This window comes from Hibiscus syriacus, unplaced genomic scaffold, assembly GCF_006381635.1.
Source record: "Hibiscus syriacus cultivar Baekdansim isolate YM2019G1 unplaced genomic scaffold, ASM638163v2 tig00109936_pilon, whole genome shotgun sequence".
Lineage (NCBI taxonomy): Eukaryota > Viridiplantae > Streptophyta > Magnoliopsida > Malvales > Malvaceae > Hibiscus > Hibiscus syriacus.
The window spans coordinates 830,737-901,937 of record NW_024062533.1 but is presented as its reverse complement, the minus strand read 5'-3'; the positions used below and the strand labels follow the sequence as shown (position 1 = coordinate 901,937).

The 71,201-nt window shown below is 33.4% G+C and overlaps 7 protein-coding genes, 3 non-coding genes and 2 pseudogenes across 11 annotated transcripts; 5 read left to right on the top strand and 7 right to left on the bottom strand.

Moving 5' to 3' along the window:
- The first annotated feature begins 6,803 nt into the window (after positions 1–6,803).
- Positions 6,804–10,326, top strand: LOC120210845 (receptor protein kinase-like protein ZAR1). Its single transcript, XM_039209514.1, has 2 exons — positions 6,804–8,380; positions 9,566–10,326. The coding sequence occupies exons 1-2, from the start codon at positions 6,865–6,867 to the stop codon at positions 10,198–10,200; spliced, it is 2,151 nt and encodes a 716-aa protein (XP_039065445.1). The 5' UTR covers positions 6,804–6,864; the 3' UTR covers positions 10,201–10,326.
- Positions 10,327–11,766: 1,440 nt separating this feature from the next.
- LOC120210781 (protein kish-like) lies at positions 11,767–14,016 on the top strand. Its single transcript, XM_039209457.1, has 4 exons — positions 11,767–11,895; positions 12,007–12,113; positions 13,039–13,073; positions 13,745–14,016. Exons 1-4 carry the CDS (start codon positions 11,893–11,895, stop codon positions 13,810–13,812), a joined length of 213 nt encoding a protein of 70 aa, XP_039065388.1. The 5' UTR covers positions 11,767–11,892; the 3' UTR covers positions 13,813–14,016.
- A 3,158-nt stretch (positions 14,017–17,174) lies between these two features.
- On the bottom strand, positions 17,175–17,304 carry LOC120210849. Its single transcript, XR_005524532.1, has one exon. It is a non-coding gene; the product is annotated as a small nucleolar RNA snoR74 (small nucleolar RNA).
- Positions 17,305–17,773: 469 nt separating this feature from the next.
- Positions 17,774–17,904, bottom strand: LOC120210847. Its single transcript, XR_005524530.1, has one exon. It is a non-coding gene; the product is annotated as a small nucleolar RNA snoR74 (small nucleolar RNA).
- Positions 17,905–18,024: 120 nt separating this feature from the next.
- LOC120210848 lies at positions 18,025–18,154 on the bottom strand. The gene has a single exon (XR_005524531.1). It is a non-coding gene; the product is annotated as a small nucleolar RNA snoR74 (small nucleolar RNA).
- A 118-nt stretch (positions 18,155–18,272) lies between these two features.
- Positions 18,273–18,387, bottom strand: LOC120210850 (annotated as a pseudogene).
- Positions 18,388–21,260: 2,873 nt separating this feature from the next.
- LOC120210809 (uncharacterized mitochondrial protein AtMg00860-like) lies at positions 21,261–21,964 on the bottom strand. Its single transcript, XM_039209472.1, has 2 exons — positions 21,843–21,964; positions 21,261–21,639 (listed from the first exon to the last, which is right to left on the bottom strand). Exons 1-2 carry the CDS (start codon positions 21,962–21,964, stop codon positions 21,261–21,263), a joined length of 501 nt encoding a protein of 166 aa, XP_039065403.1.
- Positions 21,965–25,907: 3,943 nt separating this feature from the next.
- Positions 25,908–29,202, bottom strand: LOC120210808. Its single transcript, XM_039209471.1, has 6 exons — positions 29,139–29,202; positions 28,593–28,729; positions 27,813–27,863; positions 26,860–27,700; positions 26,097–26,720; positions 25,908–25,924 (listed from the first exon to the last, which is right to left on the bottom strand). Exons 1-6 carry the CDS (start codon positions 29,200–29,202, stop codon positions 25,908–25,910), a joined length of 1,734 nt encoding a protein of 577 aa, XP_039065402.1.
- Positions 29,203–40,165: 10,963 nt separating this feature from the next.
- LOC120210843 (ELMO domain-containing protein A-like) lies at positions 40,166–44,507 on the top strand. The gene is made up of 9 exons (XM_039209512.1): positions 40,166–40,333; positions 42,337–42,446; positions 42,535–42,603; positions 43,161–43,276; positions 43,345–43,399; positions 43,526–43,646; positions 43,770–43,817; positions 44,135–44,229; positions 44,338–44,507. The coding sequence occupies exons 1-9, from the start codon at positions 40,234–40,236 to the stop codon at positions 44,434–44,436; spliced, it is 813 nt and encodes a 270-aa protein (XP_039065443.1). The 5' UTR covers positions 40,166–40,233; the 3' UTR covers positions 44,437–44,507.
- Positions 44,508–45,897: 1,390 nt separating this feature from the next.
- Positions 45,898–49,736, top strand: LOC120210842 (65-kDa microtubule-associated protein 8-like). 2 transcript variants are annotated; one of them, XM_039209510.1, is made up of 11 exons: positions 45,898–46,037; positions 46,133–46,336; positions 46,515–46,772; positions 46,854–47,066; positions 47,370–47,525; positions 47,596–47,755; positions 47,857–48,008; positions 48,102–48,189; positions 48,518–48,591; positions 49,140–49,214; positions 49,312–49,736. In XM_039209510.1, the coding sequence occupies exons 1-11, from the start codon at positions 45,945–45,947 to the stop codon at positions 49,627–49,629; spliced, it is 1,791 nt and encodes a 596-aa protein (XP_039065441.1). In that variant the 5' UTR covers positions 45,898–45,944; the 3' UTR covers positions 49,630–49,736. The 2 variants fall into 2 exon arrangements, with proteins under 2 accessions (XP_039065441.1, XP_039065440.1); XM_039209509.1 differs by having other exon boundaries at positions 49,309–49,736.
- Positions 49,737–49,853: 117 nt separating this feature from the next.
- LOC120210844 (chromatin accessibility complex protein 1-like) lies at positions 49,854–50,502 on the bottom strand. The gene has a single exon (XM_039209513.1). The coding sequence runs from the start codon at positions 50,415–50,417 to the stop codon at positions 49,998–50,000; it is 420 nt and encodes a 139-aa protein (XP_039065444.1). The 5' UTR covers positions 50,418–50,502; the 3' UTR covers positions 49,854–49,997.
- A 4,058-nt stretch (positions 50,503–54,560) lies between these two features.
- Positions 54,561–67,853, top strand: LOC120210807 (annotated as a pseudogene).
- The last annotated feature ends 3,348 nt before the right edge of the window (positions 67,854–71,201 follow it).

The following is a 71,201-nucleotide window of genomic DNA, read 5'->3' as shown; positions in this document are numbered from 1 at the left end:
GCAAAGAGAAATAAAGAGATATAATGGAAGAATAAAACCAACACTCACTCTTTCTCTCTCCTCCTTTTGTTAGCTTCTAAGCATGTTTTCATGATTGAGAGTGAGATAGATCTACATCACCATCATCATTTCCCCCTAATCAATCAATTTAGCTGCGAACTTTTCAAACCATGAATCCAAACGAATGAGTTATATATGCTTTAAGTCCCTATATTCCTTGTACATTAACAAATTGGTCCTCTTACTTTTATTTTAAGAAATTTATTCTTCTACCTTGTAGATTTTAAAAATAAAACTTAATTTATAATATCATTAAAATCCCCTTACTGAATCTGTTGATATGACATTTTGGAATAAAGATGCTAACTTATCAATCATATAACAAAATAAATGATGATGTAATGAATCTGAATTTAACAAAAGAATTTTAAAAGTAAAAATACAGAGAGACTAAATTTCAAATTCTCTAAAAATACTGGGGTTTAGAGCATGTTTTAACCCTTAAATTATAATAAATAAGTCCCGATGTTATTTTGTTAATTATGTAATATAATATGATTTTTTTAAACATACTCAAATTTTAAACTTACCACAAAAATATATATCAAACTTTTAAACATAAATACAATATTTGGTATTATACATATTTTAAAATATAACTTATAATTTAGTTACCATTTAAATTTAAACTCTCTTATTGTACAAATTTTTTTATCAACGGTGGTTCAAGTGGTAAAAAGCTTGATATCGCTTAAGTAAGTCTCGAGTTCAAGTTTTTGTATATGCAAAAAAAAGTCGCTGGGAGACTCACCCACCAAAATCAGGTGTGTGACGTGAATCGATCCGGATTAATAAGGATGAAACTCTGGAATCGGGAGGACAACCAAATATAAATATATATATATATATATATATATATATATATATATATATATTATTACACATTTTATTGAATATATTTAAAATAATATTATATTTTACTAGGTAATTAAAAGTTGTCACATAACATTGATAAGAAAATATTTTATATAAAAATATGATATATTTTAGGTATCAACTTTGTCTAAAAATATATTTTAGGTATCTAGAAAAAAAATTGAATCCTTTAAATATCTTTTTTGATCAATTTTTTTTAAAGTAATTAGATAAATATAATATATTTAAATTATTTATTTTTAATTAAGTCTTTATAAAGGATAAATTACATGTTTAGTACCTAAATTATCAATTTTGATCCGTTTTAGTACCTAAACTATCAGTTTTGGTCTGTTTTAGTGCCTAAACTTTTATATTTTTCCCCCAAAACCATACCTAAAATTTAGTTTTTCATTTTAGTATCTGTCGTTAAAAACTTAACATCGATGGTTGCCGTGTCTACAGTCGCCAACCGTCACATATGTCGATCGATAAAGCCCAAACTTTACAGCTTGCATCTTTTTGACCCCTGAACGTGATTTAAAAAAATTATACTAAAGCTTTTTATCGTCACATCTTTTTGACTGTCACATATTTGAATTGTCACATCTTTTTGACCGTCCGATAGGCCTGAAACTGGTCTATGTTGGCTGACTCATAATTCTCTTGTGATTCACCATTCAGATTGGTCTTCCTTCCACCAGATGTATGTTACATCAGCCCGTCCGTTAATTTTTTATTGACGATGTACTAAAATAAAGTAAAAACTAAATGTTAGGTATAATTTAAAAATATAAAAGTTTAGGTAATAAAATGAACCAAAACTGATAGTTTATATATTAAACTAATAGTTACTCCTTTATAAAATAATTATACTAAAGATTTTATTTAAAAGTTATCTATTATTAACAGATTATCTTAATATCATATTTAAAATATTTAAATTTTAAAATAATAATAATTATATTTAAAATATTTAAATCTATACTTTTTTTTTTATAAAATATCAACTAAGCTAAAATTTAGTGGATAAAAGGATAGATGCGTTGAATATCTATTAACCAAAATACCTGCTTTTAAGTCTCTAACAAATCGGTAGTTGAAGGCTTCTTTATTGATCTGAGAGGTCAAAAGCAGTCTTTAAAGTTGGTGATAAGTTATGGGGATTGTATCTTACTGCCCTGTCGTAGGACCCCTTCTCACAAGTAAAATTTATTAATTCTTAGTGGTATAAAAAGTATCATTCTTCCTAAGGGTCGTTCACGAATTTTGGTTGAAGTGTTTTTGGCCTAAAATTTCGTTTAAAACGTAGAAGTATTTTTAAATAATTTATTTTCAGTTAAAAATTCACGTTTGAAACGTGATTATTAACTCAAACCAAAATGATAGAAAAATTATACATTTACGTTAAAAAAATCGTTTGGAGAAACATTCTTAAACGAAGCTTTGAGTTCATTCAGGTACATTTATGACCGAGAACGATTTAAAATTATTTAAGAAATGATTATATTTCATAAACTTTCAATGTATAAAAATAATGTAAAGTGTTGTTTTAAATTAAAATTTAAAAGTATATAATTGAATACTTAATATTCAGTGGCAGGTTCATGGTTTCTCTTTATCTTGACGTAAGTAATTGCTGATATATCTAATTATCCCCAAAATTAGTATGGTTTCTTCAAGGATTCATACATCTGAAAATTAGAATGGACTGTCGATTGTATTACTTTTCTTTAACATCAAAAAGAACTTGAAACCTTTTGAAAACTTGAAATAAGAGGAAAGAGTTTATTTGTGAGCAAAGTGCATTTCGTTGGGATAATTTGAAAAGTGAAAACGGTCTTCTATTTATAGGATGGACATTAGAGTTAAATTCGTCCACAAAAATATATAAAAAATTTAGATTTTAATTTCAGAAAATAACAATTGTAATTAATTTGTTGTTGGTTGGTTGAATTTACCCCAAACTTGTCCGGACATTTGGGTTAAATTGGTCCACAAAAATATATAATAAATTTAGATTTTAATTTCAAAAAATATCAATTATAATTAATTTGTTTTTGGCCCCAAACTTATCCAAATTCGTCCAATAATATAGTTGTTATAATATGTTGAACTATGTTTTACAGTATTTTGATATAATAAATTAAGGTAAAATATTTTTTGGACATGATTGAATTTGTTTAAAGTTTTCAAATATTTTCAAAAATAATTCAAAGTTCATTAAAATATAATTTGAGCACAAAATTGTTTTTCTGGGTACTTAGTACAAACACTGTTCTTACAGTATCGATAATGTATGAACAATACAAATATTGTTCATGTCGTATCGATACTAAAGGTAAGAGAAGTATCGATACTCTCTAGGTAGCATCGATACTATCTATGTAGCATCAATACTACCAGGTGTTTTTCAAACAGCTCAAATTTCATAATGTAAAATAGGCACCGATACTCAAAGGGATAATGATGCTACTTTACACAGTAGTATCGATACCATAAAGCATAGTATCGATACTAGTCAAGTCCAACAAATAGTAATAACTAGTTTATTTAAAAATTACAAAGCTAGTACCGATACTCATTAAAGGAGTATCGATACTCCTTGTTCTAGATAATTTTATTTTGCAGAAAATTAATCCCCAACGGCTCCAAATCATCCCAACAGCTAAAAAAGTCACAAACTCGTTCCAACATATAAAAACAAGTTGAGAACACTTGAAGAAGGGTTAGAACACCTATCCAATAAATCAAATACAAGAGAAGAACTTTTTACTCTTATTTTATTTTCTTTTGTAAATATTATTGTTTTAGTGAGCTTAATTTTGTAAAGTCATACCTTTTGAGGTTTTCTTGTTTACACATTTTATTCGTTGTGAAAAGGGGAGTAGTTCTATCTTTGCCATTGAAAAGATAGAGATTTGTAAAGGTTATCTCTTTGTCCTTGAAAAAGAAAGAACAAATTAGTGAATTTGTTAGAAAATCCTTGGTGAGGAACTAAGGTAGTGGATGTAGACTTTGGTTGAAAAAGTTGAACACTATAAATCTTTATGCATCAATTTTCTCATCCTTTAATCTCCTTGATCCCTAAATTTTTTCTCAAATCCACTTCAACCCTTCTTGACAAACTATTCGATTGATCATTGAGCTTCATCGAAAATCCCAACATAATAGCTATTAATCAGTAAGTCAACTGGCTATAATTAGACCTTGTTAATTAATTGATAAAATCAATAATTAAGTTGTTGTTTGTTGCATTGAAGATTTGATCCTAACCCCAAAATCGTTTAGGTTAATTATGTAGAAAATTAACATTAAATCCTCAAATGTTAACAGCTGTTACAGTTGTTATATCATAGTAGATTAACTCCATATTTATATCAATCAGCAAATAATTTCAGAAATTAACATATAATTCTAGCAAAAATCTTACCAATTTAAAGGTTTCCTTTACTTATAAATATGATATAAAAAACATCATTTAAGTTTTACAAAAAAATAATTTCAAATAAATTCTTTTGTATTTTTTTTAAAAAGATAGAATGTGCACGGATGTACCGAGGACATGTATTACCATGGCCATGAAACAACAGTAACGACAAAGCGCATGTGCAAGGGAGTTATTTCACCATATTCACAAAAGAAAGGAAATAGTTCCCCTTTAAATACTTTTCCAAAGGCATTGTCCTTCTCAACGTGGAATATGTGTCCTTAGTCCCTTTGTGCACTACCGACATTCTCCTATAACATACGAAAGAATTCTTTTGAAAAGAGAAAGAATTTGAATTTAAAACATGAGAAGATCAATAATGAGATTAGTTGCTTAAGCACCAGTGAATATATCTAGAACTAATACATAGTAATGATGAATAATTATTCTCTTAGATAAGTGAACAAATTTTAATTTTTCTAAGATTAGAGTGAACTCATAACACACACAACTAACTCCTTTATTCATCTAAGTCTGCGATGTGTCTACAAAATATATATACATATAACCTTATTTCCTCATAATTCTAATAAGTATACTAAAAAAAGGGCTCAATATTTATCATAGAAGGTGACTGGTCTTTCTCACTTACGTATGTTGTTTCATCAAGTTTATCTCAACATAAGTCACCCAAAATTGGATTACGAAATAATTAAGAGCTTTTACAACAACTCAACATCACAAAAGGTAAGGTGAATATTTTTCAACGGTGACAATAGTGACATGCACAAACAAGAGAGTTGTTTCATCACATTCATTAAAGACGAGAAAGAAAAATAAGTTGACTCTTATTATCATATGTAATGGGGTAAGGGGATGTATGGTAGTAGGCTGCCTCCAACACCAGGTTGAGAGCAACTTCCGTGGGAGACCTCCGAATTATGAATTGCCCACCGTGGGACTCAATCCCACTTTCATTCTCAATGTGGGATATGTGCCCTTAGTCCTTATGTGCCTTGTCAACAGAACTTCGATTCTTTTATGTTAATTATTTATTTTACTAATGATACACGCTTTAAAATTTTATTTATACATATATCATATTAATTAGTTATTAATATATATAGTCAACCACAAAATCATATCTAATTTGCCACTCATAATATTATTTAACATTAATTATAAAATTATTTTTTAGTGGCCATGTTTCAAAAGGGAGACTTAACCATTTTTAACAATTTAATGAACTCCGAAAAGAAGGGAGAGTTTTCATAGTTCTCCCAAACTTACAAAAAGAAAATTCCAAATAATATGACATAAAACGAAACATCAGCATCCAAAATTCCTAATTTCTTTTCTTCTACACTCAGCTAAGCATCACTGTTTTTGGCGGGAAGTTGGATCCACTTATTGTTTCATATAATTATTTTTAAAATTATTATTTATCACTTATCGTTTCATATAATTATTTTTAAAATTAATATTTATCGCATTTGGAATTTAAACATTCATTGATAAATTATTGATTCGGTGACAATAATATGTGTGGGTTAAATTATATTAATGTGTGTGATTTTGTTTAATATAAATGATAGGAATAGCTATGAAAAATCTAGGGTAAATTATGCGTTTAGTATATAAATTATCAGTTTTTGTCTGTTCTAATACCTAAACTTTAATTTTTTTTTCAAAATAATACTAAAGTTTAATTTTTATTCCATTTTAAACCCTCAATCAAAATTTAACGTTAAGTTTTGGAAAGAAAATAAAATTTAAATCTACTAAATGCATTAAGTTTTTAACGTTGTGACTACTAAAATGAAACAAGAACTAAGCATTTAGGTATGGTTTTGAAAATTTTGAAAGTTTAAGTATTAAAGCGGATCAAAACTAATAATTTAAGTATTGAATGTGTAGTTTACCCAAATATATATTGATTAAGTGATCAAGATTTATTATTTTATTTTATAATTAATCTATCCTATAAAAAGATCAATCTTCATTTATTTTCATCGTTTATACCAAATAAAATAGCATTGGACTAATACTTAGCTAGAGCCTAATATTCTGTAACGGTAAAATAAAGGGTTAATCTTTTTATATATGTTCAAATAAGGAGCTCACGTTTTAAAAAGATTGAATAAAAGTCTAACAATTTTTAATTCACTAAAATAAGGATCTAACATTTTGACAATATTTTCAAATAATAACCTCATTGAACAAATTAAAAAGTAAATAAATCTTTATTTGAGCGAATTGATAAATGTTAGACCCTTATTTGACATTCTTTTAAATATCAAACCCTTATTTAAACAAATCCATATATGTTAGACCCTTATTATACAATTTTAGAAGGTTAGATCCTTGCATGAACAACTAAAATGGTAGGTCATTATTTGAGCAATTAGCATGGACTATTAAACTCTTGCCTAGTGTCTTTAAAGCCCACATTTTTAATTCACATAGAAAGGAAGAGAAGAGAAGAGAAGAGAAGAGAAAGATACACTCTTTTATTGATCATGAAGAAGTTGCCCCTCCTTCCACTCATCTTCGTCTTCCTCCTCCGAAGCCTGAAACCGGCCTTTTCCCTTTCCCCCGACGGCCTCTCCCTTCTCTCATTGAAATCCGCCGTCGACCAATCTTCGGGCCAGTCCTCCTTCGCCGACTGGAACGAGGACGATGCCACGCCCTGTAATTGGTCCGGCATTTCCTGCAAGAACGTATCAGGGTCTTCTGACCCACGTGTCGTAGGAATTGCCGTTTCCGGGAAGAATCTCCGAGGGTATATTCCGTCGGAGCTTGGGAATTTAATCTATCTCAGAAGGTTAAATCTTCACAACAACGACTTCTACGGTTCCATACCGGACCAACTGTTCAACGCCACATCACTTCACAGCATGTTCCTGTATGGTAACAATCTGTCCGGTCCGCTGCCTCCTTCGATCTGCAAGCTTCCGAAGTTGCAAAACCTCGACCTCTCCAACAATTCGCTGTCGGGCTCTTTGCCTGAGAATCTCAAGAACTGCAAGCAGCTGCAGAGGTTGATTTTGGCTCAAAACAAATTCTCCGGCAAAATTCCCGTCGGAATTTGGCCGGAGTTGGACAACTTGATTCAGCTCGACCTTTCGTCGAACGAATTCAACGGACCGATCCCTAGTACCGTCGGAGAACTAAACTCATTGTCGGGAACTCTCAATTTATCCTACAATCACTTATCCGGTAATCTCCCGAAAAGCTTGGGCGACTTACCGGTAACCGTCAGTTTCGATCTCCGGCACAACAATTTAAGCGGGGAAATACCCGAAACGGGATCGTTTGCAAATCAAGGACCAACAGCATTTCTAAGCAATCCTCTTTTATGCGGGTTTCCTCTTCAAAAAACCTGCAAAAATTCCGGCACAAGTTCTCCAGGGACTCAAAATTCGGGTCCCAATTCCGGTGAAACCCAGAAGAAAGGGCTCACTCCCGCCTTAATCATATTAATATCGGCGGCTGATGCCGCTGGTGTGGCGTTGATCGGATTGGTTATTGTTTATATTTACTGGAAAAACAAAGATTCTTCAAACGGCTGTAGTTGCACTGGGAAAGCCAAGTTCGGCGATAACGGCAAAGGGAGACTCTGTTCCGTTTGTTCATTTCAGTGCATCAATGGGTTTCGAAACGATGACTCGGAATTCGAAGACAACGAGAAAGGGGATAAAGCCGGAAAAGCGGAAGGTGAGTTGGTGGCCATTGATAAAGGATTTAGTTTCGAGTTGGACGAGTTGCTTAGAGCGTCGGCTTATGTGTTGGGTAAGAGTGGGCTTGGGATAGTTTACAAAGTGATGCTCGGAAATGGGATTCCGGTGGCTGTTCGGCGATTGGGCGGCGAAGGTGGAGAGAAGAGGTATAAGGAGTTTGTGGCGGAAGTTCAGGCGATCGGGAAAGTGAAGCATCCGAATGTTGTGAAGTTGAGAGCTTACTATTGGGCTCCTGACGAAAAGCTTCTCATTAGTGATTTCATCTCCAATGGCAACTTGGCTAATGCCATGAAAGGTTAGCTTCTTCTTCTTCTTCTTCTTTATGTTTCCTGTATAAGTGTAATCAGATTGAGCTTCTTCTTCCTCCTCTTCCTCCTTTCTCCTATATAAGTTTAATCAATTTGAGTTTGAATAATTTGATTTTACTTCAAATACTCGATTCGAAGTCTAACCAAATTTCGAACAGTAAATTTTGAGATGAGCTCAAGTGAGGTTCATTTTTTTATATTAAACGTCTTTATTTTGCTAACAAAACTTAAATTACAGACAAGCCTAAGATTTTTTTATTAGAGGACGAACATATAATTGTAGATGAATTTATTAAATTTCAATATATGGAAATATAATATCAATAAAAAAATATTTAAATTATATAAAAATTTAAATTTTCATAAATTATCATCTTTCGTCCGCAATTCATCCTTAATAAGTGGCCTTTTTTAAGCTAAATGGCTATCATATGATGATTAAGAAGTGAAGTGGTCCAAAGTGGCCGACCCCTTATTGACTGTAGTTTACGCACCCGCGAGGACTCGTTAGGTCTCGGCAGTGCAGTCCCTTTCGTGGTAAGAGCTGTTTATGCAAATGCAATACCTTGCCTTTGTAAAAATACCCTAGGAGAATGAGAATCGACCCTAAAGTCAATAGTTGAGTATTTATTCATATACAAATTTCTCACTACATCATTGTTATCGAACTTGAGTTTAAACGTTAAAAATAATGACATGTATAATGATCGCATAATAAAATAAATATCAATATTTTATGTGAAAATTTCTTTTAAAAAAATTACAAAGAAAAAATATATATTTCTCAAGAGAAATTCTCATGAATAATTTGACATCTACTCTAAGCAACATAAAATATAATATATTTCGTACTTGTAATCAAACTAATTTTTTTATATTTTTTAATCAATTTCAATCGGATTGAATTTAAATGTAACTGTATATATTTAACGCTTACGTGTGTATATTATTAAAAATTCATGTATTTAAAGAATTATAAGAGAACGATATGTATACAAATTATTAATGTTGTGGGGGTAGGTTATGGAGTTGGTTGGTTCAATAGGATTTAAATGAATACTACCAAATGGTAGGTCCACCATGCATCATATGATAAAAAAAAGGGCATTGACAGCTGGGGGGGGGAATACTATATCTTTTGATTATATGGTTAATGAGATTGTTTTTTACAGGCAGAAATGGTCAACCATCAACGAGTCTCTCATGGTCAATAAGGCTAAAAATTGCAAAGGGAGCAGCCCGTGGTTTGGCCTATCTCCATGAATGCAGTCCTAGAAAATTTGTTCATGGAGACGTCAAGCCGTCGAACATCCTCCTAGACAACGAATTCCAGCCTTACGTCTCCGATTTTGGCCTCAACAGGCTCATTTCCATCGCTGGAAACAACTCCGATTCTTCATCCGGAGGCTTCATTGGTGGACTCCCTTACAAATCGATCCAGACGGAACGGACCAACAGTTATCGAGCGCCGGAAGCTCGAGTCCCCGGCAACCGAGCGGCTCAAAAATGGGACGTCTATTCGTTCGGAGTGGTCTTACTTGAGATGTTAACCGGGAAGCCTCCGGATCTATCACCGACTACCTCGACTTCCATCGAAGTCCCGGACCTCGTAAGGTGGGTGAAGAAAGGTTTCGAAGAAGAAAAGTTGTTGTCGGACATGGTTGATCCCATGCTATTACAAGAAGTGCATGCCAAGAAAGAAGTGCTGGCTGTTTTTCACGTTGCTCTGGCGTGCACCGAAGCAGACCCTGAGATTCGACCTAGGATGAAAACTGTTTCCGAGAATCTTGAAAGAATTGGGACATAATTAAGAACACATGATTATTGTCCGGGAAGAAGGGAAAGAACATGGTCCATCGTGTAGGAAGTTGAAAGATTTTACTGATTTTTGCAAAGGGGGCTGTCCCCTTTTTTCTCCATGCTAAAATCTTGCATCATTTTGAAAGTATTTACATCCATTATGTTTTAATTTAAATTTCTGTTTCATTGTATTCACATAGATACTTTAGAGGACCAATTCTCAAATCATATTAAACATGAAGGCATAATCGCAAGTCGCAATAACTTAAAGTATTGAATATCAATTTCAGAAGTTTAATGGCATGATAAATTACTTAATCGGCATAGAAGGACTAATTTGCATGACATGTCAAACTTGTCGACATGGAAGTAATTCACACAATTAATGCACACCTTTTAGCAATTCTCATTCTTTTTACGAGTTAAGAATTAATCATTGAATGACCAAGTTACAAAACTTACAGATTATGAAGATACGATAGCAAATCATGTAATTTAAAAGTGCCAAACAGCAAAATTTTACAATTCGAGGATTAAGTGTCGATCCTTGTTATTAGGCTATGAATGCCTCTAGACTAGTATAAATGTCATTGAAGGTATAGATATCATTTTTTGAGATTCGATGTTTAAAACATATCCGAAACACGTCAACATGTTAAAAATTTAAAAATTATAAAATTGACATCTGATTATTTATATATTCTAAATTAGTTTTTTTATGTTAAAAATTAACGATAGTCTAAGTTAAATATTAACATGTTAATTGAATGTGAAAAAATTATGATCTCAAAATATCAAATAACTATTATATTTCAATCAACCTTCAATTTTTAACAAAAAAAAATCATGAGTTTAAAATATATAAATAGTTGAATGACTATTTTATAATTTTTAATAATCAATAAACTCAACCAAACGAAGTCTTCTAAGACCATTCAGTAACTAAATAGATACTCTGAACAATCATCTCACACACCCATTATTAAAAAGTCTCATTCCACACATCACATATGACTCTGAATGTCTGCAACCATTACATTCATATAACAAAATATTTTAGTATAACTTTTGCATTTATTACATAAAGTTTCAGTTTTAATAGTTTTAGTACTTAAAATTTTAATTTTTACAAAATCATATATAAAATTTAATTTTTGTTTCACTTTAAAATGATATTTTTAATTTCTTTTTAGTGTTTAAATTATTATTTATATTATTTTTATTCAACTAATACGTGTCACCACGGTATTAAAAATACAACAAAGGAAAAATCTCCTTATAGGAGACTGCCAAAAATCGAACCTGAGAGTCCTTGGAGGACACATGGAACCTAACCATCTAGGCTAGGGATATATTTATGATATCAATTTGCTGAAGTTTGCATTTAACTTATGCAACTATAACTATAAAAAAAGAAATTTATTTGATCTATTTTTATTTTATTAGTATATAATTAAAATAAAAAAAATAAAATTAAAAGTTTAAATATTAAAACAGTAAAATTTATAGTTTAAATATTAAATATGTGGTTAAAAGAAGAAGGAAAAAAAAAACCAAATCTCACTAGCAGGAAAATCTATTCCTCCTTTGTCTCACTACTCAAATTCTATTTTGATTTTCGATCCAGAGCTCATATCGTTTTATCCTGCCGGGCATTTGAAGTGGGAAAATCAATCAGTCCAAGAAGGATCCCAAGCCCATGGTAAGAAAAACCCTAACTTTCTAATTTCCCGATTTCTAAAGATCGCTTTCTTCTCCTTTTAATTTTTCGAAATCAGTAGGAAGTTAGAATATTTATTATGTGTGGTTTCAGTCGGCACTCTTCAATTTCCATTCATTCTTAACGGTAGTGCTATTGGGAATCTGCACCTGCACTTACTTGAAGATGCAGTTTCCAGCAATCCTTGAACAGAGAACTGGGTATATCCCTCTCTCTCTTTTTCTAATTTTCTTTATTCATTTATTGTTGAATAGGTCTCATTACTATATTTGTAGTTGATTTCAGTGTGCATTTGTGTTTGAAAACTGATTTTGGCGACTGAATGCTAGATCTTGTGAATTGGCATAATCATGTAGTTAGTTTCATAGTGTTGTTATAGCTGTTTTTGCTTTGTAATTTGAAATGTGTACCTTTGGACTGTAAACTTTTGAGACTGGCGATGTTGGGGCGATTGCTGCTATAGCCAAGGTTTAGGTGTTTATACCATACATTTTGTTGCTTGGTGTTCTTATAGGTGTTTTAGCTTTGTAATTTTGAGTAGCTACATTTGAACTCAAAATATTTGAGATGGGGGAATGTGGAGGAACTTGACTTGTAACCAACCATTGCACAAAAGAAACTAAAAGAGAGAGAGATAAGGGAAAACAGATTATCAACTAGGCTGTTTTGGAATTCTTCCTTCTCTCAGCTTTGATGTACGATTTTACTTTGTCTTATTTATTGCTTTTGAAGTAATTTTGCAAATTAAATTGACTGTTTTGGGGGCAACTGGCAAGGCAACAAGTATGGCCACAATGATATAGTTGTAACTTTAGCATTGGAGAAGTTGGAAGTAGAGTTCTCAATCTTAACATGAGAAACTTTTAGTTTTTATTTTTTCAATAAATCTTGTGGATATCCTTGGATAACTCAACCTCTTGATTTTTTCTCTATTAAGAGCTTAGATAAATTAAAGTTGCATGACTTTAGTTAATCTTGGTCCTCTTTTTTTTTTCCTCTCCAGTATCCATATTGGTTATGGTATTGCTTGTATGCCTAGCATCTATAGGTTCTACTTTGTCATCACAATTAATTTTTAGGAAGCAAGAAATGGAGCTAATATGGTATAATATGTTTGTATGGCAGGTTCCGTGGTTTCTTTTGGAAGGCGGCCAGAATAGGTGGGTCTTCTTAAACTGCTTGATTTGCTTCTTTCTGGTCTCTTTGAAAAGTTGGAATACTCAGGCCTACATTATCCCCCTTGTGAATCTTCATTGGACATATAATGTGAATCTAAAATGTTGCTGGAAATGAGACTGAAAATGAATGACAAAAATTTAGATCTATCGGTTTTAAATAAACTATGCATATAGAACTTTTTCTTTATTTTGGATTTAAAATCTCATAATGTTACGAGTTAGAATTGGAATGTGTTGATATGTTGAAATGGGGTTTTAGATCAGTTATTTTTACATAAGAATAATGATCTAAGTTCAACATTCCATCATTATTGCCATAATTGGCATTTCGAAGCAACTGAATCTATTTTCATATGTTGTTTATACCAACTAAAATGCAATTGACTTTTGAGTTCACTGCTTCAATCGGTGTTGAATGAACAATGATTGTTGGAAATCCATTATGAGAAAAGTTCTCTTTTGCTATCTATCTAATAGGGCATGTTAGTGTAAATGTTTGGCCAAATATCTCGTTCATAACTCACAATTTTTGCCATAAAACAAATATATTTATTTATTTCCTGACCATTATTAGTAAAGTTGCATAACAAGTGTTCCTTTTATTAGTAATGCATTGCAATCTGTGGGACTAACTAGTATATTTCTTGAATCAGGTGAACGGTTAAGTCCCTGGGTGGCTGTTGGTTGCTTCACAATGGGCGTCTCAATAATATTTTTCTGAACAAGGAGCACACCGTCTAATTGTTCAGAAGAGGGATTTGGTCTTTGCCATGTGAGCAAATGTGCCGCTTGCTGAAATTTAACATGTTCAAAATGTTTGAATTATGGAAGAGTTTTGTTAACTCTGTTGGAAAAAAACTATATAAAAACTTATTCCAAAAGTACCTGAGCATTCTTTGGCTGATTGTTGTTTATTGATTATAATTATGCTCACATTGTCGTCTAACACTGTTTGAATGGACTACTGCAATTGCATAATTCGTTTCCTTTCGTTTATTTTGTCAAACCGACTTGTCTCCTTCTCTTCATGTGCCAACTGTCTTACTGAATCCCATTCCTTTGCTGATTGTAATTTCAGATTGTTTCTATTTAGAAAAACAGCTTTCGTATAGAGGATGCATAGGTTTTAGTTTGGTATAAAAGAGGCTGTAGTTTGAGAATTTAGAAAATGATTGCAGATGGCAAGATTTGAACTTTAGAATGGATATATCAACTAATTGAGTTATCCCCAAGGTGTAGAGGATACCTATACCATGCATGATAGCGAAATCTGGAATTTAGAATAAAGATGAGAAACACAGAAGAATCAAACTGAAATTAGTGAAACAGAGATGACTTAAAGCAGATCGGGAGACAAGCAACGACATAAACGGTAAGCTTATCCTTGAATCTCCTCAAAATCACGACCTTTCCACTACTCCAATGATACGCGCATTGCATCATCTTCTTCATAGGCTTCTTTCCGGTACTATCCCCTTTGGCAGCTGTCACTGTTTCTTCTTCATCTTCATCTTTGCCCCATTGAAGAGGATAGCTTCGCAAAAAGGCTTTTCTATTATTGTAGTCTTCATAGCGAAAGCTCCTACTTCTTATCCCATCTACTACATCTATCCTTTTGCAGCAATCCATACCGAACAATTAATGCCCGAGTCTCAGTATTCTCAGATTAAGCTGTGTTTTATACGTGTATATATACATATATGGGAAATGGGGTAGCTAACAGGTTGACAGGGACAAGATGATGGCAATACCTTATAGTATTTGGTTTTTACAGAGTTTTCCATTATTATTGTTATTTTAATATGCTTTAGATTTTCTGCAATGCTACCATGATAGGGTTTCATTTCAGATTTATCATATCCAAAAGCAACGACAGATAGAAGACGAAAGGAGATGATAACTTGCCGTTTAGGGACAGTAGATGCCCACAGCATGTTAAGAGGAAACTTGGATATATCTAAACACATAAGCAAGCAGCATCGGCAGCTAAGGCACGTTAAGGTTTAAGTCATAGTCTATAAAACAAGGAATAAAAGGTGAGATATCATGAGAAGTTTGCAAGATTTATTAATGATTATGAATTTTTATGCTCTATGACAAATAATAATTATAACTAATAAATGAAAAACTTGCATTAGCATCTAATGGGTTAACCTTTGTTGACCGTCATTAATTTAAATTAGTTTAAAGAGTAAATTACATATTTAGTACCTAAACTATAATTTTAGTCCGTTTTAATACCTAAACTTTTATTTTTATCAAAACCATACAAAAAAATTAATTTTTGTTTCATTTTAGTACTCCGTTCAAAATTTAACGCTAAGGTTTGATTTTTTTTAAGTTTAAGTACTAAAACAGATCAAAACTAATAGTTTAAATACTAAACATGTTATGTTTTTAATTGTGAGTATTAAAATGAAACACAAAAATTCAACGATAGGTACATGTATCATTTTGAAAGAACTAAAAGTTTAAGTACTAAAATGAACCAAATGGATAATTTAGATACTAAAAACGTAGTTTACTCTAATTTAAATTATTTGTGTTATAAAACAGCAATGTGATACTATCATTAATTAAGTTTATTTAGTTAAATTATAAATTATTTAATTCCTAATAAATATTTTTTAATATTAAAACTACTTTATATAAATATTTATATACGATATAAATAGATTAAAATACAAACATTTTTATTAACTATCAACGAATTATTCAAATAAATATTACCCCAATAATACCAATTTTAAGTTAGATCATAGTTAATGTTGCATCATTTCAATTTCATTTCAAATATCCCAGCAATATTCTTCATTAAGATTACCTGAATTAGATTTTTTTTTAAGAAAAAAAGAAACATTAAACCGTTCTGTCATTTTTCATTTATTAATGAGCATATATAATTAGTTGGGTGTTTATTTAACTAACTTAATAATTAATGATTTAGTATTAAAAATGATAACCTCGGATAACATTCAACTAAACATGGTTCGAGGACCAAAAGAAAATAAACTCAATTCTATGTTGCAAAAATTCAAAATATAAGGGGAAAAAAAAGGTGAGAAACCATTCCTTCATAGCATTGCTGAATAGGAAGCACCTAGGCTTGGGAGTGGACTTCTTGGATTTGCTAGCTGCCAATTGAGTCTCAGGCTGAACACAAAAGATTACTATCAACAAAATATACAGAAAACAGCTACTATTTCTTTTATATAATTGGAGAATTCGGAGTATCGTACACACGAATTCTATTAATAGGTCGGATATGGATACTTCAAGAAAAATTAAAAATAATGAGGGTTCATGTAAAAATTTAAAGTAGTTACCTCTTTCTTGACAGGCTCTTCCTTCTCAGACAAAATTAACTCAATGTGGCAAGGAGAAGACATGTAAGCTGGCAAAATGAGAACAGATTCCAATTAACACGGGAGAACTATTAGAACAATCCATATACAACAATACGTGCATGGTTTTAATGCGTACGGTTGATTCTTCCATGTGCACGGTAAGTACGACGCCTTTGTTTCTGAGCCTGGTTTACTTGGATGTGAGAAATATAGAGGGCATCTACGTCCAAACCCTTGACCTGAGAAATTGGCATCAAGTTGTTAGACCTGCAAAGAAATGAGTTGACAGATACTCGAAACCAAGGGACTAGGCATATATACCTCGGCATTAGTCTCTGCATTCTTCAGCAAATCTAGGATGAAGTTGGCAGAATTTACAGGCCAGCGACCTTATCCGTTGGAATGACGGTTCTTTGCCTGAGCAGTTCGACCAACACCACCACAAAAGCGTCGGAATGGTATGGCTTGCTTGTGGGCCATAACATCCTCCAAATACCTCTTGGCCTTACCCAAAGGCAACTTTCTGAGGGCAAAAGCTGTCTCCCTTGTGTTCTACAGAACCATTACAAATTGATGAGCACCAGGAAACATGAACAGCACAAAATTGGCAACAAATAACAAAAAGAGCAGAGTACTAAAACATAAAATTGAACCACACAACATTAAAAATATCTCAAGAAACAATTGAAATCATATCATATCAATCCAAAAACTAAATTCCTTACATAGGATTACAAAATGTAGCATCATTTACTGAACCTTCAGGTACCAATAAAATACAGAGGTTCACCCAAGAACAGTGCACGGGTAATTTCCCTGTAGTTTACGATAATCTAGTGTTGGTAATACTCAATCCCACATAGTATTAGAAACACTATTGGGAATGGGTATTTAAGGTTTGAATTTCCCAAAGTGCAATACCACCAACAGTCCACTCCGATTTTGGGTGTACGAAATTCGGAGCGACCGTGTTAACCTCGGGGGGCGGTCCACCTACTGTAGAGATTACACACATCAAGGGCGAATTCGTTTCTAAGGCAGTGGTTCTACCACGACACGGTTTACGAATCTGTTCCATTTACATTATTGTTTATCTTTCTTGTCAGTGCTAACAGTGTGGTTTTGCAGTTTTTATTTTACCAACATCTAGTTCACAAAAGGCAACATGACCCTTTTTTTTACATCATGTTTAGGAATCCAAAATCTCAACAAATAATAGGACCAAAAAACATCAACACGCCTCAAGACACTATTTAACTCATATATATATATATATATATATATATATATATATATATATCAATCCCAAAACTTAATTCTTTATAGAGGAATACAAAATCTAGCATCATTTACTGAACCTTCAGGAACCAATTAAATCCAGAGGTTCACCCAAGAACAATGCACAAGTAATTTTCCTAAAGTTTACGAGAACCTAGTTCACAAAAGGAAACAAAGCCTGCTTTTTTACATCAGGTTTAAAAACCTAAAATCTCAGCCAAAAAGAGGATCAAACAACATCAAAACGCCTCAAGAAACAATTGAACTCATACATCAATCCCAAAACTTAATTCCTTATAGAGGATTACAAAATTAACATCATTTACTGAACCTTCAGGCACCAATAAAGCCAGAGGTTCACCCAAGAACAATGCACAAGTAATTTTCCTGAAGTTTACGAGAACCTAGTTCACAAAAGACAACAAAGCCTACTATTTTACATCATGTTTATAAACCCAAAATCTCATCCAAAAAGAGGATCAAACAACATCAGAACACCTCAATAAACAATTGAACTCATATCAACCCAAAACTTAATTCCTTATAGAGGATTACAAAATGTAGCAAGCATCATTAAAATCCACAGGTTCACCAAAGAACAATGCACAAGTAATTTTCCTGAAGTTTACGAGAGCCTAGTTAAAAAAAAGGCAAAAAAGCCCTGCATTCTTCATCATGTTTATAATCCAAATACTCAGCCAAAAAAAAATTATAACCGTAAACAATGCATCATAAAAGTTTACGAAAATCACATAACAAATCTCTCTCAAGCAATGAAATAAACAGAGAAGTTCCACAACAGCCTTTAATTAACAAATATGACAACTAATACAAGTATACATACTTTGAAGAAAACTACTCTACCATGCTAATCTAAATATAATTTAACAATCATTTATTACTGTCAAATGATTATTGTTGGGCATATTAAAAAAAACCCAGAACTTTGAATCAATACTTAAGCCAAATTATATCAAGAAATGATGATAATCCTTGAAATGAACCCTGAGATCAGAGCCCCTTGCCTTACAGGCTGCAAAAATTAAAAACCAAACGTCATTGGTCTCCACACAACGAATTTGGGCTTCATAAAAAAAGAAAGTGAAAAGATCAAAGATGACAAAACGGGACTTTACACTTGGTGGAATTATCGAGCTCCTTCGAAAACTTCACCTGAAAAAAACATGGGTTCAAAACAAAATCGAGTTCAGTGTTACATAATCTCATAAAACAAAGAAGAGACTTCAAAATATAAACCGGGTGTCAGGTTTTAACCTGAAATGGCGAGAAAGGATTGAAGAAACAGAGAAGAAATATAGGTTACATAAAGAAGTTCTCAGTATTTTCATTCATAAAATCTCATTTTTGCCAATTACAACTCTATATATTGCTTAGATTCAATTATTTATTGACACCTATAGATTCTTTCTAACAAACCATAGTCGTTTCATGTGTCCAACTTCTGCCCGTGGAATTTCTTAGCCAGTTTGTTTTGTTGTCTCAATTTGCCCCGTAATCTGTCCAAAGCCCATATCAGGTAATTCCCATTCCTTCACTTTCCCTTTTTGTATAATTCAAAATCCCTAATTCGTTTTCCCATTTCCCAGTTTCTCTATCTCCAATCCCTAATTGCTCATCCTTAATTCTCATTTTCTCATCCATGGCCATGACAATACCCCCTTCTGCAGTCGATGCTTGTCCCCAAGGATCGAAACCATGAAACTACGATTTCAGTACAGAAAAATCTTCCCAGGTAGCATTCTCTAGTCCCAAATTCACCCATTGAATCAATAATTGTGTGACTGCTTTTTATCTCTTTTCATCATTCGTTTGTCTAATACCAGTGAGGGGTAAACACGGAACTGCCCATCTGCATTGACCTCCGGTGGATTTCGAGAGGTTATTATTTTATCTCCAATCTTCTTTTTTAATAAACTGATGTGGAAAACATGATGAATTTTTGAATTTTCAGGTAACTGTAATTTGTAAGCCACTGATCATATTTTCTCTGTGACTTTATAGGGTCCATAGTACCTGGCTGACAACTTTAGGTTCTTCCTCAAAGCTACTGATGTATGTCGATAAGGTTGCAATTTAAGGTAAACTTCATCCCCTACCTAAAGTTCTCTGTCACTTCTCTTTTTATCTGCATAATGATTCATGCGTTGTTGTGCCTTTTCAAGTTGCTCCTATAAAATTATGTTCATATTGTCTCTTTCCTGTAGCAGTTGTTGTACATCTGCTACTTTTGATTCTGTTTGCCATGTCATAGTAGGAGGTATGTAGCCATAGAGAGCTGTGAATGGAGTTGTTCCCAAAGCAGTGTGGAAGCTGGTGTTATACCACCATTCTGCTTGGGACAACTATTTACTCCAATTTGTAGGTTTCATAAAACACATTCCTCTTAAATATTGTTCCAAACATTGATTCAATCTTTCTGTCTGACCATCTGTTTCTGGATGGTAGGCTGTAGTGAATAAAGTATTAGTTCCAAGTAACTTAAGTAGTTCTATCCAGAAAAGACTGGTAAAAATCTTGTCTCTATCAGATAGGGCTATTCTGGGTTGTCCATGTAATTTATATACTTTATCTAAGTAGACTTTAGTTACATCTGCTGCAGTGAAGGGATGTACCAAGGGTAGGAAATGTGCATATTTGGTAAACTTGTCAATGATAACCAAGATGCAATTGTACCTGATAGAAGTTGGAAGTCCTTCAATGAAATCCATAGTAATGAATTCCCAAGCATATTTAGGAATTGGAAGTGGTTGAAGTAGTCCTGGTTTCAACACATGTTCATCTTTAATCATTTGGCAAATGTCACACTGTTGCACAAATTCTTTGACCATCATTTTCATCTCTTTCCAATAAAAATAAGATTTCACCCTATGATATGTAGCTTGTATACCTGAATGGCCACCTTGAGGTGAGTCATGTAGAACCTCTATAATTTGCTATCTTAAAGAACCTGTTTGTCCAATATAAACTTTGCCCTTATTCCTTAGGGCACTATTTAAATAGGATCATTCTGTTACATCTTGAGTTGAGACAACTAGTTTAGTAATCATTATGCAGCCAATGAATCATTCTGGTAACTCTGTTCAACCTCTTGAACCCATGTTGGAATAACAACAATAGCTGTCATTTGTTGTAATTTCACCTCATCCTCATTTCTTCTAGATAGAGCATCTGCTGCCAAATTGTGTCTACCTTTTATGTACTGAATAACATAATTCAGTCCCAATAACTTGGTGAGCCCTTTTTTTTTGTATAGAAGTAGTCAACTTCTACTCCAACAAATACTTTAGAGCCTCATGTTCTGTCTTGATAATGAAAGTCTCCCCTTCTAAGTAGTGTCTCCATTTGGAAATGGCCATAAGGATAGCCAAGTACTCTTTTTTATATATGGATAAATCCAACTGTTTAGGTCCTAATGCCTTGCTAAGATAAGCCATTGGTCTACCTTCTTGAGATAAAACTGCTCTAATTCCTTTAGAACTTGCATTTGTCTCCAAACAGAAACTTTTAGTAAAGTCAGGCGGTGCTAGAACAGGAGCATGGCACGTTGTAGTCTTAAGAAGTTCAAAGACAAATCTGTTTTCTCCTGTCTACTGAAATTGATCCTTTTAAGCATAGTAGTTAAAGGCTTAGCAATTTCTCCATAACCCTTAATAAACCTTCTATAGTATCCTGTCAAGCCAATGAAGCCTCTTAGGGACTTCAAGGTTTTTGGTAATTTCCATTGCTTCATTGCTTGGATCTTTGCTGGGTCAATAGCTACCCCATGTTTAGATATGATATAACCCAGGTATTCCACTTCATTTTGACCAAAAAAACATTTAGTCTTTTTGGCAAATAACTGATTCTGCTTCAAAACTTCCAGAACAATCCTGAGATGCTTAATATGATTTTCCAAATCAAAGCTGTAAATGAGTATGTCATCAAAGAATACCAAAACAAATTTCCTTAGATAAGGCTCAAATACTCTGTTCATTAATGCCTGAAAAGTTGTTGGGCGTTAGTAAGCCCAAAAGGCATAACCTTGAACTCAAAATGGCCATGGTGAGTTTTAAAGGCTTTTTTTGGAATATCCTCAGGGTTGATTCTGATTTGCCAATACCCTGACCTTAAATCCAGTTTAGAGAAGTATGATGCTCCCCTCAACTCATCTAACAAGTCTTCCACCACAGAAATTGGAAACTTATTCTTTATAGTCAGAGCATTTAGTTGTCTATAATCTATACACATCCTCCAACTTCAATCTTTCTTCTTAGCCAACAAACAAGGTGAGGCAAAGGGGCTTTTACTTGTCTGAATTATAGAAGAATATAACATTTCTTTAACTTGCTTTTCAACCTCTGACTTCTGATGGTAAGGCATCCTGTAGGGTCTGATGTTCACTGCCTTTGTACCATCTTTTAAGATAATTGAGTGGTCATGTTCTCTTGGAGGTGGCATCCTTTTTGGCTCTTCAAAAACAACTGAATATTCCTCCAATAAATCTTGTAACTCAGCAGGTACCACATTAGGATTATCCTCTCCACTCAACATAAAAATTTCTCTTGTTAGATCATTACTTTTTTCCATCAATTTCTGTAGTTTACTGTTTGATATCAATATAACATTAGAGGAATTATGCCATCCTTTTAAGATAACATTTTTCCCATCTTTCTGAAAGCTCAGAGTCATATGATTAAAATCCATCAATAGTGGACTATACTTTCTCAACCAATCCACCCCTAACACCATATCAATCCCTTCCAGAGCTAAAACTCTGAAATCATGTTCAAATTGAGAACCTTGCATTCCCCACCTTAAATTTTTACCCATAGCTGAACTGTATAATTTTTCTCCATTAGCAATTGTAATGGTTAAGGGATGAGTCTACTCCACTTCTACTCATTCTTTAGACCACTGCCCAGTTATGGAACTATGAGTGCTTCCACTGTCTATTAGGATGTTCAGTGGTTCCAGTCTTCTGCATTTTCTTTGTCTTACCCAGCTTAAAAAAAATTTTTGGGATCAATAATCTAGCTCTGATTACCAATTGTCAGGTTTTAACCTGAAATGGCGAGAAATGATTGAAGAAACAAAGAAGAAATGTAGGTTACAGAAAGAAGTTCTCAGTATTTTCATTCATAAAATCTCATTTTGCCAATTACAACTCTATATATTGCTTAGATTCATTCAATTATTTATTGACAGCTGTAGATTCTTTCTAACAAACCATAATCGTTTCATGTGTCCAGCTTCTGCCCGTGGAATTTCTAAGCCCAATTGTTTTGTTGTCTCAATTTGCCCTGTAATCTGTCCAAAGCCCATATCAGGTAATTCCCGTCCCTTCACTTTCCCTTTTGTATAATTCAAAATCCCTAATTCGTTTTCCCATTTCCCAATTTCTCTATGTCCAATCCCTAATTGCTCATCCTTAATTCCGATTTTCTCATCCAAGGCCATGACACCGGGAAAACAAATTTAAGAAAAATGAACCATGGCGGCTGATCTCGTTGCCGCTCCTGCTGCCTAAGGTAATTTGCTTATGCGGGAACGCTAAGCAGAAGAATAAAGCAAGAATATAACACAATTTGGAAAAATGTATGCATACTGATTAGGGTTTTGGATTATTTATTTTTTAGGGTTGGATTTTGGGCTAAGAAATCAAAAGTTAAGAAAATGAGGAGAAAAGTTTATTGTTTGTATAGTCGAACCCAAAATCATATTTTATGGGTCAAACACTTTAGAGATCCAAATCCAATAACTGTTTTTTTTTTCAATTTAAAGAAAAAAGAGAAATATTTTTAATATAATTTCTTCACTATAATCTTTATAAATTTGTTTGGATAATTATTTTTTATGGAATATAAATATTCCAAAAATAGGTTTAAAATATTATCGTTTATATTTACAAGAAAAATAAATCACATTTCATATTTTAATAGTACAATATTAAATATTTTAAATCTCAACATTTTAATTTTTTTCAATTTATGCAGTAAATATTGACCATTATTCAAGTAATTATTTTATTAGAGTAATTATTTTAGATCTCAACTTTACCAAGCTCATGAACTTACCAACATTGCGGTGAGCAAGGTCATTAGGATACGATTTATTTATTTATTTATTTGTCATAGGTAGGGGTGTAAATGAACCATACTCAAATGATCAAGGTTGTATTTGTGTTTATTTTATAACCATTTCTACGTCTGATTCGTGTTCGTAATTTTTTAATAATATATTCGAAATCAATTGGTTTATTATTTGATGTGTTTGGATTTAATTCATTTAGTGTTTATGAACATATTTATTTAACGTTCACGAACATATTCATTTCTAGTGAGAGATGTACACCTAGATTAATAGGTTGAAATACAAATATAATAGGGATATATTATTTCTTTATTTATACATTCGAGTTTCCATGCATTAATCTATATATGCATATTTGCACCAATATAAGTACTTACATCTCCTATTCTTTTAATATCCTAAAATAAAACACATACTTATATAAATGTAAGTATACACACCTAGTTTAATGTGTTGAAATTCAAATATAAAACTAAAGTTATTTTATTTTAATATTTTTTAAAAAATATATCATTAATAAATAAATGAGCTTTTACATAAACTTATTTATGAACATAAATAGTTCAAATATATTTATATTTATGTTCGTTTATTTATTAGTTAAATATAAAAATATTAATATTTATTTTTTGGACTTGATAAATATATATTATATAAATAATTGATCAAACGTTCAATAATTAATAACGTTTTATAGATTTTTTTTGGAAATAAAGAAACAAATAGAAGCAAATGATGTTTTGGGTGACATCAATGTTTTTAAAACCGGATCGGACCTTGAACCGGTGAAGGTACTGGTTCACTGGTTCATTGGTTCAATCGGGTTCAACCGCGGTTGAACCGGTATATATAAAATAATATTTTTTTTAAAATTTTACATAATATTCAAAGCAATATTAATATATATATATAACATTCTTTTTAAGTTCACAATATTAAAATGTATAAAAATATTACAAGTCATAACATATATAAGTTAAATACCATTATATCAAGTGAAACAAAATGATTCAAATAAACTACAACATAATATTTAAGGTTAATACCTAATGAAATTCATCAACAAACAAATAAATAAAAAGTACATAATTGATACAAGTATCAATCATCATAATATTCATTGAAATTGATTCCCTCAAATTCCAAAATATTGGGAAAAGCTTCTTCATTAGTTGAACTACCACCGCCATCACCACTTTGAACTTGAAAGTCCACAACATCAAGATCTTCATCACCTAGCAATATGATAAACAAATACAAATTTAAATTTAAATTTAAATTCCCAAACAATACTTAACAATTAAAAGTAAAAGTGTAAAACATATTAAATAATAAATATAATTATATAACTAAAATAAACAAGCAAAGATTAACCTTCATTATTTTTTGATGATTGGCCAACTGGAATTGCATTCTCATGATAAAGAAAATTATCAATCTCATCAATATCAAGCTCAGGAGGTGTTTGTTCTTCAGTTACCCAAAAATCAACATGATCAATAGATTCATAATCAATAGGATCATAACATGGCTTCTTGAGCAACCTAAAATTAAACATCACAATATCAAGAAAGAAGTTGATTAATGATTAATTGATTATGCTTAAAAGGATAAGGAAATGAAATAATATTTTGACATTATACCTATTCTTTAAACGCAAGTTATAAGTAACATAAACTAGATCATTTAGTCTTTGATGTTCTAGTCTATTTCTTCTCTTTGTATGGATGCGTTCAAAGACACTCCAATTTCTCTCACATCCAGAAGATGAAGAAGTTTGACTAAGAAGACGGATTGCCAACTTTTGCAAAATTGGAGCACTACCCCCAAACAACGCCCACCATTGATCTACAATAAATAAATTTAATGATAAAAAAATATAAGTATAGAACACAAGTTATACTTAACTATTTAAGCGTAAAATATAAATTATAAACTAAAAAAATAAAGTAATATTTACCGGGTCGAGTTGTCTTTGTTACGATAAGAGCACTTTCTCGACCAAAACTTCCTTGTCGTTCCCGGTACATATTCATCTCACTAATGCCTTTAGTTAAGTCATTACAAAAAGCTCTTTTTTCAAGTAAAGAAATGGTTGCACTCATAACTCTGTTCTTGCTACAAAATTTCTCATCATAGAAGAATGCAGGATTTAAAAAGTAAGCTGCTGCATGAAGATTGAGTTTTAAATGTTTATCCCATCGAGCCTTAATAATATATGTGTAAGGCTTATACAAAGCTCTCCTATTTCTAAACATCTTCTTTATAGCATTTTTTGCCCTTTGCATGCCTTCATAAACATAACCAAGAGAAGGCTTTTCATCCCCATCTACAATTCTTAGTAATCGAATGATAGGAGCCACAAGTTTCGCTATCGACAAATAATCATTCCAAAACTTTTGATCCAAAACAATATCACTAACAATTTTTCCTGTTGTAGTCTTTGATAATTTATGGATAGTGAAATGCTTGTCTACAACTAAAGCTTGCAAATCATGTTTGTGATCAAAAATACTTTTCAATGTAATAAAAGTAGTAGCAAAACGAGTCACTCCTGGATGTACAATTTCTTTCCAACCTTCTCTTTTTCTCATCCAAGATAAGAATACCATGTGATTATAGACAAATACTGTAATCTTGGAAGACTTTGTGGCAAGGTCTGCAACATGAGGCATACTAGCAAAGTCCTTTAAAAGGAGATTCAAACAATGAGCGGCGCAAGGAGACCAAAAAATGGTATCATATTTCTCTTGTATCAATTTACCAGCAGCTACATAATTAGCTGCATTATCAGTCACTATATGAACAATATGTTCAGCTCCAACCCATTCAACCACTTCAGAAAACAAGCCGCATAATGTCTTAGCATCTTTTATGACATCTGATGCATCAACAGATTTCACAAATACTACACCTATAGAATAATAAATTAAAAAGTTTATCAAACATATATCAAGTATTCTTCATATGACAGTTAACAACAACCTAAAAAAATAGTGAACTTATAAGTAATAACTATACTAAAGACTATTAAAATTTAACATAAATGATACCTGTAGGACAATAAACTAGAAAGTTGATCAAAGTTCTTTGTCGTTGATCAGTCCATCCATCTGCCATAATTGTACATCCACTCTTAGCCCAATTTGCTCGATAACCTTCTACAAGTAAGCAACACTCTCTCTTGCAATCTCCCAACAAGTTAACCCTTAATTCATGATAAGATGGGCCTTTAAAACCGGGACCAATAGCATTGATTGCATCTAAAGCAGGTTGAAAGTATGGTGATAGTGTTGCATGAAATGGAATGCAGGCATCATAAAACCAATGAGCAATTGCCATCTTAGCTTTGTGAATTGCTTGCGTGCTTGATAATACACTTTTCAAACTTGGTTGCGATCCTGGAGTAGTCCTTGGAGCAAAATAATTACTAATTTCAACATTAGCTTTTCTTTTCAATGTGGGTTGCATCTTACTCTTCATATCCATATTTGAGCTAGGTTGAACTTCTTGTGCTTCATCTTCAATATTTTGATCACCATATGCTTCATATAGGTTACCATCACCACTCTTACTTTTTTCTTTGATTCCAACCAATAACTTAAGCATTTGGTTACGAACATCATGAGGAATATTTTTGCAAGAAATTATATTACCTGGAACCCCCGCAAGATGTTGCTTCATTCTATTTATGCCCCCTCCTTTATAAGTCTTACTACAATAAAGGAAAGTGTATACACAACTTTTTCCCTCTTTTTTAAACGAAATGTGAGCCCACGCAGGATCACTTTTCCCACGATCTGTACTTGAGGATTCTGTGGATTGTTTCTCAAATGGAATATTATTACTATCTTGAGAAGCATTATCTTGTAGAGCATTCACACTTGGTAATTCCTACATGTTATAAGCATAAACTGATTAGTGATTAATAATAAATAATTGAATAATTGAGAAATTCATATGCAATTATAAATATAACAAGCAACAAAATTTGTCATAGAGGAACAATCTCACTAGCACCAATTTCAATACCCACTGTTAGAGTCGTGGAGAAGCACTATAGATAGAATGCAGGAACTCAATCAAGCACAAATAGCAGGGATAGAACAGTATCACCCATCTAGGTAAAAAAACAAAACATATTGAAGCTGCTTCGCCAGGTCCAAGCGACAGTACCCATGAGTTTTTGTCAATTCATACCGAGGGTGCTAATCAAAATTATATTTCTTCATGTAGACAACCTTTACTAAGTCGGAAGAGTACAAGTATTAGGATGAAAAATAACAAAAAGATGACAAAATTAGGTTCTTTTGACAGTTTATCTTAGCCTAATGTAAAGATAAATCCTCCTATATTGGATTGGGGCCGGAAATTTTTATTTTTCCCTTCAGTGGCTTACTTGACAGTAGCAAATACATGCAATGATAACATTTTACGGATTCATGAACCGTTCAGTACCAATAAGTAGTTCTATCCCTGCAATTTTAGTGAGATTTCGCTTGTTACATACATTGAACGAACAATATCACAAATTTCTTTTTTTTTTGAAGTAAAAAGTGAGCAGAGACGGTTCCATTTCCACAAAACTCGACATAAAATTGAAAGTTTTATAAGTTCCACATTGAACAGAGGCTAAAACAGTACGCTAACAAAGGCATTAGTTCTAAGGTTCCTTTAATATTATGTTTCAAAACCAATAGGTCAAAAAACATGGTTCAAGCAAAACCAGAACAAGAATCAGATGGAGCTGCACTATAGAAAAAATGGAGCACAGGCGCGGGCAGACCATTTCGATTTTCTCTTGCAGAAAGCAAAGAAGCATCGCAGCTTTTAACAGTATCACAAATTTTGCACCAGTTTTCGAAGCAGAAAGAACATAAAGATCAAGTTGGATTTCTACCAAAGAATGAATATCAAAACGTACTATATTAAAAACCAAATCCAGCAGAATCAAGCTGCAAATCACACTAGAATCAAGATCGGCTACAGTTCATCAAATTCCATATATATAAAATCGGGCCATAAAAATCAAACTACAAACTCAAAGATTTAAATTCAATTAAAAGATGAATTAAAAATACAAAGAAATGAGAAGCTTAAACATTACCATCTTACGAGAATAACGAACTGGAACTCAATGAAACGCCGGTGAGGGAGTGGTGATGAAGGAATCCAAAGTGGAAAAGCTGAAAAGGGATAGGGTTTACTGCTTAAACGTTCGTGAAAGAAAAAGAAAAACTAAAAATGCCTTAACCCTGCAAAATCAGAAAATAAATATGGGTTGAAAAAAAATCATAAAACGGCGACGTTTTGTTTAATTAAAAAAAAACACAGAACCGCTTGAACCGGTAGAACCGCCGGTTCACAGCCGGTTCTTTGCACATCCGATTTTGCATGTTGACCGGACCGGACAGATAACCGATTCACGGTTCAACCGGTCCAACCGGCCGGTCCGGTCCGGTTTTAATAACCATGGGTTACATCCATCCATGATTCGTGTTGGCTTGTTGCCCTGCAGCCTCTAAAAGTCTGGAAAGAAACCAACGGCTCCCTTTCATTTGGTTTGACCTTTGTTCAGTCTTTGCTTAATCTCAACGTACAAATCCACGTGTCAATCATGCCAAATCAGCAAATTCAGAGCACCCGTAGATAAAAGACACTGGCAGTCGAGTGAAGTCTCGAACACATATATGCATGCAGCCTTCCCATTTCTTAATATCTAAAATCTTCAGGATTAGTCAGTCCCCACGCATTTGGGAAATTCGAACGTATGAAAGTTTAATATATGATTAAAAAAATATATTATCAGAAATATTATGGTGCGTTTGGTTCACAGAATGTAAAATTATCAGTGGGAATAAGATTACCGACGAGAATAAGATTACTGGGAATGTTGTATTTTGTGTTTGATTCGTTTAGCAGGAATGTAATATTACAGTGTTTGGTTAAAGAAATAAAAGATTATTGAATGTATATTTTACCAAATTGTCCTTATTATATATTTGTTTTTAACAAGTTAAATTCTACTATAATTTTACTATAATTAATTTATATATTTTCTTTAAAAAATTTAAATTCATAAAATTTATATAATTTTTTTTACAAATTTGAAAAGATAAATAGGTTTAATATAAGGGTAAAATTTTATTTTAACCCCTGAATTTCATATAAAATTATAATTATCGAATTTTTTTGTAAATCTAAAATAGTTTAAGAATAAATTTGAAATTTAACCTTCATATAATTTTTTTATTCAATGACAGAAGAATGATATTTTTTAAAAGAAAATTTTTTTAAGGGCATTTTAGTCCAAAACGTTGGGAATATAACAATACCTAAGGGGAGGTGATAATCACATTCCCTGTAATATACCCAAAAATATCACTGTTGGGAATAAAGGATTGCCGAGGGTTGGGAATGTTTGCCAATCAAACGAGAGAATGACATTCTATTCCCCCTGTAATCCAAGATTACCTAAACCAAACGGCCCCTTATTATTTTTTTAATATTTTCGGAAAAAATTTATTAAAAATATTATTATTTCTATCGGAAATGTTATTATTGGGTGCTTTACCAGGTTTGATAGCATATCCGGTAAAAGCGCTACTTAAAACATTATTTTTTTTACCAGAAATATTAGAGAAAATAACCTCAATGACCAAAAATGCCTTATAATATACGATTTTAACCAACTTTTTTTGGATTTGCCAAAATGACCAACTAAATCGCAATGCGATCGATAATTCGCAACGCGATCTCCGGTATCGCAAATCAGTTTCCAGATTCGCAACGCGATTCTGACTATCGCATTGCGATTTCCCAAATTCGCGTTGCGATTTTCCTAATTCGCAATGCGAATACGTAAATCGCAACGCGAATTTGGAAAATCGCAATGCGATTACGTAAATCGCAATGCGAATACGTAAATCGCAATGCGAATCTGTAAATCGCAACGAGATTCTGACTATCGCAATACTGAATTTCAAATTCGCAACTCGATTTCTGATTTCGCAACAGGTTTTAATTTCGCAACACAAATGTTTTGGGTATATAACTACGCAGCAGCAACAACTCATAACCTAAATCCCTAAATCGCAACTCATTCCATCTCCATCTATCACTCTCTCCGGTGACATCCGTTCCTATATCCAACGACATCTTTCCCCATTCGGCAATAGGTTTTAGTTTCGCAGCTCGTTTGTTTAGTAAATTAATTTACAATAATGAAATCATCTAATGTTGATCATGTTTGGATAGATTTGTGTTTTGGAGGGTCATGGGAGAATGTTCATGGTGTTTTACAATATATGTCTTTACCCATGAATCTTCAACTAAAACTGTCATTAAAAAAGTTAACTTATGAAACTCTAATGTTACGTGTTGCAGATAAATTGAATTTAGAGCCCCTAAGTGGATTTAGGCTATCTTATCAGAGAAATGGTAAAGTTTATTTGTTAACCGACAATGAAGATGTTGAACGATTCATTGCTTACATTAGTGTTTCAAGTGATGATGTTACATTGTATGTTTTTGAACCTAGAAGTAGTGAAGTTGTGTCAGTAGCGGGTAGTAATCAACTAAGTTTTTCAACCCCAGTTTATAGTGCTCAAAATTTAATGGTTCCACCACAATTTCATCACCAAGCAAATATTGTTTCACCACATTTTCAATACCAAACACAATCTCAAAACCCACAACATTTCCCTAATCCAAATCCCAATCAACTTTCAGCACCAAATTATGATTTTCGTATTGACCAGTTAGACGATGATGAGCCAACAGAAAAAATTGTGAGTACTAGTCAGTATTCGAAATTTGATCTTGTTCAATACCCGGACTTTGATCTTGGTCAATACTCGGATTTTGATGATTTTTCAGAAGAAGAAACAGACCCTGCGTGTAATGATTTTGATATTGGTCAATACCCAAATTTTGATGATGAAACAGCCGTTGCCGAGGAAGATGTTGTTGATGATAATGAGGAGGAAGTTACGACTATAAATGAACATGTTGAACATCCATTCTGTAATTCATATAACACTGAAGAAGAAAAAGAAGAAGAAGAAATCCCCAAAGAAAAGTCCCCGAAGAAAATGCCACGGGAGTATAACTGGAATATGCCAGAATTACTTCAGATACCGGAAGAAGAGTTGGTAAAGATAACAGTTGATTGTTACACAAAAATTATTCATATCAAGAAATATGATTGTTTTGATACAAAGGAAGACTTGAAGATAGCTTTGTATACGAAATGTGTGGAAGATGGCTATCAACTAAAAGTTAACAAATCAAGCAAAGATCGTTTCGAAACAAGGTGTATGATTGACAAAAACTGTATGTGGCGTATGATTGTAAAGAGGATAAAAGATTGCGAAATGTTTCAAGTTAGGATTTTTATTGATAAACATACATGTTCAAGAACCCAAGTTTTTCCTCACCATAGACAGGCAAACAAAAAGGTGTTGGGTGGTTTTCTGGCTGAGTTAATATTTTTGAATGGTAGGGTATATCGGGAACATAAAATTATGACTGACATGAATGCTCGGTTCAAGATTAGTATCTCATATTCTCAAGCTTGGAGAGCCAAATGTTATGCCTTGGAATTGTTGAGGGGGTCGCCAGAAGCATCGTTTGCCCAACTGCCGGCTTATTGTCACAATTTAAAGCTGAAAAATCCTGGGTCGATAACTCATATCAAAACAGATAGAGATTGACGCTTTGAGTTGCTGTTTATCGCCATTGGTGCTGCGGTTAGTAAATCAATATAATTTTGTTGACTCATTTTTGTTAGTTACATACATTTCACATTTAAATGATTATATTTCTTGTGTATATGATTTTGTAGATTTGTTCGTTTACTAATTGCATGCGCCCAGTTATTATAGTTGATGGAGCACATTTAAAAGGTCGATACCTTGGAGTAAACTTATTAGCAGTAGCCATGGATGCTAACAATGGGATACTGCCAATAGCTTACGGGGTTGGCAAATCTGAAACCTTTGATTCATGGACATGGTTTATGGGGCATCTTAGGGATTTCATAGGTCCTATTAGCAATCTGACAATCATATCCGATAGGGCAAACTCAATTGACAACGCTGTTAGAAGGTGTTTTCCATATGCTTTTCATGGACTTTGTGGTGTTCATTTGTATAGAAATCTAAAATCAAGGTCTGCTGGTATAAAAAATCACAAATGAATATACTGGAAGGTTGTAAAAGCTTATCGGGAAGTGGATTTTAATAAGCATATAAACTGTTTAAGACATGTTTTGCCTCAGTGTGCTCAAACACTAGAAGATGTCGGGTTTGAAAGATGGTCAAGAGTACATCAACTTGGAGCAAGATATGGTTTCATGACGTCTAATAGTGCAGAATCAATCAACGCTCTAAGTCGTCATTCCCGGAAATTACCCATTACTATGTTAATGGAGTTTTTTTCGAGCCTCTATTCAACAGTGGTACTACAAGAAAAGAAACCATGCATGTATTATTTCTTTAAATTCGTAACTTATCATATATTTTACTAAGTATTATTTATTTAAATTTACAGGAACATTGGAACATCGTGTTACACCATGGACAGAAAAAAAGATAACGAAACGTGTTGTGAAGTCAACGTCATGGAGAGTTGAACCATGTTCAAACACTTTGTTTGAAGTACTGGATAATAACTTAAATGGGCTTGTCAATCTAAATGCAAAGACGTGTAGTTGTATGAAATGACAAACATATGGTTATCCGTGTGGTCATGTTATAAAAGTTTCTCTTCATCTAAACCAAGATGATTCAAGCGTATACGCTATGGATTGCAGGTAGGCAGCGTCTCGCATATATCGCTCTAGCCATAAAATGCCGAAACCACAAGCCTACTGCACCTCTATCTCTATCGGTAGGAGGTAGAAAATGTGTACTTCCTATCCTCAAACGCTCCAAGCACATGTATACGAGAGGACCACAATCCCCTCTGGCTTCCTTCGTTTGTTGTGGCGTTGTCTCGTCTCTGATAACTGTAACATTGAACTTCTTTAGCTTCTTGTTTCCAGACTTAGTCCAATAATCAATTGCATCCAAGAATTTAGCCAAATGAGAGCTCCATCCCTTAATCATATCTCTCAAATCAGACAATGATATGTAATTTATCATGCTGTCATATACTATTACTGAAGCTCGACGAGAAGCCAATGAGTACGGTCCAAAACAGGGATAAACACCTGCATCGAAATGTAATAATTCAAATTGCGCACTTATTTATGAACACCTTTAAAATATTTAAACAAATATACTAACCTTATCGACCTCCCACCATGCAGGATAAAGTTTAGCTTGTCCATTAGCCAACACATATGATTCATGTCGTTGATTCTTCAAGCTACGTGAAAAGACGTCAGCATAATTGTATATCGCGTTTTTTTAATATTTTTCTTCAATTTCCTTACAATTAGAAGACGTGTCACACATGCATCAATATGTTGTTTTACAAAAACAGACATATATTAGTGAATTACATAAATTTTAAAAAAAATTAATCAAACTGAAATATAAGAAATATAAGACTTACCCCCCCATCGAAATAGTCGTTGTCTTCAACCCTAATAATACACCCCACCAAGACCGTTCAATCAACAAATGCATATCATCGTTGAGTTTGTATATGTCAGCGTAACACCCTTGGCTCCGCTCATGTAGATAAAAATCAACTGCGGTCTTAGCCCAAAAGGTATTATCCATAATTGTTTCCGGTAGTTGTTTCCTCTCCACTTCATCTGCCGGAATGATACTGGCTGGTAACTTATACGAAAGCCAACAGTCATCCATCATGTCCAGCACGTGAGGGGGCTTCTCAATAATTCGATATATTACGCCGTGTGAATCGGGCTCTAGAATGTTGGGAGGGACCTCTTCAACGATGACAGTGGCCTCTTGAACGGTGGGAAGGGACTCTTGAGGGATGATAGGGGCCTCTTGAACGATAGGGGAGGCCTCTTGAACGATGATAGGCGAGTCGGGCTTTTTCTTACGGATTCTTCGCACTATTTGGGTGAACGAAGACGTAATGGCACGTTCACGCCGTCTGATGCGTGAACTTCGTCTTGCAAGAAAAACCCAACGTAGAGCATCCACCTTAGCGGGCCGCTAAAAATAAATTAATACATAAATCAGTAAATAAACAGACATGATATTAAACAGTGAGAACAAAGACAAATATATTTCAAACTTACACGATATTCACCCAAGTCATTATTATATCATTGTTCACAAAATGCATCAGATAACATTCCAGAAGTAAGCACTTATATAAACATTTAAAATGACAACATATAGGTTTAGTGCAGGTTCAATGATAACATAAAGAGTAGTAGTTTATTCTTGAAACTTAAATTTTCAACACTGTGAAGTTAGTATTTGTCTTTTGGTTGAAGTAATGCAATTCATTCAAGTTTCAATTTGCAGAAGAAGAATAGAATCTGAAGCTTAAAATCGCAAGCAATGCGAAAATGACTATCGCAATGCGAAAATGACTATCGCAATGTGAATTTGACTATCGTAACGAGAGAATCGCAATGCGAAATAAAAATCGCAACGCAAAAATGACTATCGCAATACGAATTTGACTATCGCAACGAGAGAATCGCAATGCGATTTTCATTTCGCATTGCGATTCTTTCGTTGCGATAGTCAAATTCGCATTGCGATAGTCATTTTCGCATTGCGATTCTCTCGTTGTGATAGTCATTTTCGCGTTGCGATAGTCATTTTCGCATTGCGATAGTAAACTATTCTTCTTCTGCAAATTGAAACTTGAATGGATTGCATTACTTCAACCAAAAGACAACCAAAAACAAATACTAACTTCACAGGGTTAAAGAATAAACAGTTAAACAGTATTGGCAGCAACCGAATGAATTTACTAAGCAATTTAAGTGAAATTACGAGTAAATTTATCATCAAGTTAAATATGAAAAATATTAAACTTACCTCGTTGCGTAGAGTATGAACCTCATTCTGCAACGATGCTACAATTTCACGTAGAGCTGCTACCTCACCACGTAAAGTAAACACCTCAACATGCCATGCACCATTGTCATTGCGTAAAGTACCGACCTCCTCACGCAAGGCATTGACCTCATTACGTAACTCCCCTAACTCATCCCGTAGAGGTGGAGAACAGGGAGATAAACGTCGTGGCATCTTTGCCGGTCGCCTATCATGAGGTGATGGTGGAGAAGAGGCTCGATGATGTGACAGAATAGGTGATGACTCTCGTTGTGGAGGTGTATATTCGGGTCGATCAGGTGATGGCTCTGAGTGAGGTGATGGCTCTCGAAGTGGTGGCTGCTCATCATCCGTGCCATCAAAAAAAAGCTTACTAGCTTGCCACCAATCAGTGGCAAGCTCAGCTTCTGTGGGTGTCAGCCTCTGTAATGGAGTGTTGGCCTCCTAACAATATAAAAGCTCAAACAAAGTTAAACGTGTACTAGTAATAACTTGTTTATAAACATATGGTAGTATTTGTGTTAACTTACATTATTTATTGTAGTATACGGTAGTAAATCTTCCCATTGCTGCAAGGACCGTTTTCTCTTCCAGGAAATAGCCCTAGGAATATCATTAGAAGTTTTTAATGCATATGTCTGCATGGCGGGAAAGGCCTCAAATATCAAAATCTACAAACAATATAATAACAAACATTAGTAATTGTTAAAGAATTAATTATAATTTTGGAAACATTATATAAAAATTATTACCTTAAAGGCCCAAATAAAGCCTGACAAAGTATATTTGGAACCATCGCCACGCAAACTTTTCCGATCATTAAAGGCAGACGACAACTTATTCCATGTAGCTCTCCATAGATACGAACCCTACGGAAACAGGTTCCATGAGTTTAGGTCCTCTACCAATTTAATTAGATCATTAGGAATAGGTTGTCGGGCCTCTCTGCCTAAAAAGACGGCTTGCAAAAGTATTAGAAGGCATACTCGGACAACATCGACGTCATCCATCCGAGTAAAACCATCTTTCTTATTCAATAATCTCGTCAAGTCTTCCACGTGTAAATTCGACTTCTCCGTTGACTGCTCAGGAAAACCCGGGAAAACCATGATAGGCGGGTAATATGTCTAGTGTACCGATCTACATCATCGTGTCCAAAGCGTAGACCGGTGATTAAGCAAAACTCCTCCCGCCCAAAACACGTATACGCCGGTGGAAAATCAAACCATATCTCTTCATCACAACGTTGTATAGTCTCTGGTAGATCGCTAGTCATGGTTTGAAAAAACAGATCAACATAGCATCTCCACCCGGATGTTGTACTTTCAGCCATGGCCCGGAGCAAGTATCCTCAAATATTTTTCTTTGTGCAGGTGAAAGCTTCGACGCAATTGTTTTGACCAGGCTTACTTTATTTCTTAAGGTCAATTGTGCCGAATAAAAGTTCTGCAAAAACAATAAACATACCAATTTAGATATACCAAAAACTACACTGTGAAGTTATGAACAATAAAGAGTAGTAGTTTATTCTTCAAACTTAAATTTGCAACACTGTGAATTTAATATTTGTTTTTTGGTTGAAGTAATGCAATTCATTCAAGTTTCAATTTGCAGAAGAAGAATAGTTTCTGAAACTTTAAATCGCAACACGAAAATGAAAATCGCAACACGAAAATGACTATCGCAACGCGAATTTGACTATCGCAACGCAAGAATCGCAACGCGAAATGAAAATCGCATTGCGATTCTCTCGTTGCGATAGTCAAATTCGCATTGCGATAGTTATTTTCGCGTTGCGATTCACTCGTTGCGATAGTCATTCTCGGTTTCAAATACTAAAATTGAAAGAAACTTGAATGAATTGCATTACTTCAACCAAAAGACAAAACAAAGACAAATACTAACTTCACAGGGTTAAAGACTAAACAATTTAGCAGTATTGGCAGTAATCGAATGAATATAATAAGCAATATAAGTGAAATGGTTAATCTATTATTGAAAACACAAGTAAACTTATCATCAATTTCAATATGAAAAACCTAATAATAATGCAAGAATTTCAAAATAAAAATAATTAAAAAAACTAACCCTCAGTGGTTGATTTGGTTGATTTTCCATTTCTGACCGTGAATGATTTCGCCGGAGATGGAGATTGTTATCGTCGTGGGGACTGATTTCGTCGGAGATGGGGACGGATGTCGCCTTAGAGAGTGAGAGATGAAGATGAGACTGAGTTGTGATTTAGGGTTTTAGGTTATGAGTTGCGATTACGTGATATACTGTAGACGGTTTAGTGTTCCGATATATTAATATATTCGTGTTTGGAATTTGAAAAAAAAATACGCGTTAATACGAATGGCGCTATGTAAATCGCATTGCGATAGTCAGATTCGCATTGCGATTTACGTAATCGCATTGCGATTTACGTATTCGCGTTACGATTTACGTATTCGCGTTGCGAATTAGGAAAATCGCAACGCGAATTTGGGAAATCGCAATGCGATAGTCAGAATCGCGTTGCGAATCTGGAAACTGATTTGCGATACCGGAGATCGCGTTGCGAATTATCGATCGCATTGCGATTTAGTTGGTCATTTTGGCAAATCCAAAAAAATTGGTTAAAATCGTATATTATAAGGTATTTTTTACCACTGATGTTATTTTCTTGAAATATTAATATTAGGCACTTTACTATAAATATTAAAAAAGATTAATGTTTTAAGTAAAAAATTAATAATATTTTAGACAACTTTTTACCATAAATGTTAAAAAAATAATAACATTTCCGTGTCCCCTCAGACTTCTGATTTCTCATTGTTGATAAAGCTTCGGCCACCTGAGAAAGTCTTTAAAATAACAACTTAGTTTAAACATAAAAAATATTAAAATTAAGTATAACCAAATATATTATTAAAAATATAATATTTTAAGTTAAATATAGTTAAAACATTATATTTTTATAATATTTTAATTAAATTTAAAATATTATTAAGAATGTAAATTTTTTTATTGATAACCAAAAGAATTACGAAAATGTAACATTTTAAGTTGAATCAAATTTAAATTATTATATTTTATAACATTTTCAAATACATTCATTTTCATCATTTTCAAGCCTTAACTTGTTAAGTTGCACCGTGAAACTAACCCATAGACTTATAGCTTAACACAGTCGGACTAAAAATTTAAAAAAGTATTATATCAATTTTTTTATAAAAAAAAGAGACCAATACTTCAATAAAATTAAATTAACTATTTTTCAAAAAATAAACTATTTATAACATGAAAAAATTAACTAATTAATATTAGTTTAAAGGCGGTGCTGTTATTACGAAAAGGAACTGGTTTGGTTGGAGACAGTAGCGGATTCAGAAAAATTTTATAGATTAAGCTAATATAAACATAATACAAATTTTATCAAAAAAAAATCATATATATATTTTAATCACCTACTGTTAAAAAAATAACAATGATGTTAAAATAATTATTTTTCAATCATGACGTGGCATTCTCTTATGATGATACATCAACATCACCGCTAATTTTTTAAAGATGAGAGACCAAAACATAAACCAAATGTAACATTAAGTGTGATTTAAAATAAATAATAGTTGAGTGACCAAAATAGATATTAAATAATAATAGGTGACTTAATAAACAATTCATCATAGTTGAGTGACCAAAATAGAAATTAAAAATCATATATATATTTTAATCACCTACTGTTAAAAAAATAACAATGATGTTAAAATAATTATTTTTCAATCATGACGTGGCATTCTCTTATGATGATACATCAACATCACCGCTAATTTTTTAAAGATGAGAGACCAAAACATAAACCAAATGTAACATTAAGTATGATTTAAAATAAATAATAGTTGAGTGACCAAAATAGAAATTAAATAATAATAGGTGACTTAATAAACAATTTATCCTTTTGGTTATAGAGGGGGGCTATGACCAGGCCTAGGCCTAGAGACATGAGATCTTAAATAAGGTTAAAACTTAAATTTTGATACCTGAATGAAATAAATTGAATTAAGAATATTAATAGAGAATTTATCAATTAATAAATTAAATATTGTTAATTAAAATACTATTATTATTCAATCCTATTTGAAATAATTTATGAAAATAAAAAATTAAAATGATTAAACTAATAAAATTAGGATTAAAAATGTCATTTTTCTTTTGAATATAATTTTTTAGGGCAACTACCGAAACAAAACAAAGGAGTGAATCGGGGTAGTTTTGACTTTGGATAATTAGGCCACTTTCCTCACTAGCATAAGAACAAGCCTGGTCCCAACGGACACAGAGATGGATGCCTTCTTCATTTATTCTTCTATATAATGTACGCTCTCAATATCTATACTGATAATAAAGATCGAGAAGCTACTAAAAGCGTTTTGCTGAGCGGTTAGAAAAATGAGCAGTGTACTTAGGAATCAAGGAAGCTGCGTTGCGATCCGCGCTTTCTCCCCTTCCTCTTCCCTTAACCGTTGTTCTCACGGCTCTGCTTCATCAGGTATTTCTCCCTCGGTCTCTGTAATTTGATGCTCAATTTGAAAATGGAATTTGTAATATATGCATTCGCAACGATTCTTGCTTCTTTATTGCTCCGAACACAACAATGCCGTCGATTGTAGAGTTCTCGATTCGTTCAACTTCTTTAGTAATTCGTTTCGCTTTTTTACCCCGTCAGATTTTTGATTTTGTTAAATTGAATTTTCTTTATTTTTCTTCCTCGATCGAAAAATAATAGAGGAAAATATGATGATATATTGATATGAAGAATATTTTTTAGTAGGGGAGATAAGTACTACTGGTAGACGATCCTTTCCCTTCAATCAGAATCTGGAAATGTTTAACTCATTTTGACTTCAAGTCACAAAAAGAAAGAAAAAAATCCTGATTGATCTCCATTTGTCGTGCAATAAATGGGAGGTATAGATTGCTGAACTGATTTTTAGCGGAATCATGCCGGATTTGTTGCAATTTAGGGTTTCTGGAGAGGTCCAGCTCTATCATCTTCCGTCAGTGGCCCATGATTAGTCTAGGTTCGTCCTCATAAGACACTCATAATACACATTATAATGTCACCCGCACAGGAACGTAACCCACTCCTTAACCTAAACATTAGACTACGTAAATAATATACATGTGTGTTACATAAATTTATGTCACAAGATAAAACCACCGTTTATGTACCTGATTTTGGTATGATCTGACCGTTTGATGTGATGTTTGATTTTATTTTTAATATACTATGATAGAAAGTATATATCTTTCAGAAATCTCTTTTTATTTTCCCTTATATTTGTTTAGAAGTTGCAATATTTACTTTCAGCCGACTATTTCTCACGAGTTATTATAGAGCCTGTTATTCAGTTCTGATATTTTCAATCAATTTTACTCCTATTGGGAGAATGATATGTCCTTAATAGGTATGGTTTGATTTGTTTGAATTTTGAATTAGATTAATTTTTTAAATTTAATCGTATTGAATCAAATTTAACTTTTTTATATCTAGAATAAATATAAGATATTATTTATTCGAATATTCTCAACCATTTGACAATTAACGTCAACTAATCTCTTAATCATTGAGGTTGCATGGTTCCTACAAAAGTTTTAATTTCAATATAAGTTGAATCAACGCTACCTGTTTTGAAATATATTATGAAAATATTTATGTGTATTATTAATCAAATTTTTATAAAAATATGTAAAAAAAAATGTATACAACGTTGAAATTGTGCTATTAAATTAAAATTTATTATAATATTATATTATTAAATTAAATAAATTAATATTATATTTTAATTATTTTGAAAATTAAAAATTATGTTAAACTAATCAAATTAAATAAAATAAAAATAATTTTATTTTGTTATATATAATTCTTAGATATGTCCTTTTGGTCGGTGTAGAGGTCCTGGGTAAATAGCTGATCCGCGTGGTCAAATTCTAAAATAATTTCTTTTTTGTGATTATTTTGCTGAATTCGTGGTGTTTACGGGCTTAAATACGAAAATTTGGGCTTTGGCGCGTGCACGAGAAACTCGTCTTCCGGGCGAACGTGTTCATTAACGACGTTATCCACTAGACCAGTCATCTGGTGGTGGTTCCCTCTACCGTGCATGCGAGTGTCCCTGAGAAGGACCAAGAACTGCTATATATCCCCACTACTGATCTGATGAAGCCCATAATTCATGGACCAATTTCTTTAGCAAAAGTATACTTGAAAATAGGAAGTTTCGGTACCACCTGGACCCTTTTTCCTACCTTTTCTTTCATACATGTCCAGTGAAAACTATCGACTGATGTAAAATGGTTCGGTTCAGCTTTGCAGCCAGTTTCCAAAGAACCAAAAATGGCCTTTGTTTCTGCTTGTTTCATGAAAGTTCTTTTGTTTTTCACTTCTTTTTTCCATTTTTATTTTTTGGGTTTGAAGCAGTAATTGTAAATAGAATTTGGATGGGAAATGTGAAAAACAAAGAGGTCTATTGGTTGTAATATTGTCTGCAGATGGTGCAACATGTGGAAGGCCAGCTTGGATTGGTAAAGGCCTTACTTGTGTTTGTTTCAAACGCAAGGGAGTTTATGAAGGGATCTGCGTTAACTTGACACCCAAACAGGCAAGTAAATAATGTCTTCACTTAAGCACTGTGCTGGTTGCATGTGTGTGTCTTCCTTATATATGATAGCTCCGTTAGCAAATTGCAGGAAGAAAGATTGAAGAGGTTGAGACACAGGATGAAGGTGTACTTCGATGGTTCCAGGCCTGATCATCAGGTTTGATTCTGCATTTTTCATTTTATTTTGGATAAACTACACATTTAATACTTAAACTATCAGTTTTAGTCTATTTTAATACCTAAACTTTTAATTGTTTTTCAAAACCATACTTAATGTTTAATTTTTTGTTTCATTTTAGTACCCACCGTTAAAAATTTCACGTGTTTAGCACCTAAACTATCAATTTTGATCCGTTTTATTACCTAAACTTTTATTTTTTTTTCAAAACTTAAAGTTCAATTTGAATGGGTACTAAATTAAAACAAAAACTAAAGTTTAGGTACTAAAACAAACCAAAACTGATAGTTTAAGTACTAAACGTGTAATTTTCCCTTTTATTTTTTCCATAAATTTGATATGAAGGCCACCATTTACTTTACACTTTAGCGTTGTTCATCGAGGACACCAATTTAGATCAGAGAGACTTATGTTCTACATTTACTGAGAACAATTAAATCCCATATTCATCAGGATACAATGATGCAATAATTGTACCTAAAGCCAATGTAATCTAAATTATCATGGCAACTTACCTACAATTTTCATGGCAACAGGAAGCATTGAGAACACTATGGTCTGCTACATACCCTGGAAAGGAGCTGCATGGTTTGATATCAGATCAGTGGAAAGAAATGGGATGGCAGGGAAGGGATCCATCGACTGATTTTAGGTTAGCTTTTATTTGCCAAATCGTTTCTTTTGGTTCTCGTTTTCTAATTTATTTTCCTTGTCAAACAGAGGAGCTGGGTTCATTTCTTTGGAGAACCTGTTATTCTTTGCCAAGACATTCTCGGCAAGTATATCATTCTCATGGGCATTGTTGGATACATAAATATCCTACTCCATTCGAGTTCGAGTACTTAAATTGCCACCATCATTATAATGCATTGTTCAATCTTGTTGCGACTTGTTATTGCAGATGTCATTTCAATGTTTATTAAAGAAGCAAGGTGGAAAGAGATCTGCATGGGAGTATCCATTTGCTGTGGCTGGCGTAAATATCACATTCATGATCATGCAAATGCTTGATCTTGATGCCAGTAAGTGGGCGATGAATACCTTAACTGTGCTATTTTCAACTCTTCAATATTATCATGTCTAGTACCTAAAGTTTCTTGAAGTTAGTAAGATGTAAGCTAATGCCAACTTGTGGGGATTTGCAGCTAAACCTAGGACATTCATCAGATCAATTTTCTTACAGATATTATCAGGTAAGAGCCTGCAAGTGTTGCTAGTAAAACAAAGTAATGGGATTTACCTAACCTAACCATGTTAAATACACATACACATTGACGAATCCTAAAATATTTTTTAGGGTGAACACACAATACAAAACTTTACAATTGCGTGTGAACGCATAAAATTTCAAGGTGGACATAGTTAATAAAATGAATAACTAATAGAAATTCATATTTCAAGGTGGACAAATATAGTGTGGATCCACCACTGCATATACACTTCCAAATACGAGTTAAATAGTTCCCCAGTAGTGATGAAACAACTGATGTACTAGTGTTTTTTTGTACAGAAAATGAATGGGCGTTTGACTTGCTCTACTGCGTGGCATTCGTGGTCATGGACAAGCAATGGCTGGAGAGAAATGCCACGTACATGGAGTTCAATGTAAGAATAGAAGCCCAACATCCTTAATTTTCCCAATAATAATGAGTGTGTGAGAGAGTTTTGAGTAAGTAAATAATATATTGGTTGGTGGGTGGTTAAACAAAACAGGATGTGTTGAAATCAACAAAGGCTCAGCTGGAAAGAGAACTCCTCACCGATGATGTGCTGTGTATTGAAGACATGCCTTCCTATAGCCTTCTCTGCTAGCCATTAGTAATCTTATTATTAGGAGTCCCCAAAATTAGTAGTTTAGGTTCAGCTCCATTACATATATGCACTTTTAATTTCAAAGTTGTGCAATCCCTCGTCTTTCTCTTTTTGGTATATATATATATATAATTTATTTAATGTAAATATACCTTTTGACATTTCGATTCACCACAATAATTTTTCATTTACCAAAAATTTAAAATTATTAAAGAATACTAGATTCTATCACATTCAATATGAGTGAATTTTGATATCTTATATAAAGAAATAATATTTTGAAAATTATTCAACAAATGACTATAGAGTGATGAAAGATTTGTTTATAAATCCATTAGTCTTATGTTAAAATCTTTTTTCTAGGCTACTTGTGCTAAAATCTTAAAGAATGGTTTTCAATTATTTTATGCTATTAACTCATGATACCAACTCAATTTTCATAATAAAAATGGATAATAAACCAACCCTCAAAACATTCTATAAGAAATGACAAAAAATTGTCTCTTTGGAGCCAACTGCCTTACTGTTGGTCCCAACTCCCAAGTCTTAACACAGAAGCCTTTTGTCTGGCATTTCGTGATGGCAACACTTTCACTTTCTAGACAACCTCTTTTAAACTACAAAAGTAAATGGAGCTTGGTTTTAAAGTATAAAATTTTCAGAATAGTAGGGCCCCTGGCTTTAGCCGTCCTCAGTACTCTTGGCATCTACTTGGCATCTAATTGACGCTAAACCTAATCCCCAAAAAGATCATTGAGCCCCAATGGGCTAATGATAAGGAAGACGCACCTTAATTTCCTGTAAAAATCTTTGCTAAAAAGGTAAATGAGGTGGAATGTGTTAGGCTGAAAATGATCCTCTTAACTATTCCCAAATTCTCTAATGAATATTATATTTGTTTTGGCCCTAATCATAATTATGGAAGGAATCTCAAAATTATTGCAATTTCGGAATACTGTATTTGACCTTCAAAACTAGGTAGCTTAAACATCCTAGAGGAAATATCAAAAACTCATATGGTAACTTTTTTTATGATTCTGACATTTTAACAATGGATTGAAGAACTGTTCCATTAGGACACAGATTGCTTAGGAATCAAGTTGCTGTAAAATATAATCTAAAAAGACTTCACCTAAGATGAATGTAAATATGATGCATACAATATAATGTTTGACTAACAATACATACCTAAAGTAAACGAGACGGAGAGAGTTATAGTTTTTTCTTTTCATATTTAAATTCAAAATAGTGAGGAGGTGGAAAGGTAGAACCTGGAAAATCCAGAAAAATGGACTCTTGAACCCAAAGCTTCACTAGCACCTAATGCTGCCACCCTTGTCTTTTAAGCAAAAAGCTCACACCCCCATTATTCTTTCTCACAACATGGTTTGGCTGTTTCTCAAAGAACTCAAACCAACAGGTTATGCCTTGTTTTAGTCCAAGTGCCCAAGCCAAAGCGTCCAGTTTCAAGCGATTTCAAGTCTCCCAACAGAAACCAGCACCGAAAGATGGATAAGATGGGGTCGTTCCGAGCGCCTCCTGGAATGAGAAGCTCTACATTGTTAGAAACTTCATGTGGATATTTACTTCAAGAGTTGCAGGCAAGAGACTCTTCAAAAAAAATATTTTCGTTTTGATATTTTTACATAAGCTGTGGTTGTAATCAGATCATACATTGTGATATGTAATGCAATAGATGATATGGAATGAAGTTGGAGAAGATCAGTCGGAAAGAGAGAAGGTTCTACTAGAATTAGAACAAGAATGTCTGGAGGTATACCGGAGAAAAGTTGACCGTGCAAATATGTCAAGAGCTTGCCTGCATCAGGAACTGGCTGAATCTGAAGCTGAATTCACTCACCTTCTTTTGTCCCTTGGTGAACGATCCCTTCCCGGACGGGTATCTTACCAAGCAATTTAGATTTCATTTATTTTTTGTCATTAATAAACATTTGACATCCCTGCCATTAGTCAAATTGGATAAAAAACAAGGGGCTCTGATCCAGTCAAGATGCAACATATGGAAGTGTAAATGTATATTGCTTGGCTTCATGACCACCTATTTATTGTCCCTGCAGCCAGAGAAAATGTCAGGAACAATAAAGCAACAACTTGATTCCATTACTCCAGCATTGAGGGACATGCGATTGAGGAAAGAAGAGAGAGTAAACCAGTTCCGAGCCGTGCAAGGGCAAATCCAGAAAATATCTGCCGAAATTGCTGGTCAGTCAGAGTATGATGAATCGATATCAAATGTCACAGTGAACGAGAATGATCTTTCTTTGAAGAAACTTGAGGAATATCAGAATGAGCTACAAAGACTCCACAATGAGAAGGTACATAATTTCCTCAAATTTTCTATCAAGGATGTCGCATAGCAGCTGTTCACTTTTCTTTCTTGTTTTGTTCTTCTGAAGAACAACAGACTCCAGCAAGTGGAAAAATATATAGCAGCTGTTCACAATTTGTCCGCGACATTGGGGATGGAGTCTTCCATGATTATTACAAAGGTTCACCCGAGCTTGAATGAGTTGTGTGGAATTTCAAAAAACATAAGTGATGGTATTTTGGCCAAACTCAACAGCACTGTCGAGTCTCTGCAAGAAGAGAAACAAAAGCGACTTGAGAAGGTAAAATGTCATGCCATTATTTTTCTGAACATAACTTATAAGGGGCGCTGGCCCATTAGCCTGTAGCAAAAAGTACTTGGTTCTTAATTGTTGTTATCTAACTTCATAAAGGAAAACATAAACATGAATCGCAATAAAGGGTAAAAAGTGAAGACAGTTGATTGCTTGAGTTCTGGCTATGAACGACATAAGAAGATTCTTCCAGAATCACTTGTTCTTCCTTTTCCTTGAGAAACCCACTCTGTCATAAGGTAAATTTTTATCATGAAGAAATCTTTAGCTGAATATCTGTCAACTTTGCAGCTTCACCAACTTGGTAAAGCACTGAAAAACCTGTGGAGCCTAATGGATACATCCTATAGAGATCGCTACTTGTTTTCCCATGTTATTGATCTATTATCAGCCTCATCGGCAGAAGTATCTGATCCTGGAAACCTTACACTAGAGATAATCCAACAGGTTTGTGTATAAGACCACCATTACTATCAAAGCAACAATAAACTTAAAAGTTTATTTTTAATGTTTCAAGGCTGAAACCGAAGTCAAGAGATTGGATCAATTAAAGGCAAGCAAAATGAAAGAGTTGTTTCTCAAGAAACAGAGTGAGCTTGAAAACATTTGCAATAAATCACACATGGAGATTCCTTCAAGATCAGAGCTGGAAAATATTCTAAACCTTATAAACACGGGTGGGACACTGGAACTGAACAAATAACATATCTTTTCAAAATTTATTTTCTTCTTGTTCAAATCTAAAGTACTCAGGACCCAACTATGTAATGTACAACAGGGGAGATTGACCATGCCGAGCTCCTCATGAACATAGATGAACAGATAACAAGAGCAAAGGAAGAAGCTTCCAGCAGAAAAGCCATAATGGAGAAGGTGGAGAAATGGATACTAGCTCGTGATGAGGAACGCTGGCTGGAAGAATATAGCATGGTTAATGATCGTAAAACGATTTTTCTGCATAACTAGTTGGCTATATCTCTAGCTGAATCTGTTTCACGTTTCCTATTTCATAACTATTTTCAGGATGAGAATAGATATTCTGTCAGGAGGGGAGCTCATAGGAACCTGAGACGTGCAGAAAGGGCCCGAGTAACAGTCAACAAAATCCCTGGTATAAAAAAGAAAATCTCCGTCACATTAGAGAAAATTCCCTATGGAAGTAAAACTCGCTAAAGCACCCCTCATGGCATTGACTCAAACCAGAAAACTTTTCTAAACTTGTATAAGCATATACAAATATTACATTTAATTCATTAACTAACCTGAACTAGACAGTTAAAAAAGTTGCATGATCTATTAGATTGTGTGAAGCCTTTAGCATTATAACTTGAAGCAGGTTTCTCGAGCGTCAAACAGTTAAACTTAATCTCTTATTGTGTGCATGAAATGTATGTATGTACTTTTGGTGATATAGATTCTCAGAAAACAGTTTCATGCAGCATTGGTGGATTCACTCATAGCAAAAACCAAGAGTTGGGAAGAAGAAAGAAGGAAAGTTTTCTTGTACGATGAGGTAAAATCATATATTCCTCTGACAACACATTGACAAAAAAAGTAGGTTTCTGTTATAGTTTAACAATATTGTGCATATAATCAATCAGGAAAAAGAAAAACCATTCTTCACTGAAAATACGCAAGACAGTAATAAAAACAGAAAGATTAATATATCCAGCACAATAAAAAAAGTAACAACAAGACCCAGCATAATTGATCCAATTTTATGTTCTAGGTTTCAGATTTAACATTTCTGATTAGTTATTCCAGGACTTCCATATCTTTTTGTGGTCTAGGTCATGATTAGATAACATTGATTAGATAACCTTCACAGGAGAATTATCAAATAGATCAGAAGTAGTTAACAGACGAAGTGAATGTTAAAAAGGAAAACCAGTATGGAATGCATCAAGACATGCAACTCTCAGATCTTGAACTGATTACTTGGATCCCTGACTTTAAAAACTCTACATGTACTAACTTGAAATTATGTTTTTTCATATAATATCTCAAGCATGATTAATCAATCAAACAAGCTGCCATGAGAGAATGACATTTGTGGTCTAGGTACCTCTTTTGGCAATGTTGGAAGAGTACAACCTGTCTAGGCAAGAAAGAGAAGAAGAAAAGCAAAGGCAACGGGTCAGTATAATTCCATGTTCAACCAAAAGCAAAATTCAACATTTATAGTAGCCTGTTTAACCAGACCTCTCTAATATGGTGAAATATTTCCCAGCAGATGAAGGTCCAAATCCAGGTAGTTACCGAGCAAGAAAACTTCATTACATCTAAGCCAACTACCAGTAATCGGCGCCTTTCAAACAAGAGCTTAAATGGAGGTTTTGCCAATGCAACCCCTTTAAACAGGAGGCTTTCCTTGAGCATCCAGCAGCTAGGATCAAACAGCAAAAGCGCAGTGACACAAAGTACATCATTCATAAAAGAAGGGAACAAAGAACAAGGGAAAAGGATATTTCCTCGGACCAATTTCAACTCTTCCCTAAGAGATGAAACAGCTTCAGTGGTATCAACGTTTTCCGGGCCCTTGTCACCTTGAAATTATGATAAATCCATTCTGGTTTAATGCTCTAGTAACTGGAACAGATTATTGCAAGTTTGAAGAAGAAGAAATTATATGTTTGCAGAAAATAAATTCAGTTTGTCAAAAGAACTTGCCATGTAGTTATCTGAAGTCCTTTGTTTTGAATTCTTAGGTTAACACTTGTCATTGCAAAGAAAAAAAGAATGGAAGATATTTTGATTTCTGCCTATTTTGGTGCTTAATAAAATAGCTACAGTTTTCAACATTTCATTACTCAGTAAGAAACACACTAATTTGATAACTTATCAAATCCGAGTACAAAAGCAAACTAGCATTTACTGTAGATTTTGCTAAATAGAAAAAAAGGAAATTCTATGCATCTTTTAACTGATCGGAGCTTCATTTTCTGGCTTACGAAAGAAATGGTCTATGCGGCGGGTTCCAGCAGGGGCAGGTTTATTAGAAACTGGCCGGGAACGATCTCGATCGGTCACTGAACGAGCAGCGGACTGAGTAGACTCGGCTGGAATAGGAAGTGAGTCGAGAAGGAAATCGCTCGCTGGTCTATGCCTTTTGACGGCGGTTCTGAGGTGATCGAGCTTCACGGTTTTTTTCTTGTTCGCGGTGGCGACTTCGGCTGATTTCTCGGCGAGGAATTGCAGGAAAAGGTTAGTGGAACAGGAAATGAGCAATAAAGCCTCCGAGTTCACCTTGTTGATGTCCTTATCAAGTTTCATGATCTTTTTTACCCTTGCCGTTGGGAATTCTGGTAGGATAGGATCGACGGCTTCATCTTCTGCCATTGCCAAAACGTACTGCTAAAAACTCGAAGCGAATGGAGGGAAACAAACAAAAAGGAGGATTTAGGGTTTTCTAAAAATTGGCGGGATTTTGCTGTTCTTCAATAAGGGTAAACAAAGCGCCTCTCGTTTCACGACCATGTTTTTCAACGATTGTTGATGTCTTTACGAGGAATTATGGAGGGTGCTTTCGTCCACTACAATTTCCCGCGCATGCTATTTTCGCGCCAAATTAAATATTTTTATAGGCATGTTAAAACTGGGCGATTTTTCCAAAAAAAACACTATTTAAAACTTTATTTTTATGTCAGATATATTTTTATCTTTATTTTTAATCAAATAGTCTTTCCAGGAAGGCGTGGTCTATATACCACGCCTTACGTCACGTAGCGCGGCTATGCACCGCGCCTGTGGGAAGGTGTAAAAAAGTAATGTGTTAGTTTTGTAAATATTTTTAAAATAGTGTCTAATATGTAATTAATTTTTGATAGGATGATATTTGTGTAAAAACGTCAATTTTATTTATTTATTTATTTATTTTTGTGTGATATTATTTTTTAATAACAGTGAATTATGTTTGTTGAATTTTAAAATTAATTGTTTAAAAATATAAAAATATTAAAATAATTTTTTAATTACAATTGAGAGATCAAATGAACTATTATTCACTTTTTTAAAAATCAATAAAAATACAATAAAAAATAATTAAAAGTGAATAAAATTCAATAAAAAATTTAAAGCTAAAAAATATCACCTCTTTATTTAAAATATTCTTTATAATATTAATTTTAAAAAAAATAAAAAAAATATTAAATTATAATTTTATTAAAAATGAATAAACAATATTAACTGTTGTTAAAAATAATAATTAATGAATAATAATTCATTTAATCTCTCAATTGTAATTAAAAGATTATTTTAATATTTTTTAAACAATTAATTTTAAAAGTCAATAAATGTTTTAAAAATATATGAAATTTATAATTTTTTAAATTATAAAATATTTATTATCATCATCATCATCATTTTGTAAAAGAAATATTAGTTATAAAACTTTTATAAAATTATTCATATTTTAAGATACTTACCCTCAAGGTTTTCCTATACTAGATTATACATATTGTGTAATTTCATGCAAAAATCAAAATAATTTTATTAAAAATGAATAAAAATTATTAAATATTGTTAAAAATAATAATTAATGAATAATAATTCATTTTATCCCTCAATTGTAATTAAAAGTTTATTTTAATATTTTTTATATTTTTAAACAATTAAATTAAAAAGCCAATAAATTTTTCAAAAATATATGAAATTTATAATTTTTTAAATTATAAAATATTTATCATCATCATCATTATTTTATAAAAGAAATATTAGTTATAAAACTTTTATAAAATTATTTATATTTTAAAATACTTATCCTCAAAGTTTTTTTATACTAGATTATACGTATTGTGTAATTTCATGCAAAAATCAAAATTTGTCTTATAATATAATTTGTAAAAGAATATTTAAAGATTTTAACGTAGAAAGATTTTTTTCACACACAAAAAAAATAAAAATAAAAATAAAGTTGATGTTTTTACATAAATATCACCTTAATAGAAATTAATTATATATTTTACATCATTTTAACAATATTTACAAAACTATCACCCGAGTTTTTACACCTTTCATAAGGCACAGTGCATGGGTCGCGCCTTACTCCACGTGGCGCCACATCAGCGTAAGACTCGGTGTGTGGGCCACACCTTCCTGCAAAGGGTGTTATATCAGGAAATAAAGATGAAAATGTGTCTGACATGAAAATAAAGTTCGAAAGGGTGATTTTTGGGGAAAATCACCTTAAAAATGTTTTTAATATTTGATTAAATAATTATTTTAATATATACATTTTTAAATTCTTTTACTTTTTTGTGTTTATTTTAAGATAAAAGGATATCTAATATTTAATTAGATAAAATTTTAGAAATATTTAGACCTTAAAACTTTTATTCTAGGATAAAAACTTTATTTTAGAACATTAAAAATTTATTATTAGTTATTTATGTTCACAAAAGAGTGTTTTTACCTTAAAATAAAATATTATTTAATCAAAAATTCTAAAAGTAAAATATAAAATTACACTTTTTGATATTATACTTATTTGAGTATATCTATTACATTATAAAATGTTTGATACAGTTTTTTTAATAGTTTATGTTGATTATAAAATAATATATATTTAAAATTTTCTTAATTTAATTAATTAACAACGTATACATATGTCGTCACTTTTAAAATTGATTTTTTTTAAATAAAAATTACTATTTTTTACCCTTAAAAGCTATTGATGGATTTCAATATTTAATACTGTGCTTATTATCCTTTCACTAATTATACATTACAGATTATGAATTTGTTCCCTTTTACCTTTATTGGAGTCGACTTAACCCCGCCAAGCCCATATTAAAACTAAGTAGTAATTTTTTTTTTTGATAAAATTTGGTTATAAAAATGTAAAATATTAACATAAGATATTTTAGTTTTTTCATTAACATATTAATAGTGAAATAGACAGTCAGATCGAACATTAAATTATAGCATAAACTTTAAAAATGTAACAATAATTAAAATGGATTTATGAATATTTACTATACTATTTCACTGTATTAATTGAAAATAATTAAATTATTAGTTTAAAATTATGTTTACTATACCATTTCAAAGAAATATAATATTTATTAATTTATATTTAATTTAAGTATATAAAAAATTTAAAATAATATCGCAAATCAATTCGATTCTTTTTTTTATTTGAAAGTAACTTAAAGTCAGTTATTTAAGTATGAACAATTCTATAATACAAAGGTCCTAATGTATCACTTGAAACAAGTGGTTGAACGTCGGGCGATACAAAGTCAAGCAATGTAACTCGATAGTGGTTAAGAGCGAGCATCTTCACCGCAATCAACCATCATGTTGGATTCTCGTGAGATCTAAAGAAGTTTCGTAAATCAGACTTGATTTCGAATATTATAAATAACTTTTACTAGTGGGATAGAGCATAATTCTAGAGACAATGACTAATCACGATGTTTGCACACTTCTATTACATTTGGAGTCGTTCAAATAGGTGCGAAGAGAGATTTTGTTTGTTGACAAGTAGATATGAAAATCTAAATGTAATACTCGATTTTTGTCTGGCCTACCTTTTTTTATTAAAGCCTAAAATATTTTATTGAAGTTGGTTTTGAAGTATGGGAGGTCGGTTGACTTGCAACAAATTTTCAAGTAAGATTCCAATATTTTCAGGACATGATATCGTGAGATAGAACCGACTCTTAACTAACTTTTCAACACATTTTGAAACGCCTCAATTAGACATTGAGAACTCAAGATATGCTCATTTTAACGAAGACAACTTATGCAAAAAAAAAAAAACTTATGCAAAAATTTTGATACGAGCTCAATAAGGAAATTTAAATTTATTATGAATTTTTAATTAATTAATTATTGATTATTTATAATGAAATTATATTTTATAATTTTTATTATTTATTTATGGCAATTTAATATATTTTTATCATTTTAATATTATTTTTTAATTAGTATATCCACCATTAATGAAAAATATTAGGTTTTCTTTTACTTTTATGATTTTTGAGAGCCTATAAACGTACTTTCTTATTTTGTAATTAGGAGAGGAATTTTGTTTAAAGAAAGAGGGAGAAAAAAAGAAAGAAGAGGAACCAATAAAAGGTTTTTGAGAGAAATATTTCTTCATTCAATTGAATTCACATCTTGAAGAATACATATTTATTCGTTTGTTTGTTTGCAATTGCTCGATTTTGATAGTAATGGGGTTTTGATTCTTTTATTTGCAAAGTTCTCCTGTGGTTGAGATTTGTGTCCTTTTTTAATAAAATTGCTTTGAATTTTCCATTGTTATCTGTTAAAATTGGTTGCAGAATTTAACGAAATGGGGAGGAGCGTTGCTCAAATTAGCTCAGTTTCAGACTGTTTCGGATGCAAAGAATATGATAAATGGTTTTCTTATATTGTTCTTGAATTTATTCCTTATTTTATTTTCCCCTTGTTATTGTTTTCGCTAATGCTATGAGTATTGATCGTTTAGATGCAATTTCAAAATTCGATGAGGCGATGGCGATAAATCCATCCAGGCACGAAACTTTATGGTGCATGGGAAACGCGCTCTCCACTACTGCATTTATGACTACCGATTCTGATGAGGCAAAAGTTTCTTTTGATAAGGCAGCTCAGTTTTTCCAAAAAGCAGTTTATGCGGTAACTTCTTTGTTTATCTGTTTTGTGTGTTTTGAAAACCAGTAATCGAGAGTTGTTTAAGCTAATCTGGGGAACTTTTGGGGTGGTAGGATCCGAGCAATGAGATTTATCGAAAGTCTTTGAAAGTTGCTGCTAAGGTGAACTTTCTTTTCTTTATTATACAACTAGAAGCTTTCCACACCACGGGAAAAAAAAAGATTTATGCCTTGTGTAAATAAAACCTCACAAACTTTGGTATATAACTTGATTAATGCTTTAACTTTTTTATCTTCATTGTTTGATGTGATAATTATTTGATATGAACTTCATCAATGATAAAGTTATAGCTAATGCTAATTACATGATAATATATTTTGTTACCATAACATGTTAGTAGGATTGATGTTTTCCTTTTGTTTCGCCACTGCAATGCTGGTTTGAATTTCTTTAATTTCCGTTTGTGCCAAATGGATATGTTTATTTTCTTGAGGAAAACGGAGGAGTATTAAAACGAGTGTGGATTGAGTGGGTGTCCTGCTGCGACTTGCATGTACTTTCTGACAAAGTGTGGATTTTGTTTGTTCTTCTTAGGCTCCAGAGATACATTTGGACTTCCAAAAGGCTGCAGCTAGCCAACAGACTAAGAGTAGGGGGGTATCTGTTGGTTTTTGACAAAAGTCCCACATTGATTGTGTATAAGGAGGAGGGGAAATTCTTTTGTTATAAATAAAGCCCTCCTCCTCCTTAGTTAATCATCCCACAAATATAAGTCTTCTTCTATATTAAAAGCTATTTGTATTCTTTCTCTCTTTGTAATATTTCCTCTATTAGTGAAATATTTTGGTGTTCTCTTTTATCTCTATTTAATAGCTATTGTCGGGTATAGTTGTTGTTAATTATTGTCCTATTAAAATTACTTGTCTTGGTAGTTCTGTCTAAGGAAAGTGGGTTTTAAGAGGGACCATTGTGACCCCTCCTCTTTCCTGGGAATATACCTTGGGGTGATTTTTAGTACAATCGTTTTCACACTAGTCACCTAGATAATAGTTTCGAAGGTGAATATGTTATTGGTGGAAATTAACCCGAATTCCACAACAATTGGTATCAAAGCTCTTGGTTTATTTTAGTATGCTCTGTGGTTGCGGCTTAGGCTGATCTTCCACATCAGAAAAATTTCCTTGGGATAATTGACATTCCGCATTGGCAGCTATTAAATAGAATTTGTAGCAGAAATGACAGACGCTTCTTCATCTTCAATTTTGGCAAGAAATGTTGTGACAAATGTTAGATTTGCAGTGGAGATTTTTTATGGCACCGGTCATTTCGGCATGTGGCAAAGCGAGGTTCTAGATGCCCTATTTCAGCAGGGTCTAGACATTGCTATTGAAGGAGAGAAACCAAATGATGTTGAGGAGAAAGAATGGAAGAGGATCAATAGAATGGCATGTGGTACTATTCGATCGTGTCTTTTTAGAGAGCAGAAGTATGCATTTTCTAAGGAAACTTCTGCAAGTAAATTATGGAAGGCACTGGAGGAGAAATTTTTGAAGAAAAGCGGTCAGAACAAACTCTACATGAAAAAGAGATTGTTCCGCTTCAACTATGTACTAGGTACCACTATGAATGATCACATTACTAGCTTTAATCAGCTGGTGACTGGTCTGATGAATATGGACGTGACTTTTGAAGACGAATATCTGGCTCTGATGTTGATGGGATCACTTCCTGATGAGTTTGAGTATCTTGAAACTACTCTACTTCATGGGAAGGTTGATGTGTCTCTCAGTGAAGTAACTGCTGCCTTGTATAGTTATGAATTGAGAAAGAAAGACAAACAAGAAAACACAAGGGTCGAAGCAGAAGCTCTTGTTGTTAGAGGCCGTTCCAAGAGTCAGAATAAAGGAAGCAGAGGGAGATCGAAGTCAAAGTCCAGATTGAGCAAAGATGAATGTGCCTTTTGTCGAGAAAAATGGCACTAGAAGAAAGAATGTCCCAGGCTAAAGAATAAAGGCAAACCTGAAAGGGGGAAGGTTGTCTCAGAATCAAATGTGGTCGAGTATGATGATGGAGATTCAGATTTCGCATTCGCTGCTACGCCATCAACCAGCTGTTCCAGTTCATGGCTGTTAGATTCAGCTTGTAGCCACCATATGACCCCCAATAGAGAATGGTTCTTTGATTTTAAAGAACTAAAAGGTGGAATTGTCTACACAGCAAATAATTCCCCTCTTGACACACTTGGGATTGGTTCAATTCGCTTGAGGAATCAGGATGGATCAATCAGAACCTTAACAGGTGTCCATTATGTACCAGATTTAATGAGAAATCTCATCTCTGTGGGAACCTTAGAGTCAAAAGGTTTAGAAGTGAGGGCAAAAGATGGGATTATGAGGATTATCTCTGGTGCACTGGTGATAATGAAGGGAATCCGAAAAAGAAACAATGTGTATTACTTTCTGGGTAGTACAATTGTTGGGACAGCAGCAGTGGCAGCTTCTACTGATTAACAGGAGTTAGAAGCAACCAGGTTATGGCATATGCGCTTGGGGCATGTTGGTGAAAAATCCTTGAAATTACTGATAGATCAAGGATTATTGAAGGGTGCTCGGGCTTGCAAATTAGCTTTTTGTGAGCATTGCATCAAAGGGAAGAAGACGAGGGTGAAATTTGGAACAGCAATCCATGATACTAAAGGTATTTTGGATTATGTTCATTCAGATATATGGGGGCCTTCCAAGACAACTTCATTGGGAGGAACACATTATTATGTCACATTTGTTGATGATTTTTCCCGGAGAGTTTGGGTGTATCCAATGAAGACAAAGGATGAGGTGCTAGGATTTTTCCTTAAATGGAAAAAGATGATGGAGACTCAAACAGGAAGAAAAATCAAACGTCTCCGTACAGACAATGGTGGAGAGTACAAAAATGATCCATTTCTGAAAGTCTGTGAAGAGGAAGGTATTGTTAAGCACTTCACTGTCAGAGGTACACCACAACAGAATGGGGTGACAGAGCGTATGAACCGGACATTAGTGGAGAAGGTTCGGTGTATGTTGTCTAATGCTGGGTTAGGCAAAGAATTTTGGGCTAAGGCTTTGGTCTATGCTTGTCACCTTGTCAACTGCTTACCATCGACTGCTATTGGTGGTAAAACACCATTAGAGAAATGGTTTGGAGTACCTGCTACAGATTATGATTCCTTACATGTGTTTGGTTCCACTGCATGCTACCATGTTAAGGAGTCAAAGCTGGATCCAAGAGCAAAAAAGGCGATCTTTATGGGGATCACCTCTGGTGTGAAAGGCTATCGTCTTTGGTGTCCAGAAATAAAGAAAATAATCTTCAGCAGGGATGTTACCTTTGATGAATCTACCATGTTGAGAAAGGTGACTTCATAAAAATTGGAGCAGACAGATGAAACTCCCAAACAGGTGGAGTTTGAAGGAAGCAAATTTGTCCCAACTAGTAAAGAAACTGATGTTGACTCTCCTATGGTAGAAGAAGAGTCAGATGAAGAAGAGGTTCAGACCCAAGAACCTCCACAGCAACATGAATCAATTGCACTCAGAAAGGGAAAGAGGACCATTAGACAACCTGCTCGTTATGCTGATATGGTCTCTTTTGCATCACCAATTGCAATTGATGACGTTCCTGTCACTTTTAATGAAGCAGTTCAAAGTTCAGAACATAAAAAGTGGAGGATCGCCATGAATGAAGAAATGCAATCCCTTCAAAAGAATCAGACGTGGAAACTAGCTAGTCTTCCGAATGGAAAGAAGGCAATTGGGTGCAAGTGGGTATATGCAAAGAAATATGGATTTCCTGACAAGAATAACATCCGCTACAAAGCAAGATTGGTGGCTAAAGGCTACGCTCAAACGGAGGGAGTTGATTATAATGAAGTATTTTCTCCAGTTGTAAAACATTCCTCCATCAGAATTTTGTTGGCTTTGGTAGCGCAGTTGGATTTGGAACTAGTTCAGATGGATGTAAAAACTGCATTTTTACATGGAGACTTGGATGAGGAAATCTACATGACTCAGCCAGATGGATTCAAAGTTGCTGAAAAAGAAGAGATGGTGTGCAAATTAGAAAAATCGCTGTACGGATTGAAGCAATCTCCAAGGCAGTGGTACAAGCGATTTGACAAGTTTATGATAGGGCAGAAGTACACAAGAAGCAAATATGATCATTGTGTGTATTTATGCGAGCTAGAAGACGGATTCTATATATATCTTCTTCTTTATGTTGATGATATGCTGATAGCTTCCAGGAGTCAGACAGAAATTGCGAAACTAAAGACTCAATTGAACTGGGAGTTTGAGATGAAGGATCTTGGTGAAGCGAAGAAGATTCTAGGCATGGAGATATCAAGGGATAAGAAATTGGGGAGGCTTTGTTTGTCTCAGAAAGAATATCTGAGGAGGGTACTAAAACGTTTTGGCATAAATGAGATGTCAAAACCAGTTAGTACACCTCTTGCTCCTCATTTCAAGCTCGGTGCATCCATGTCACCTAAGGATGATGCAGAACGGGAATACATGTCAAAGGTTCCGTATGCAAGTGCTGTTGGTAGCTTGATGTATGCAATGGTGTGTACGAGACCCGATATTTCACAGGCAATTGGGGCTGTGAGCAGGTATATGCATGATCCTGGAAAGGAGCATTGGCAAGCTGTGAAATGGATTCTGCGGTATATTCTGAACACCGTAGATGTTGGTTTGGTCTTTCAGCAGGACAAACAAGATGGTCAGTGTGTAGTTGGGTATTGTGATTCAGACTATGCAGGTGATTTGGACAAGCGTCGATCAACTACTGGTTATGTGTTTACATTTGCAAAGGCACCAGTCAGTTGGAAGTCCACCTTACAGTCAACAGTGGCTTTGTCTACTACAGAGGCAGAGTATATGGCAGTTACAGAGGCTGTGAAGGAGGCAATTTGGCTTCAAGGGTTGCTTGGTGAATTGGGAATGGAACAAAAGCACATCAAAGTGCACTGTGACAGTCAGAGTGCTATTCATTTAGCAAAGAACCAGGTTTACCATGCAAGGACGAAGCACATCGATGTTCGATATCACTTTGTACGAGAGATTCTAGAAGAAGGTGGAGTCATAATCCAAAAGATTCGGACCACTGAGAATCCTGTTGATATGTTGACAAAAGTGGTAACTGCGGTCAAGTTTAAACATTGTTTAGACTTGGTCAATATTGTTACAAATTAAAAGATTGTTTTTTTTTAGAGATGTGTGTGAATTTGCCAAGGTGGAGATTTGTTGTTTTTGGCAAAAGTCCCACATTGGTTGTGTATAAGGAGGAGGGGAAATTCTTTTTGTTATAAATAAAGCCATCCTCCTCCTTAGTTAATCATCCCACAAATATAAGCCTTCTTCTATATTAAAGGCTATTTGTATTCTTTCTCTCTTTGTAATATTTCCTCTATTAGTGAAATATTTTGGTGTTCTCTTTTATCTCTATTTAATAGCTATTGTCGGGTATAATTGTTGTTAATTATTGTCCTATTAAAATTACTTGTCTTGGTAGTCTTGTCTAAGGAAATTGGGTTTTAAGAGGGACCATTGTGACCCCTCCTCTTTCCTGGGAATATACCTTGGGGTGATTTTTAGTACAATTGTTTTCATACTAGTCACCTAGATAATAGTTTCGAAGGTGAATATGTTATTGGTGGAAATTAACCCGAATTCCACAACAGCATCTTCAGCTTCTTCAACTGTGAGTTCTTTTAGTAATCATGTTCTTCGACTTCCAAACATTCCCTGCTCGTTTCCATATTTTTTTCCATTGAAGTGCTTCCTTGTATTATCCTATCTTATCACGTGAATATGCGATCTAAGTTAGCAGTTACTGTGTTGTATGCATAAGTTCATCATGTATTATCAGATGTGAATGACTAATTCTATAATTATATGTAAGCCTTGATTATGCTGTGGTTGGTTTCAAATCATTAATCTTTGTTCTCCTACAATGTACTCAAGTAAATATTTCCACGTCAGTGTAAGATTGTAACAAAATCACATATAAAATGTACATGTTCGGCATTTCTGACTGATCCACGAGGCATGATCTCCTCATCAATAACGGTTGAAATGCGCATTCCGCCTCCCAAAAAAATTGTAACAAAGTTGAAGACTGGGCATTGCATACAGCTGTTCGAGGGATTGCCAATAATTTCCTATTGAAAAGAATTTCTTTTTGTTAACATAGATCTTCATTAGAGCTTGGCCTTAGTGATGTTTAGGTAATAAAAAAGTCCTGCTTAGAAGATAAAGAAAATAGTGTTCTCATCACTCTAGTTCTTTCAGACATCATGTTCAAGATTGACGACTGCTAAGACATACTGCTAAGACATAGTTGCTGTTTTTATATAACTGTTTCTTCAGCTAATGGATGCAATAAAAATTTTATGCATAGAAGTTTTTTGCAATATGACAGTGCCCCTTCACTTTTCTCTAAATTCATAGAAGTTTTTTGCTGATTTACTTGTATATTTTCAGGCTGCCAAGAAGAAGAGCAGTGATTTGAAGTATGATATATTTAGATGGATAACCCTTGCTGTTGGAATCGTTGCATGGGTGGGAATGGCGAAATCACATGTTCCTCCACCTCCTCCACGATAAAGGTATTCGCTTCAATAATCCTCGTGGTAACCATTCTGGTTATATTTTGTTGGAAGGTTAAAGATTCACCTGATGAGATATGGAAAATTGGAACAAGTGGAATCTTCCCACATTTTGGTAACCGTTTTCGCTTTCTATTATTACAATCTGATTAGGGTTTCAATCTTGGATATGTGTTATCCATTTAGTAATTTAATAGATATAATAATAAGCATTTTGTCTTTCAAATCTCATTTAAGCATAAAAAACAACAATCATCATTTGTGATGCCTTTTCGAGCATGGATCTGGTTCATGTTTAACCTTTTTAGAGCTATTAACCTCATGAAACCAATGCGTTCTGGGCACGAAAGGTTCCAAATCCAATCCATTTTAGGCAATTACGAGTATTCAACATGCGATTTTAATAGCATCAAGTAAGCCAAGCCAACTGTGAATTTCCCGCTACTCCCAACTACTACCTGGAAATATCTACTATATATGCGAGCCCTCATCAGAAAGCACCATGTTCCATGAAACTTGAGAAGTCTCAATTTATGTAATGTGTTATAGGATAAGTACAAGATAATATCTATTTAAAGTTAAACTCTCGGCCTTTTGATATTAAAATCCGAGTCTTCAAAGAATGACAACAATTTCTTTGTCAGATGTAACTTGATTCATGTCTTTTTAAAATAAATTTTATTTTTAAACACTTTAAAATAAATGGCAGTTCTTTAAGCTTAGCTGGATTATTCAAATTCATTAAAAATTATTTATTATCACTATATTCTTTGAAAAACAAGTTATTAGGAGGAAAATTTTGGGAAAAGATTGTTTAAAAACATTTTAAAGGAAATCTAAAATTTTGAAAAATTGGAGTATGTTTTTTTTTGCTGACGTGTACTTTTTACGTAACCGTTTCTCATATTATCGCGGCGTCTAATAGAAAGAGACTACTCCGCTTCGACCGACTCCAATCCCGGGACAATGAGTGTTTTCTGATGACCAAAACACCCTTAGCATTAATGTAAAATAACAACTTTATACCTCACCACACTTCACAGTACAAAGACACCGTGTGCACGTGTAATATAACCGTTGTTAAACTCCATATTCCAACCCTATATAAATTGCGACTCCCCAACTCTCCAATCTCATTTCTCTCCCGCCATTACTTACGGTGATTCAAAATTCGAAGCCAAACACTCTAGTTTTTCTCTTCTAATTTCTCTTTTTCTCCTCGTTCTGCCATTTGAGTTCTCAGTTTTCTCAAAATTCTCCAACAATGGTGAGCTCTGAAATCGATTTGAATCCATTCATTTCCGCTCCATCTTCATGATTTAACGTTTTCTGCATATTCTCCCTAGTCCCTACTCCAACCTCGTTATGATTTTTGCCGATATATCTTGTCAGGTTGTTGCACAAAAAGCTAAAGAAACGGATATCACCGAGCAGGATTCCCTCCTTTTGGTAAAAAAATTAAACTATCTAGTTTTAGCTCTCTTTTCTTTTTTTCTTCATCGCATTGATTTGATGGATGATACAGCGTCGAGTTTGCTTGTCCGCTATTTCTAGACTTGGTTCCTTTCCTGATTAATTCTTTGCTTTGTTTATGCCTGTTTGTTATGATTATAGTTAGTTCTTTTATCTTCAAATTTACAGTGCATCGATAAAACTAGGTCTGATAAACGTACGCAGAAACCAAAATCTCCTTTCTCGTTGTTTTTTCTCTCTGAAATTTAACATCTCTAGAAAATTCAAATCTGAACATTTTGTTTTGCTTTGTATCTTCGGTGAAAATTTTGTGCGTAGAGGGTATCATGCATGGTCAGTTTGAGTCAAATTTTCAGTGATTTATGACTAGAGTTGCATATTAAAGCCCGCTGTTAATGTTTTATAAGTACTGATTTCTTATATTTCATGCAACTTCGCCAAAAAATTTGCTCTGTATTCTTTTTCCTCTGAATTTTACTGCTGAATGGATCAGAGTTTACTTTAATAGTTACTAGAAGCTTTAGTTAAAGATTTTAAGTTGATCTCATTTTTGTTGATTGGTTTTTCTCCGAACAGACGAGGAACTTGCTTCGAATCGCTATTTTCAATATTAGCTATATCAGAGGCCTTTTTCCAGAAAATTATTTCAACGATAAATCCGTTCCTGCTTTAGGTTAGCTTCTTCTTCTAAGACTTTCTCAAATCTCTTTTCAAAATTTCCAAAATGTGTTTGGCTAATTACTATAAAACTGTAACAATCATCAATAGAGATGAAGATCAAGAAGCTAATGCCGTTGGATGCGGAGTCTCGTAGACTGATTGATTGGATGGAGAAAGGCAAGTTGTTTTCATTTGATTCTTATCCTTTTTTCTTTTTCCTGTTTTCATCGTTTTATCTCAGACTCTAAATATTTGTCATCTCTCTTCTTCCCAGGTGTGTATGATGCATTACAGAAAAAGTACCTGAAAACACTGTTGTTCTGCATATGCGAATCGATAGATGGAGCAATGATTGAGGAATACTCATGTAAAATTTCCGAGTCACCGTTTTTATTATCATATTCAAAGCTTCAATGGTTTGATTCTTGATTTCGCAAATTGAGTATCCCATCTCTTTGCAGTCTCTTTTAGTTATTCCAATTCTGACTCCCAAGAGGTTTCAATGAATATTAATCGCACTGGAAACAGGAAGCAAGGCAAAGCATTCAAATGTAACTCTACCTCTGAAGTTACTCCCAATCAAATGAGGTGATTTAGATTTGATTCATTCAAACCAGTATAATTTTCTGCCCCTTTTTGTTTACCACTTGTAAGTTAAAATTCTGTGACAATGTAAAATTTCAAGAGTTCAGCTTGTAAAATGGTCCGTACTCTGGTTCAACTGATGAGAACTCTGGATAAGATGCCCAAAGTGGTACATCTTAGCAACTAAGCCTTGTAAATATTTATTTTACATTCAATTACGAAGGTGGTGTTAGTTGTGACAGTTGTTTTATCTTTCTGTTTCAGCGGACTATATTGATGAAACTTCTCTACTATGATGATGTGACGGTATGCCTTTTTTTCTCCATGAAGACTTTGTTTCCTCTACCTGAAGTTTAATTTAGTTTAAAATTTTCCCAATTGCTTAGTAAAATATGGAAATTAATTGTGAAAGATTCGGTATTTGGTTGTTGAGCTTGTGTTTGCTTCTCCAAATATTGAACTCAAGCAACTTGTTACTTGTTTGTCGATGTTGTGATTTTCCTGTTCACTTCATTTTTTGGAGAAGTTTTTTAGATTCAACCTTAACAAATACGGTATGCGATTTATGGTAATGGATGAATTTCAACCTCGCTCAGCCAGTGGACTATGAGCCTCCCTTCTTTAGAGGCTGTACGGAAGACGAAGCTAAAAATTCATGGACCAAAAATCCTTTAAGGATGGAAGTTGGAAATGTCAACAGCAAGCACTTTCTGTTAGCTCTCAAGGTAACGTTTTGAAGGCTTTTTGTCTGCTCAGATTTATGGTTCATATATTAATCAAGGTTTTCTTTACTTGTAACTGTGTACAGGTGAAAAGTGTACTTGACCCTTCTGGGGATGAAAATGATGACATTCAAGATGAAGAAGTAAGCATCAGTGTTGACTCTGTTCAAAGAGATGAATCTTCTGATTCTGATAGTGAGGTAAAAAACTGTATCCTTTGTTCAGTCTATGTACCCTTGCCCTTTAACGCTACTCCTGCTATGAGACACCAAATAGTACCCCATTATCCAAATAATTTGCGTTGACGTCTTCGAATTTTTACTGCTGATTTCAGGTTAGTGACTCACAAGATGAATTTATTGTGGCGCCTGTAGGTAATTAAATTGTCTCACAAAACCTTATCTGTCCCTTCCATCTTGTTTTATAAGCTTTTGTTCGGAGAATCTGATTTATGGTTGCTCTGCCAGATCAGCAACGACCAGAAGAAGAAAATAGCGTGGTGGATGAAGGTAACAAAGTTATCAGAACAGAAAAAACAAGCCATTAATTGTTTTTTTCTTCAAATTCCTCCTATTACCTCCTCTATGAGATTTTTTCTATGGATTAGGTTTGTTCGCAACTCTACTAATTTGATAACTGCTGCACAGATAATACTGAAGATCCCATGGAAAATGGACAACAATTGGAAAGGGTGAAGAATTGGATCAATAATCTTCATCTTGACACTATTGCACTTACTGATGTGCTCTCAATTTTCCCCGATATCTCAGTGGTAAACGCGCTACATCATTTTCCTAATTTCTTTTATATCAATAGGGCAGGAAATTAGGTGAGAAAGGTTTACTTTTGATATCCTGCAGTTTCTTTTTGTAGTAATAATTCTTCATTTTAATCTACTATTTCGAACAATACAGGACCTGACAGAAGGTATGAAATATTTTGGTCGAAATTGAAGTTCAAACATAAAGGGAGTACTCTACAGTGCTGGATTTGAACTCCTTTCAACTTCAATTAATAAGTTTTCTATTTTTACCTGTTACTACTTTAATACTATTTTTTATTTGATTTCAGAAATAATGGACAAACTTGTAAAGGAAGGTGTTCTATCAAGCAGTGGAAAAGACAATTACGTCATAAACAAGCAGAAGGTTATTTTTTTTACATTTAAAATTTGTATGCTAATTATCCGCTTTAGATCACTCTCCTTGATATCATGAAAAATAATACCAGAAATCCGAGTATGAGTTTCCGGTTAAAGAAGAAATGGATGGCCAAGTCTACATTCCAAAGGTTGAAGATCATATGTACATGAAGGTATTCAAGTTATATTGCTAAGCTTTCCTTTCCTTTGCCTTTTTTGTAACAAAAACCTTAACTTGCACGAGGCTTTTCGATTTCAGTCATTGCAAATTATAAATGAAAAAGTTTCTGTTGTTTACTGGTTCTTTCATGAAGAGGACATGATAAGGAGTTGTTCTTACATACTGGTATCCTGATTGCTCTCTTCTCAGTTTGCAAATTCTGACTTAATTATTGTAACTCTAGGCTTTGTACCATGCTCTTCCAATGACGTATGTGTCAGCTGCAAAACTTCAGAAGAAGCTGGACGGACAAGTAAATCAGAATGTCATTCGAAAAATCATAAATAAGATGACTCGAGACGGTTTTGTCGAAGCTAAAGGCAACCGTAGGCTAGGTATGCCATTCTTGTAACAATTTCCTCCACATGGTCTTATAGGATAGATTCAGGTAGGGGTGAGCATCACATCAAATCTAGAGCTAAAAAATTGAGTTTGTGATGAGTCATATTTCATTATTCAAATTTTATTTAAATTTTTTTCGAGTCAAAATGTTTGATTTTTTGTTTAAATTTAATTATAAATATTTATAATGTTATGGTATTATTTGATTCAAATTTAAATTAACCATATACAATATACATATATAATTCTTCAAAACTTTTTAGATGCGACTCGAACTTGAAAATCAATCTATTGATTACTAAAAAAATTTGATATATTCTATAATTGGACTCAAATTTAAGTTTCTTTTAAATCTAGTTTATGAAATTACAAATTTAATCAAGCCGGATCGAATTTCCCAGCGTAGATATGCTTTGTCATTGATCTGTTGTTAACGCAGGCAAACGTGTAATCCGATCCGATCTGACGGAGAAAAAGCTACAGGAAGAGTTTTAAACAATGACCCAATGGTGATGCTTGGGGTTTTTTCTTCTTCTAATTTTTGTTACTTGTGCAACATTGCATCTTCCGCATAGTGTTAACAAATCTCCATCTCTTTCTACTGGAGCAGGATATGGATATCAATGAACCACATAACAAGACCAATCATCCGGAAATGCACACACCTGGTACTTCTATTGAACCTGTTTCCTATCGTTGTTAAGAGTTTAGCCAAGAGCTTAAGTTTTGAATTGTGAGGGTATTTCTCTGTTTATTAGGAAGCAACCTCAGGGATATGTCTACATTTGGCGCCCTCCACTCCATTGGTTCAGATCTTACGCGCATGAGGGGCGGATCTGACATGAACCAAAGTGAACAGACTATCTCAAAGAATAGGGATAATGGAAACACCCCCATAAGCATGGCTCGGGTTAGTGTCAAATTTGCAAATATTCCTTATCGGATGCACTGCGCACCCATGCCAAGTAATTTAGTTTCACAATGTTCCCGCAAAGCTTAACTAAGATGTTAACCTAATTTATTTAGCCAATAGCTTCAAGAGAGAGCACTGTGAACAGAAACTGCGATGAGGTAGACCATGTTTGTAGTAGAGCATCACAAGATAAGCGAGGCAGGAAGGCAAGCACGGTATGCCTTTAATTCCTTTTAGTTTGCTTAAATCATGAAGATCAAGAGGTGGTTAAAATTCTATTCTATCATCTCTCTTTCGTTGTTTGGTAAATTACTTTGGAAGGTCAAGGAGCCTATCCTTCAGAACGTGAAGCGCCAGAAATCTCAGGCTCCTTGAAAGGAATGGAGAGGAATGTGATGTCAATGCGTGAACCCAACTTCAAATTGATTGGTAAATTTTCCTTTTCAAGTAAATAATGGACAAGTTACTGTTTCGTTTTCCTTCTCATCCATACACTTTTATAAAGAAAAAAAACATGTTGATTACCGTTTTATCCCTAATACTAAAATGAGAATTTACGTACGAAGCCTTTCTAGACGTTCTTTTGTGATTTGTAGTCTAATTAATTCTAACGCTGCCTCTTACCATGTCAAAACCCCTGAAATCTCTCCAACTCCCTCACTATTTCAAAGATAAACTCCTCTCTTCTTCTTTTTTCTCATAAAATTTCATCTATTCTCGTTCTAGCAGGGATTGACGGAGTAATGTTTCACGAGAGTACATCAAGGACGTATATTGTCGTTATTTTTTCTTTTATAAGTCCAATATTTATCAATGATTCTTACATGTAAAAGAGTTAAAAAAAATTAATGGGTAAGATAACTATAATTTTCAAAAAATTAATTCAAATATTATTATCACAATATTAATTTAAATTAAATATTTTATTTATAAGATAATCTGATCCAAAAATTGTGAATTTAAAATTTTCGTTCACATGTAAAAATTTTAAATTCGCAAAAGTTTAAATCCTAACTCACAAATTTTTTTATCATCGATTTTATCGTTAACTATTTAATGATTAACAACTTAATTAAAAAAACATTAATATTTTAATTAATTATAATAATTGATCTTATAATTTAATAGCTAAATAGATAGTTTTTTTAATAGAATATCGTTAGTTTTATTAAAAAAAGATGTCCAAAATTACATTGAATATTTACAAGCATAAACGTAAACCTAAAATATAATTATGACATCTTCCTATTACTATTGAGACAAAAACTAGCCACCTAGATCACATGAGGACCAAAGAATGAAAATGTTAAAAAAAAACCTAACAAAAAAACTCGAATAAAATAAAGACACGAACAAATATGATTATATCGGTAAACGAACTAAAAATGGATGAAATTATTGAAATACCACTGACAAATCGTAAATCATAGTCAATCGACGTAAAAAAAACTATCTAATAGCGCAAAATTGTGTATAAAAAGCAATTCGAGGTCCAAAGCAAGAAAAATCATTATAATAACAAATAAACGTCATCTTGATCAGTCGTGGCGATTTCAAATCCAACTCTTAGAAAATGATAAACAAAAACGTTAAAAAAACGTAAACTACCAAAAGGCATAGAAAAACATGTCACAAAAGCAAATATAAACGTGTCATAAAGATAGAGAACATGTCACAAAGACATAATTATTCTTATTAAAAAAATTAAAAAATAAAGAAAAAGATAACGGACGAGTGGCAACCAACATTAAAACTGATATTGTCGCCGGTTAAATAAAATTTTAAAAAATATTAAATTAATCAATAAAATTTATACAAATTGTAAAGAAGAAAAAGAGAGGGGGAAGAAAGCAGCTAGCTAAATAGATAAGTTAGCTTAAAATAAATTAAACTTCCTTAATTATTATCCGTTGAGAATTGAAGTGCCGATTACAATCAGATAAATTTTCTCTTACAAGCAAAAATCATTTGATAAAACGGCAAGCAAGTACAATATATTTTGATTTTATACACTTTTTTCTTTCTTTCTTTATTGGATCTTCTTTTTTCACTGCTTTCAAAGTTAAGCTTACGACTTCTTTTTTTTCTTCTTCTCCTTTTTGCAAGTCTTGGGGAGAATTTGAAAACAAGAATCAAGCAGTTCACCCGCTTCTTTGTGTCTCGAATCTTTACAACTACTCCAAACGGAATTCCAAGCCGTTGCGATCCACCATTAACACCATCGAGAGTGCCGTCTACCAGAAATTCAAGGGCGCTCCTTATCGTCTTCTTGCCTTTCTTGATGACAAGGTATTCTCCCAGTCTTTTTCCTTTTTGAATAAAGCTTCTGTTAATTATTTTTTTGGGTGATATTTCTTGGTGTGAAACTAATTATCGTGTCAAATAAATTTAATTGCTGGATTAAGTATTTAAAAGAACAGAGGTTTACTTAAGTGTGAATAAATCAATAAAATTGCATGAACTAAAATAACTGTAGGTAGACGGGGCTTCACACAAATTATATGAGCATGTTCCAGCATCAACCAGGCTCATGATTTGGTCCATAATGCTCAGAAACTAGAGGATGAGGCTAAAACCAATTGATCAAGAGGAGCTTGGCACTACACTGCATCCGAGTGTTAGAACTTGGTGGTAAACTCAACCAAGTTGTGGTTAAACTGAACCACAACTCAACTAAAACTAAAAAGGTTGTTCCCAAAGCAGCTGAATCGTCGGAAAACTAAAACGGTAACGGTTTGGTGAATTGTCCGACCAAACCAGAAGGGCTGAACCGCCCATAGTACCACAACCAAATGTTTCCATCAATAAACTTCAATGTGCAGATCAAACCAGTGAAACCGGAATCTTGAAACAGATATACCTTTCTCAAAATCCAATGCCCATAAACAATTTACTCCAAAATAACAAAAAGGGCATAAATAAAATCCCAGAAATTGTTGAATAATTATACCTCAATTTCTCTTAGAGGAGGAGGCATAGCTGTCTTGAAGAAGGTCATCATAAGGATCCCTACGTCCGGGAGCTTGACTGATCTGAGGATCCCAAAAGAGCTGAGCATTTTGACGCTTAACGGTCCAAAACCCATAAGGCCGCTGTGGATAACTCCACAGCCTAACTCGGGCTAAAGCTCAATACAACTCGGCTCAGTTTCATTGCCTTTATAAGGTTGGATTAAACCCTACACTCTATAACTTAGGCTAAGGCCCAATGATTATGGCCTAGCGAATCTATTTCAATTTTCATCTGCGCATCGATTCCCCCTACAAACCACTGATAATATCAAATTAATCCATACTATTTATAAAATTAAATTTTAATTTAATTGGTATATAATTATAAAATTTAATGAATTCAACGTATTATTAATTTTCAAATGAAGTGAAGTATACGTATATTATTTATCTTCGCACGAACTAAGCTATTTCATTGGTTAAAATAATTATTATAATTTTTATGTCCTAGATTTAAGCACTAAAAATTACAGAGCATTTGAACATTCATTATCAAATAATTACGAGTCTTTCAAATAAATACTACTATTTTAAGTCCCCTAAATTAATAAAAAATTATATTATTTATCTTTTAAACTTTATGTCGTAACCGTTTTTCGCCCGGGCACGAATTTATTTGTTTGGCGGGAAAAGTGATGTGAATAAATGGTTTTGAAAATAATTTGGGAGTCGCCATCGGCCTTTTGGGTTAGGTAGGTCGAATACCTAAAAATTATATATATATATTTTTTAAAAGAGTTAAAAAAACATCAATTTAAAAAAATTGAACTGATCTGCATTTATAACCAAAAATTCGTTCTTTTTAATAATA

Excerpts from the sequence above, each read along its gene's own strand:
- LOC120210845 (XM_039209514.1), top strand. The coding sequence starts at position 6,865 with ATGAAGAAGTTGCCCCTCCTTCCACTCATCTTCGTCTTCCTCCTCCGA. Across the intron at positions 8,381-9,565 it reads CTTGGCTAATGCCATGAAAG|GCAGAAATGGTCAACCATCA; the intron begins GTTAGCTTCTTC and ends TGTTTTTTACAG.
- LOC120210781 (XM_039209457.1), top strand. Across the intron at positions 12,114-13,038 it reads ATCCTTGAACAGAGAACTGG|GTTCCGTGGTTTCTTTTGGA; the intron begins GTATATCCCTCT and ends TTTGTATGGCAG. Across the intron at positions 13,074-13,744 it reads TTGGAAGGCGGCCAGAATAG|GTGAACGGTTAAGTCCCTGG; the intron begins GTGGGTCTTCTT and ends TTCTTGAATCAG.
- LOC120210809 (XM_039209472.1), bottom strand. The coding sequence starts at position 21,964 with ATGTGTATAGATTATAGACAACTAAATGCTCTGACTATAAAGAATAAG. Across the intron at positions 21,640-21,842 it reads TTCTCTAAACTGGATTTAAG|CTTTGATTTGGAAAATCATA; the intron begins GTCAGGGTATTG and ends ACTCATTTACAG.
- LOC120210808 (XM_039209471.1), bottom strand. The coding sequence starts at position 29,202 with ATGCAAAATCGGATGTGCAAAGAACCGGCTGTGAACCGGCGGTTCTAC. Across the intron at positions 27,701-27,812 it reads AAATTGGTGCTAGTGAGATT|GAATTACCAAGTGTGAATGC; the intron begins GTTCCTCTATGA and ends TATAACATGTAG. Across the intron at positions 26,721-26,859 it reads TCTAGTTTATTGTCCTACAG|GTGTAGTATTTGTGAAATCT; the intron begins GTATCATTTATG and ends ATTATTCTATAG.
- LOC120210843 (XM_039209512.1), top strand. The coding sequence starts at position 40,234 with ATGAGCAGTGTACTTAGGAATCAAGGAAGCTGCGTTGCGATCCGCGCT. Across the intron at positions 42,447-42,534 it reads TTAACTTGACACCCAAACAG|GAAGAAAGATTGAAGAGGTT; the intron begins GCAAGTAAATAA and ends AGCAAATTGCAG. Across the intron at positions 43,277-43,344 it reads GATCCATCGACTGATTTTAG|AGGAGCTGGGTTCATTTCTT; the intron begins GTTAGCTTTTAT and ends CTTGTCAAACAG.
- LOC120210842 (XM_039209509.1), top strand. The coding sequence starts at position 45,945 with ATGGATAAGATGGGGTCGTTCCGAGCGCCTCCTGGAATGAGAAGCTCT. Across the intron at positions 46,337-46,514 it reads AACGATCCCTTCCCGGACGG|CCAGAGAAAATGTCAGGAAC; the intron begins GTATCTTACCAA and ends TTGTCCCTGCAG. Across the intron at positions 47,526-47,595 it reads CACTAGAGATAATCCAACAG|GCTGAAACCGAAGTCAAGAG; the intron begins GTTTGTGTATAA and ends TAATGTTTCAAG.
- LOC120210844 (XM_039209513.1), bottom strand. The coding sequence starts at position 50,417 with ATGGCAGAAGATGAAGCCGTCGATCCTATCCTACCAGAATTCCCAACG.